Genomic DNA, 72,089 nt, shown 5'->3' on the forward strand with positions numbered 1-72,089 from the left:
TAATAAATCTAGTATCTGGTATAAAAAAAATGTTCAATAATCTTGACTGGAGACTGGAATGTGATGTACAAGATTTTGAAAAAGACACCAAAAATTATAGTGGTAAGACAATATAAAAGCATGTGATAAATTTTTTTGATATGATAGAGCCCCTTGGCTTTTTAGATATATGGAGAGCCATAAATCCTGATACTAAAAGATTTACATGGTGTGGACCAGGGCTTAAGCAAAGTCGTTTGGATTACTTTTTGATTTTTTCTAACTTTGAACCATTTGTAAATAATGTAGATATTGGTATAAGGTATAGGTAAATGAATTATCAGTAAACATTTACGTATTTTGGGAACTCTTAAAATGTATGATAAAAGGTAAAACAATAGTATATGCCAGTTATATAAAAAAAGAAAAACACAAAAACTGGAAAAGATTTAGAATGTAAAGTTAACTAAATTACGTGAAAATTGTGAAACAGATCCCTCAGAATTTATAAATAAAGAGAAATTTATATTTTAGAAGATGAACTTGTTCAACACAGAGAGAAAAGGATAACAGGTATAATGGCAAGAGCAAAGGCAAGATGGGTAGCAGAAGGTGAAAAATAAACAAACTATCTTTGTAATCTCGAAAAATGAAATTATAATGAGAAAATAATTCCATAATTAATTAAGGATAATGGATAGGAAATTCTAAATCAAGATGAATTTTATACTTTTCGACAAATCCTATTTTACATCAAGAACATAAAAATCTTTTTTTTTTTGATGAAAATAGTCCTTGCATCCGCAAACTCTCTGATGAACAACGGTTACAGACAGAAGGTAATTTGTATGCCAACGAAAGCTTAAATACATTGAAAAATATGAAAAATGGTAATCGCCAGGGATGGATTAATTTACAACTGAATTTTACAAATTCTTTTGGACAGATCTTCATGAATTTATTATTAAGCAAGGTTTCATAAAGGGAAGGTATATTGGAGAATTATTTTTGATATTATGGAAAGGGCGGAAGAAGATAATCTACCAGGTATTTTATTTTAATTAGACTTCGAGAAAACATTTGATACTCTTGAATGGTCATTTGTAAACATGGCTTTGTCTTTTGAAGGTTTTGGACCATATTTTGAAAATTGGTCAAGACCTTATATTCAGAATCTCATAGCTGTATTATAAGTTAAGGACACTGCTCTCAATTTTTCAATCTTAAGAACTTATGAGGGCTGCACTTAAAAACAACCCACAGATAAGTTTTAGAAAAAATTCGCTGACTGTGGATGACTCAGAGCTAACCTTACCCTTTCGGAGCACCTGAGATTACCCCCAGTTTTTGGTGGGGTTCGTGTTGCTTAGTCTTTAGTTTTCTATGTTGTGTCATCTGTACTATTATTTGTCTGTTTGTCTTTTTATTTTTGGACATGGCGTTGTCAGTTTGTTTTCGATCTATGAGTTTGACTGTCCCTCTGGTATCTTTCGTCTCTCATTCACTCGATGGATAAACTAACAACTACAAGAAACTTGAAATGGAATTATTCAGGAAAATTTAAACAATTAGGATTATTATATTTGTTCTTTTCAGTGAAAATAAAATGATTGTTTATTTTGAAGAAAAATGTTTAAAAACTGCAGAGGCTTCTTAATTCCTGGGTATATAGAGAGTTAACTTATATTACTGTATTAGATAACTAGTTCTAATTCAGTTATTGACAGTTTTCCAAACCCATCTGTGAATAAGATAAAACTAATTAAAAATATTTTGATTAGTTTTCTGTGTTCAGGAAAACCAGATAAGGTTAATAGAAAAATTATTTTAGGGTTGTATGAGAAGAAGGGGGCTGAAAATGCCAGATTTAGAGTCTTTTTGTTTCTCACTAAAGATAACATGGATAAATAAACCCCTTGAATATCTCCCCATGAAAACCACTGTTAATAGACCAGTACAACAGATTTGGAGCAGACACAAGAGTTTGTGTGAATCAGCAATGATCAGGAGTTTGTTTATAGGTGATTTATTAGATGAGAACAGTGACTTTTTTACTCTGCGTAAATTCCGCAGAAAACATAACCTTAATATCAATTTTCTAGAGTACCATTCTATACTTCATATGATACGAAAAGCTTGGAAATATCTAACCAGAGAAAATAACGTACATATCATATGAAAAATTTCAATTAATTAAAAACAATAAGTAATCATGTCAATTATTTTATAAAAAAAACTTCTTGTCAAGGAATACAGAAAGAACGTTCTTCAAAACGAGAAGAACAAGTGTAGAAAATTGTAATTACATTTGTAGTTTACCCTTTTGTTGTACTAAACACATCAAATTTAGTATGTTCCAGTTTAACATTTTTGCATAGAATTCTTGCTACAAATGCATCATTGAAATATGGGTTAAAAGAAACTAATGTGAGTAGTTTCTGTAATTTGACTTTAATTTAAATGATAAAAATACTGTTCTTGGGTCAGAGCCATGGGATGTTTTCCTTAATTTATTCACTGCTCTGTACCGATAAACGATTTATGTCCAAATTCAAAAGACGAACATTCAAATTTTTAAACTGTTTGTGCAGCGTCGTGAATTCTAGATGAGCTGGTACCTATTTAATATATCATTATCTAGTCTGATATACTATATTTTTACAGAATGACATCATTATCCAGTCTGATATGCTCTATTTTACAGTATGACGTCATTATCCAATCTGATATGCTCTATTATTACAGAATGACATCATTATCCAGTCTGATATGCGCTATTTTTACAGAATGATAAGATTATTCACTCTGATATGCTCTAATTTTACAGAATGACGTCATTATCCAGTCTGATATGCTCCATTTTTGCAGAATGACATGTTTAACCAGTTCGATATGCCCTTTTTTTATAGAATGCCATCAATATCATGTAAATTGTGCTCTACATGTGGCTTTAAAATTTTCAAAGTAAAACTGTAGCTATGATATTTACTACAAGGAAAACAAGGAAATACAACTTATAATATGTTTTATCTTATATTGTATGAAAAATGTATCACGGTTGTGAAACATATAATTCCATGCTCTGTTTTATTGTAATTGTAATATTATGTAAAGAAGAAGTTGGCTAAACTTGTTTCCGATCCTATTTGTATCTTTGAACAAATACAATTGTTATAAACTAAAAATATATAATTCAGTTCTTTTACAACTAAAAAATTTGGAATAACATTCAAACTCGGGCATTACGTTAATGTACCAGCTAAATCATAATCTTCTATTTGTTGAAGGCGGTCACCATATGGTATAAGAATCAGATCTGCCTTATGAAATAAGTAGACAAGAGTCTGGATAGAGGTGCGGTCACCCATAGTTTTATTATGGCACCCTCAACGGAGTTGGGGTGACATATTGTTATTCTACGTTTCTTTTTTTCTATTATTATTTTTAGTAATCTTCTTCCACACTTTTTGTCCACGCTAGTTCTCGGAATGAAATAGACCAATGTTGATAGAACTCTGCTATAATGAGGACCCTTATGTGAAGTTGTGCGCCTGTCTATGGTTTTTTAAATGTTGGAGAACCGTGAATAAACCAAGTAAACAACCATCAATCAATCATATGTCTACTGATTAGAAGGTATAGCTTATCGTTGATGTATTTAACTCGGTTTTGGTTTGTAACCCGGATTTGTTTTCTCTTAATCGATTTATGACTTTTGCGCACCGGTATACTTCTGTTGCCTTTATTTACCGTCAAAAGCAATCACTTGTGAGATGCCCGTTCTGGTTCACGAAAACACCGCATTTACAATGTTGTATACCAAGAAGTCCTACAACTTAATATTGTAAATTCCTAAACAAATATTCCATTATTGTTTTATATTGAATTTTCCATTAGTTGGTAATGAGTGTTCTTACACCATTTGTCAGTTTCAAGTGAGGGTAGAAGTTAATTCACGCATTTCTTCATGGTTGTTTATGACTTGCTAAATGTCAAATGTCAAATATTTCTTGCATAATAAGGACGAGAATTAATTATCCATAGGGAGGTCTACAAAGTTGTTCTGATGAGAGACTTCGGACCTCCTGAAAGATTTGAAAACCTTACATGTGGCACTGGATTAATGTCCCTTTCCGACCACACGTCGATGCGTATTCATACATCCCGCACTCTGCATGAGGTTTGCTACTAAGAATTTCAATGATAAACATATTTCTATAATCCTGTCATTCCTAGGGCTAAAAAACCTGTCGACCAACTTTAAGAATCTTCTTATAAGATTTACAAAAATTATTTAACGTTGTCCTGACTTTGCTTTAAAATTTTCCAACTGGTTGTTTTGCAAACAGCTATCAATCATGTAGAATAGGTTGATTGACACCAGGAGCATATATTTTAACAACAAATATTCCAAAAGTCTAGCCTGTCAACACTGAGGTTGTGAGTTCGAAACCTGCACGTGGCAGGTGCATTCAACTCCAATCAGACTAGGATATTCAGTTTTCCTACCGAAGGTCAGTGGTTTTCTTTGAATACTAGAGCCTTCCAACGCCAATAAAAACTTACAGCAACTAAATAGCATATAGTGCTGAAAGTGGCGTTAAAAACCAATCAATCATTCTGACAAAAAATAGTAATTAAGATACAATGACAAAAATATGTTTACTTTCATGCACACAAGTGTTTCTTGATAAACTTTATCAGTTTGCTCAAGATCAGAGGTTAGAAAAGTCAATCAATATAAATTTTTTGACATCATCAACACTAAACGGGCCTAAAAAGAACATCCAGTACTATCTAAGATCAAATATGATCGAAGACATTGAATGAACTAAAAATATCAAAAATAACATTTGATAGTATAGATATAGACATGGCATACATAACTTTGAATAGTTATTTTGTACAAGTCTAACTTCACTAGTCAAGGACATTCTGTAGGGATAATAAATGTACATAACAAAAATCATCAGGCGATGTTGTAGCATATTTGCGAACGCTTTATTTGGGTCTTTGTAAATTATTTAATGCTGCATGGCACCCTTGACACGACCACCGCCGTACCAATACTTTTCATAGGGTCGGTGTGATTTGTTATGTATTTAAAATGGATATACAAGCAGTTATATGACAACAAAGACTATCGGTGTGAACCTAAAAGATATATAAAACAATAACTGACTCTTTTTTAACTAAACATAAGTATTCATAAATGTCCTGACCAGAAACATTACACTTGTACTATGCCAGACAAAAATAGCGTTGTTCAAGGAAGACGCTTACCCAGTCTAGATGTATAAAACAAATTTATGGTGCGAAATATTCATAAGGAGAACACAGATAGTCTTAATTTATAAAATATCGATAGAGTGCTTATTTTTTTAAGGAAAACAGAAGGAATATTTTAGATAGAATTGAATGAATCGTTCATTATGATTAGATATATATGGGATTAATGATTATGTCATGTAATGATAACAAGCGAAGGGGGGTTAGTGTACATGAGACAGAAGTCCGTTTTAACTCCAAATTTTTTGAGTGGAACACCAAAAAGGAGTTGGACAGGGATAAAGGAAACTGGGAATGAAGGGCGGGAAGTGTCCCCCCTCCTCCTATACCTAAGGGTTCGTAAACCGAATTCATTAATGGCAGACCAAAACGTATCTTACAAACATGTTGAATTCCAACAGAAACAAATAAAAAACATTGGAAGTATTTTTACCTGATAAAAGTACATATTGTAGTATGGTTTGACAAGTTTTGTTTGCACCCATTTTTTATTACTTTATTTTCAAAATAGTACAGAAAAAGCGTTAAATTCAACAAGAGAGCACATGTTGGCCAAAAAGAAGACACTTTGGACATTGAAAGACTTGGAGTTTGATTTTGTTCTAAAAAAATTATATATTTTAAAATCAGCTAGTCATTGTATACTTGAATCCATCGCAGTACTACTGCTTAATATAAAATAAAGAGATGTGGTTTGATTGCTTTTGAGAAAACTATCCAATAGAGTCCAAATGAAGCGGATTTAAGCAAATAAAGCAACCGCGTTTAGTAAGCTTACAAAGGACTCGAAATTCATGACCTACTAACAGTGGTTAAACTAGGGTCTTAACTAAACCTTGCCCCAAACCTCAACCTCTTCCTAGCAAGGCGCACCATCGATTGGCATATGAATACGTCGTACCAATACTTATTTCAGTGCTACGCTTCTGCATATTTTATACATGTACATGAATCTGTCTGGCTAGAAATATAAATTTTGAAACAATTACGCCTGTCTTTTACATAAAATTGTTATTTTATGTTTTGTTAATCTCAGTATTTAAATATCACTATGTATGTTTTGTTAATCTCAGTATTTAAATATTACTGTTTTCATGCAAGTGGACGGGTAATTGATGTTCACTACAAGAGAGGCGAGATAACAAAAGGATGTTCAAACTCATGAGTCGAAAATACACTGGCATGGTTAAAAAAAGAAAAATACCAACAGACAAACAAGAGTACACAAACCACATCTTTGCTGTAATTGGTTTCAGTAGGCAGCTTAATTTTATAATAATTTCGCTTTAAAAATCACAACAAAACACAACATAAAAAAACTAAAGACTGATCAACAAAAACAGGATAATCAGATCCTGCTCCACATGTGACAACCGTCGCATTACTCCAATAAAATACGTTTATAAGTTAAATGAAGTGAAAAGACATCACGCAACAGCGGATTGGTACTTGACTCTTATCTAACCCTAAGACATTTTAAATTTCTAGATCATCGGTCATGTAAAATTTTCTGACACTGAAACTTGACCGAATGTGAAATTTTGATATTGAAACAAATTTTACATGACAAAGGATAGACGAGATTGTTACCGGTATAAGCAACACAAACATTGAAAATTAAAAAGCACAAAGAAGAACACTTATAATATGTTTCTCTAATTCTTACCAGATGTATCCTTTGCCTGACCTGTTGATCATTTTTATTTAACCACTTCACGTTCCCATCGGTCTCGTACCGATGGGCTAAGTTTTCAGGCAACTAGTTCGCGCTAAGTGTTGAATCTTTGACATTTTTATACGTATAGCAGTGGTTGAGGGCTCAAATCAATTCTCTTTATCACAGCTATGTGATTCATTGTGCCTTAAACTTCTATCAAGTACTGTTTGATATCAAATCGCCTCTTACTGACAACATTTTCTCCCGTGAAAACAGTTTTTGTTTTTAATAATTTAAACACAATATTTTCATAGGGTATGGTAGAGTATACTATTGATTTCGGGGGCAATATGACTTTTTTTATCAACTGTGCCGTGTATTTTAGAAGAATACTTTTCAAATTATGATTAAAACTTGTACACAAGGTAAATAAGTGATTCAAAGTGTACCAACGCAATCATCAACTTAAAATGCCATAAAACTGTTCGGTCATTTCTTACCAAATTAATTGAAACAGAGACAAATCCCCCCAAAATATCAGGAAATATTTTGGGGAAGTTGAAAAAGATGTTACAAAACATTGTTTCTTAAGTGCTTGCTAATGGTAATGTTAAAAACACCTTTATTCAAATGAAGGAACAGGCATATGTCAAGAAAAAAATGGCAAACTAAGGTATGATATCCCCTTATTTTTGCTTAAAATGATGGAATTAGCAACAATTTGTGTCAGGGATTAGATTTGGACGAAAAAAACTGCTGAAATCCGCTATTTTTTATAGTTACGGGCATCAACTTTTCGAGGCATATAGCACGTATTTCCTATTTCTATACAATTATGGCAACTTTTCTGGTTTGGGTCATCGCTTTAACACCAAAACTATATCCTATTAGCGCATACAAATGTCTCCACACGACTTTTCCCGCCAGAATTTTGAATTTTTTTCACATTTTTCCCGCAAGTCACGTGACTTAAAAAGATAAATTTTCTTCATGTAAAAATGTCTGAAGTATTCAATCAATTATCTTTCAGATGGATCCAAAATGACCTTTGTATGAGCTTTGGTGCGAATGCTATATTCGATTGAATTTGAATAGTGTCTTTTCCATAAGTTTAGGTCTTAGGTGAAAGGGTTAATCAACGTGTGTTTCGTTTGATCTCAGTTCTCCATTGGTCAAAATTCGATTATGAGGTCAAATTTTCTTGCTTTCCTCTAAAATTCCTATTGAGACGTCATGAGAAAAGGCGACCATGCCTGATGACGTCACATAGGAAAAACAAATCTTTTTGCAGATCGTTCGAAAAAATAGATTAAGTTTGTCTACATATCGTCTAAAAATCATTAGAAAAACAGATTCTCGTGCAATACAATATTTATCCACTATCGACGGTTAAATTTTAAATATATAAAACTTCAGGCAAGCCTCGCGTTTAAATTTGAAAATTTAACTGGCTCGAGTGGATAAGTATCGTATCACACCCGATACAGCGGTAGAATCTATATATAACTAACGGAAGATCAACCTGATTATCTTTAAAAGAAACTAGGGGTGATCTCAGGTACTCCGGAAGGTTAAGCAGATCTTGCTCCACATGAGGCATTACAATTGTTAATTTCTGATAGTTATATTATTTACTGCCAATCCATCAGTATCATGTTATTATTGTTTTTAATTCTTCCAAATGTTATTAAGTCAGGTGTGACGAATGTATTTAACAGCTAACAAGTACAGACTCCAATGTAACCCTCAAATTGTATATCCCCTTGCTTGTCTGTGAGAGATTAGGGTTAGATGTCATGGAAAATATCCGGAAGTACAAACATTTAAATAAGATATATCTACTAATTTAGACACATTAAAGATCTAAATCGCTTACATATTTAAAAAAGTGAAAACTGTAGCAAGTACATGCATATGTTTGATATATCTTATTTACAATTAATATACCTGTGATCAAAACAAATTTCAAGCGTTGTTTGCTTAGAATTACAAACCAATACTTTATCTGTTGACTTCTTGATATTAGAACTTGTGCATTGCATTGTGTTGTGTTGTGATTCGATATTGTTTTAATGTATGTAGACAAGAATAAGTACAACACTTTTTTAATAATATTAAGCAATAATTTAATGCGATTTACATACAATGTAAATTTGAAGTCCTATTGGATATGCAATCTTTCTGGAATCTGAAAAAAAAAGAAAGGGATATCAAAAACAAGTTGTCTCTTACAAAGAAAAAAGAAAAATGGTATACCAACTCGCGTCTAGTTCAAACATAAGAGTAATTAAGCATAATTATTATGTTCTGTAAATTGTTCTTGTAAAACAATATTTCTTGTAAAAAAATATAGCTAGACAATCATTTCTTAGACTGCCCTCTTTTAAAATATAAGAACATTTCATGGGCGCAATGAATAACCTCATTGTCAAACAATATTTCTATAATTGCTGCTAACTCACAATATTGTAATAGGTCTTGATCTTGAAGAGGGGATTGCTGTTACATTTGTGAATTTTAAAGTATAATATTAGTACATGTATTTAGAATAGAAAACAAGATCATCATGTTCTGTAGTTGCCTTCCAGTCGTGATGTTTCGAATGTTTATAACGATTATTATTAAAGGTATCGTATGCTCATGAGTTTTATAACAAAACAAAGTACACTTACTCATCTCATTATGGACAGTTATTCTGACAGGCTTTCAGAGTTTCAAAGTTGTTGGCATTTCCTGCACAACCACCATATACAAATTTTTTACATTGTCTATTTTTCTGACTGTAATAGTATCTTTCCATACGTGCTGTACATGGTCCGCGGTCTGCAGAAAGCTGACACATAGTAGTGCCTGTTACAAAGAAATGCAATTATTTGAAGTGCTCAGTACGAAATGGCAATAACAAAATAGAAATCATCTGGAAGATTCTTCCTAAAAAAACAGTTAGTCTGTCCAAAGTCAAGGACATCGTCACAAGACTTTATCATATTGAGTCTTGCTTTTCTATTTTTCTAGACTGGCGACGCTGTTCTACTGTTTCAATTGTGTATAGTTAAATGAATACTTGATTTCAAAATAGTATCACAATCCGTTGCTTCGGTATTGACATTATAAAAAAATATATTTTCCAAAATCAGGATGAAATTCGTAAATGGACTTTTATATTTTCTTTGGTGAAAAAGATTGGTCTATTAATTGAAAGAAATACTTAGAAAACTGATGACGAAGTTCCGTGTGAAAAAGAGAACCGTGTGAAGAAATAACTGTAAAAACCTTAATGCTGATAGTGCTATTGATATATTGTTTCAATCAATACCCAGTGACATACATTTTATCCATGTCCAGGATGTGGTCAAATTACCAATACATCAAATACGCGAAACGGGCTGGTCGGGAATGATACATTGACGGCCACGGAGAAAAGAGAAAATGTTTGATAGTGGCATAAAGTTTGTCTTATAACAAACCCCGTTTGAGAATTCAGAGTCTTTACATCATTAACAGCCAACGGAATCCCCTCATCAATAGTTAACTGCCGTTGCAGGTTACCAGATATCTGATTTATCCCATAACCCTTAGGGTTTCTTGATAACGAGTACTACAATGATGCTTGTAATTACAACATACATGCCTAATGAAATGAAATTAGAGATGTAAAATTTCTATAATGTTTTTTTATAGGTCATCAAGGTCAACTATTAACTAAATGTTGTCCAAAGCCATAAGATATATACTGTGGATTCATTTATTTTCGAGAGTATCAATTTTCGTGGATTGAGGAAAACTTGCATTTCCTTGGATATTTGATTTCGTGGTTTTGTCAATGTCTGCGTACAAGACAGTAGAAGATTTGTAATTCGTTGAACATTTAAATTCGTGGTTCACATGTACCCACGAAACCCACGAAATTGATATCTAACGAATAATAATGAACCCACAGTAGTCTACATGATAGCGTTGGTTGATAAGGTCTAACGTTTGATTTGTCAGTTTTTATAGATTTCCCATATTTTGAATTAACCGAAGATTTTTGTTTTTTCTATTTTTCTAATGATATCTATAAAAGAAACGGATTTGCATGGGATCACAACAAAACATCATACATTTAGTAGTGGCATATGCTAGTCAAATACACTTACTTTCTGGCAAACCTTCAAATAATGGTATTCCTGCCTGCACTGAGACAACTATAAGACAGAAACAAAACAGCAATTCACTGTAGCCTTTCATAGTTACGACTGAAAATGACAAACCAAACTAACGACAAGTAAATCAGTTCAATTCACTTGCAACGACAGGTGCAACACAAAGCAACCGTTTTTATATTTTAATAAGGATGAATATGTAGATTTGTTAATATTTAATTAATACGATTTACATAATTTCATTTCTCCTGACAAACATGAACTTTTACTTCCAACAACAGCTGTGTTGTACATATGTTTGTATGTAATTTTGTAGAAAACAATTGTTTATAATTGATTATTCAATTGTATTTAGAAAGCTACATGTACTTTTAAAAATTAGAAATTAACAAACAGGTTCTGAATAATACTTTATTTCTAGCCAGAGAATATTTTATCCCAGTATTCAGTAGCTAATACTATATAATATGCTTCAAATTATGTGTGCATCTTTATTGTTAGTAGATGGATTTGTTGGGTTATTTTTTTTGGGGGGAGGGAGGGGGGGTGAAACATATAAGCATGTTCCTGTGAATATTTTTGTTTTTTCTCGTATTAGAAAGAAAAATAGATATATACTTTATTCTCTAAAAACTATAAATAAAAGTTTACAGAAAATCAATCAATATCTAACGTTCCTCAAACAACTTCAACATTGTTTTTTGGGCTATATGGTACATATGTTGCGTTGGTGTTTGGATATTTATGGCGTACTAAATCCTTAGTGTATCAATTCTAATTTTATTAGTTAAGACATGTCTGAAACAATCTTTAGTGTATAGTGTATGAAAGTGTAAAAATCGGCTAAATTTCTATATACCTTGTTATCTAATGTCCATTATGGTGACATATGAATCATATACTACCCTTAGAAAGTACATCACACTGCCATCCTCTCTGAAGCAACGTAAATTGAAAGCAAACTTAGCAGAAATGATGTAAGGTTATCTTCGATTGATTCTTATTTATTATTTGTGCTAATCGTACGAAAAAACATTGCTGCCAATAGAATTCTTTTGTTATCTGAATATCCAGATTCAATATGATTGACTTGAATGATGTTTGGGAAGTCGCAGTCTTATTACGATTAATCAAAAACCGTGGCCAGTAATTTTAGAAAACAGAATGATATGATAAATTTCATACGAATCAATTTCACATCAATGCCGATCCTTCACTGTTTACTACAATTCACAGTTCAAGTTTTAGAATCTCAGCTTTAAACAATATTTTAGAGTATTTTGGAACATTTGAGCAAATTGTCATGCCTAAAAACGACTCAAACGTACCAACTTGGATCAATGGAGTTTAGATTCTAGGTTCTGACGTTGTTTATCACCCTTATTACGTGTTATAGTGTTCTTTTATTTGTCTTTTTAAATTATTAACCTTTACTGTTTAGTCAATTTTTGGTAATATCCCTTTGGCGTGGCTTGGTACTTATACATCCCGCCATTGTCTTATTGTGCTATCAATGGTCATTTTTGTATTCTTGTCTTTCATTTTAGCTTATTTGCTTTGTCTATATGCCATTTTGTTTATCTTTGTTGACATATGTGTTTGTTTTATAGTGATTAAGATTATAACACAATGTTGACTGCTCTACCTCTATTTTTGACATTTTACCTATAATGTCTGTTTGTTTTGTTTACACATTATTGTCAATATAATGGAATTTAATGCGACTGTCATACCAGTGAGAGGTTTAACTAGCTATAAAACCATCATCTTGTTTTATATGGTTTGATCCACCATTTCCTACATAAGGAAATGCCTATTCCAAGGAATATGACAGTTGTTTTCCATTCGTTTGATGTGTTTGAGCATTTGATTTTGCCATTTGATAAGGGACCTTCTGTTTGGAATTTTCCTTGGATTTCAGTATTTTTGTTATTTTACTTTGATGAAAAATGGAATAACTACAAATTTTGGCAAAACCTTGAGTTTTTAATCAAACAAACTGGTCAAAGAGGACAGTAAAATCAAAACCAAACTATCTTTGAAGTTATTATATATATTGTATTTCAGATACAAAATATTTTTATTTTGGGTTATGATGTCCTTCATTCTTTGCAACAGTCATACAAGTACGAGGTTTAGCTAGCTATAAAACCAGGTTTCATCCACCACTTTCTACACAAGGATATGCCTGTACCAAGTCAGGAATATGACAGTTGTTTTCCATTCGTTTGATGTGTTTGAGCTTTAGATTTTGCTATTTGATAAACGATTTTTCCGTTTTGATTTTTCCTAAGAATTCTTTTTTTTATTTTTATTTAAATTTTTTTCGATGCAAATCTTTATACAAACACGCAAAATTGAGCGAATTAAACTTTAACAGCACAATTTCGTAATGAATACCATTTTAATTCTCTGGTTTCCAAATGTAAAATTGTTGATACGTTTTGAAACGGGTTTTAACAAATTTCTAATTTCGACCCCGTGACCAAAACCAATGGCCCGACTCCTTTTCCCCGAAACTACAATACAAACTGAGTTGAAGACTAACATAATTAACGACTGGGAGAGTCTCATTTTGTATTTTGTATTATATTAACGAAACACCGGATTAAAACTAGAGGATAAATTTTACAGATACTTCAAAAGACTTGACACTATAAGCAAGACTCGGTGGCCGAGTGGTCTAAGTAGTCGAAATACTGTATCACTAGTCTGTCAACACTGAGGTTGTGAGTTCAAATCCTTCACGGGACAGGTGCACTCGACTCCAATCTTAATTGACTAGGATAGTCAGTTTTCCTACCGAAGGTGAGTGGATCTCTCCGGGCACTCCGGCTTCCTCCACCAATAAAAACTGACCGCCACGAAATAGCACAATAGTGTTGAAAGTGACGTTAAACACCAATCAATAAATCAATAAATCAAGATACGGTACCAAGAAGTACTTAACTAAAATATATATGCGGATTTTTTTTTTATCTTCCACCTTTGCACAAGATACTAATTTAATAGTTGTTTGAAATATCCAACTGCATGACTGTGTATTAAATGTTTTCCATTTAATGTCAATAAATAATCATTCGCTATCAAAGTTACATGAAAACCATCACAATAATACCGTTTCAAAATTAAATCCCATCATATGAATAAAGGGAGATGTGTGATATATTGAAGTTTTGCCAGGATAAGACCTACATGTATGTCGGATCCGCTAGGAAATTTGCTATCCACTCATAAACATCAATCGATCAAAATACATTTTTATTGACTATCACTAAAATCTGAAATGAGAAAAATTTTCCCAACGAAAAAGGGACGTGGTGTAATATTCAATTATTCAATATGAACTTTTTCACCAGGCTTAGCACCTTCACTTTTATAAGGGACTTTCAGTTTTGAATTTTCCTTGGAGTTCGGTATTTTTGTTATTTTACTTTTTGATCAGATCGTCTTCAAATTCGAAGGTGGGAATATTGCAGATTAATTATATAGTCTAAAAAATAGGGTACACATAGAATTGTAAAATATATCCCAATTTATATGAGGGCATGGGTTATATAACAACTGTAACAACTCATTATAGATACCACCATTTGATCAATTCGTACGGCAGAAGCCTGTTTACTGTACGCTTTTATGTAGACTTGCTCAATGAATTCTTTCTTTTTTAATATAATTCATAATTTCATGGACCATAGCAACTATTAAAAAAACAGTTGACTTGTTCTGACTTGTTCTTCCAAATTAAAGTTATCTTAATCCTTCAAGATTGATATAATGATTACATCGATCTCAATGCAATTGTTTACTTAATTGATATATGCTATGTTTATAACTTTCCATATTAACAAGATCTACATGGGTTTCTAATTTGATCGGCATATATTTTGAATCAAGATTTCAACTACCATCTAGAACTTTAAGGATCTGCTTACCCTTCCGGAGCACCTGAGATCACCCCCAGTTTTTGGCGGGGTTCGTGTTGCTTAGACTTTAGTTTTCTATGTTGTGTCATCTGTACTATTATTTGTCTGTTTGTCTTTTTATTTTTGGCCATGGTGTTGTCAGTTTGTTTTCGATCTATGAGTTTGACTGTCTCTCTGGTATCTTTCGTCCCTCTTTTAAGGATGACAGTTTTTACATGTCGTAAATTCAGGGAACCAATAAATAAAATTACCAATAAATAAATTGTAATCAAAAGAACATAAACGATTATATGGAAAATACTCACGAGAGGTTAACAAAAGTATAAGGTCTTCGTTATAACTTACTATTGTTGTTATTCTAAAATTGCAATAAGTATCCATAAAAACAACACCATAATTCCAATTATGTATTCAAAGTTGTCAATTGTACAAAAACAAAGATCCATTGAATGGTTTATATAAATGTCGTTGAATTAACAATAAGATACTGCTTACGTATCAACGCATTATGTAACATCTTCATTGATTAATGTGAAGTAAAACAAAAACTTATTATCTTTCATTTCATTTCACAAATTATTGACAAACACTATTTTTAGACTTATTTTTTTCTTATTGATAGTAAAACCATGAATAAGATTTGAAACAATCTGTTTGCATTATATTTTAACACATTTTAGGTGAAAGTAAATATTGTGGATACAGTTATATTTGTTAGATACCAATTTTCGTGTATTTCGTGGGTACAGGTTAATCACGAAATTTAATTTTTAACGAATGACAAATTTTCTATAGGCTTGTATGCAGACTTCGTCAAAACTAAGAAATTAGATATCCACGTAAATTTCCCATAATTCACGAAAATTGGTATCCATAAAAATAAATGAATACACAGTATGTACGGAGGTTTATGTTGGTAATATCGAAATGAACTTGAATTCACGAAATCGATTTTTTTCTGGAATTTAACATGACCGTGCAGGTCACGTTCTATAAATTTGGAATTAAAAGACAACTCGTAACTGTCTTTACTTTTTTATATACAACCATAATTAGGAAAATACTATAGTGACATATTCAGCCATATTAAATCATCATGAAACTGTAGTTATATTTGCCGTTCGGTGGCCGTCTCTTCAATATATACCCGAAATCACTTTTTCATTACATTGTTGGATGAGTTTTACATAAAATTATTTAGCATTATTAAAGTATTCGAATACAGCAACACGTTGACATATGTTTACGTGCAATAGTTCTGTAGGTCAGAGAAAAACTTGACTTAAATATTCTTCTATTAAACAAATTTGACAACTTCCCGACTTATCACCGGTTTTGTACTTACTTGTGCAACAAAACGGAGAGCTATGTGTAGCAAGATCTGCCTACACTTCCCAAGCATCTAAATTCACACGGGTTTTTTGGTATGGGTCGTGTTGCTCAGTCTTTAGTTTTCTATGTTGTATGAAGTGTACTTTTGTTTATCTTTTGATCGCTTTTTTGCCATGGCATTGTCAGTTTGTTTTCGATTTATGAGTTTCAATATTCCTTTGGTATCTTTCGCCTCTTTTAGATAAAATCTTGGAGGTTTACGCACTTATATGTTATATTGTAACATTAAACTGCAGATATTTAAGAACGAAACGAGAGACTTCAGTATAACGAAACAACAATTGACAATGGGATGAAAAACATGATCATGCAATGCATGAGAGGTCAGGCTAATGTGGATTATCAAAGGAAACTGTATTACATCTTGTTTGATAGGAACAACATGAAAAAGGCAACAGTTAACAAACATACGACAAATAGCCTTATTGCAAGTTAAAATTCAAATCATATGACACCACTACGAACTATTTATTTTCAAAATGCATATGTATGCAGCATAACATTATGATATCGTTTTATTTGGTTGTGCCATCTTCATGACTATCTTAAAAAAAAATATTTGATACCATTTTTCTTTCGAATTAAAAACAAACGAAAGAATTCTTTATCGAATTTATATATCCTTGAACACAAATATTGATACAAAAACTTGATTCTCTAGACTGCAAAATTGAAGTATCATTCAATATCTCTAGTTGACGATTATCTGACAAGTGGTTGACCTCCATTATTACGTATAAGATGATGACGTCATTGAAAGATATTTTTTCCAACTCTGTTGAGAGGATTGGACTTGATAAAAACACATATTATAGACATTATCGATACAGCAAGATATGTAGTCTTACTTCTAGATTTTGACGGCGACGTTCAATACAGACCTGATATTTGAGACGAACGTGACAACTTCAATGTTTCTGTTATTAATTCTGCATTTTTATGTCTGACTCAAATTACTGGTAAGAATTTCTGCCTGAGCTCGATAGTTCTTTCCGTGCTCTCAGTCTTTCTTCGTCAATAAAAAGTAGTTGCCACGATAAATCCAATAGTGCTTAACGTGGCATTCAACACCAACAATCAATCAAACAATAATCCATCTGTGTGTCGAAATATTCCAGCAACACATACATTTGAAGTATATCTCTCTGTTCTCCATTCATGTGACGCAGTTTATATTTCGTTTGTGGTGCCCTGGTGTGCTGTCGTAAATTCATGGGAGGTGTCCGTTAATATTCTACGGTTCACATGTTGGAATGTATCATTATATAGTCATTTATGCATTTCTTTGTGCTGAGTGTTCTTGCATATGTTTGTATTGTATTCCTGTCACTTTGTGTTGCCATTTCAGTAATTTGTAACATTGCAGTATAAGCGGGAGGTTTGGCTAGCCATAATATCCTGTACTAAGTTAGGAATATGGCAGTTGTTAACAGACAATCTGTGTTTATGTATGTTGGCGTTTGTTTTAGCTGAAGTTCAGTGTTTCTGTTGTTCCGTTGTTTTCCTCTTATAGTTGATGTGTTTCCTTCGGTTTTAGTTTGTTACCCAGATTTGTTTTTGCCTAATCGAATTATGACTATTTAACAGCGGTATACTACTGTTGCCTTTATTTAATACTTTTGAAGATGCAATAGTCTTAGATTGTATGTACTCTTAAAGATATTTGGAATTTTTAGTATCAACATCTGATTCACGCCACCTCTAGAAAGGTAGAATGACAATAACTATATAGCCCGGATTTGATTGCTGACAACATAGATTTTATTGATTTAGAAAGAGGTAAGGACAAACCCATTAACAAACCCCCTGTGAACATATGTGCCCCGTATGTTTGTGCAGAACCGTTTCTACCAGTTGCAAAACTACCAACGTTACTTGTTTTTAAATAACGTTAAAATCCTAAAAATGTTTCAATTGTGCTATGTGATGAACAAGGAAAGATTATTAGACAAATTATAAAAGTATCTATCTGGGAAAAAACCCTCAGAGAAACAGTGAACTTGAAATATTCAATGACCATAATCAAAGCAGACATTCACAAGAATTACGGGTAATTAATCGATAAAACACGAGATCGGTGCATATGTGTGCTTCACAATCACTTGAAAACTAAAGGCAAAGTCATGATAGCCATCATGAAATATTTGCTACCCAAACTTTGAAGTTTCGAACTCCCACCAACACCAGTACAAAAATAGTATATTGTTCGGGAAGAGTCTTAAATTGCTTTTCAATTCCAAGTGTTTACTACTCGTTTAATAAAGATTTGTCAATCTATCTACTTGGTGATAGGTATTAAACGAACTAATTCATTTTATGAAAAATGTTGCATTATTTTATTTTGCTTGAAGTTTGCTGTGATCTCAATTTCTTTCACGATTCTGAAAAAAATAGTGATTAATATCAATGCACTCTTTCAAAAAATAACAAAGTGCACTCTTTACATTTCAACAAATAACAAGTCTTTAAATATCAATGAACTCTTTACATTCCAACAAATAACAAAGCATTTGAATATTAATCAACTTTTTTCATTTCAACAAATAACAAATAATTTGAATATCAATGCACTCTCACATTTCAACAAACAACCAAGTTTGTTAATCCCCTTATATGTATGTGTTACTTTTCAATATGTATATGAAAATTTAACTTCTATGTTGACTTTGTATTGCGTCAAATTCTGAAACTTTAGCACAAACATTCTGCTCGGGAATGCCAAAGAAATTCTCTGTATCTGACGTCACGTAACAAACATCTATTATAACCTACATTCAGTAGTTTCTGCAAAAAAATAAGAACGAATGTCATTGATGAACACCTAATACTTATACCTGTAAAAGTGTAAAATATATGACTACAATGCCTTAAGGTCCAAATGTTGAAATGTTTGTGCAATAAAGTATTGTAGACATATATTTTTCACTTTTACAGTTTACTTATATTTCTTGAATTGTTTTTATTTGCTTCCTTGACGATGGATGTAACATATGCAGCAGGATAGTCTAACATGCCGGAACAACTGAGATCAAATCCAGTTTTTTTTCTTTGTGTGGTTCATGATGTTCAGTCTTTAGTTTTCCATGTTGTGTTCTGTATACTGTTTGTTTTGTTTGTTGTTTTTGTTATTTTCCGGTTTTTGTTCATGGCGTTGCTGCGTTGTAATTGACTTATGAGTTTGAATATCGTTTTGATATCATTCGCCTCTCTTTGTCAATATCAAACTAGTTGATTCTCGTACTGTCATGAACATGTTATCTTGTTTTAGAAATACTGTGTGTTTTACTTGTCATGTGACTGTACAATTCAAAAGCAACCCTGTGTTAGAAGTTATCCAAGACACTTGCAGGGTTTTAGGCCTAAAGGCTTTCTCTCTGGTTATTTTTGTCAGACATTAGAACCGTTAAAGTAACTATGTTATACAATACATACACGTATGTTAGGCACAAGTAGCTTGGCAGTCAGCAATACTGTGGAAATTGTTACCATTTCCCCCACATCCACCGTATATAAATTGTTCACATTGTTCAGTTTGCCAATTGTAATAATATCGTGTTAAGGATGCTTTACACCGTCCAGTGACGGATTTAAGAATACAAACTGCAAACAATGATGTATTGGTGATTAAATAAAAATCAGTCTAAAGGAGTAGTGTCGTCGTCTAAAAATTTATGACATTAAGCAAAAACGGTCAAATAAATTCAAGTCTGAATAAATATATTGAAACAAACCAAATACTTATCCGTAAAATATTAAACGCCTAGCAGTTACATTATTAACAACAAAAAGAAAATAATTATAAGTAATATGTAATTATGTAGATGCTTTCTGTCCGATCAAATAACAGATACTTTTTATGTATTAATAAAAATAAGAAGGAGGGGTGGGGGGGGGTGGGGTCATGTGCATTTTAAACGATCACCTATGAATGTAAATACTAATTCAATGGTTTTTGTGGTAATTTATAATAAACATGGCATTAATCTGATTTTAGTTTACAAACTGCAACGAATTTATATTGTAATGAAAGAAGATAACATTCTTTTTTTGTATTAATTTGATCGTTTGAATGAGACTTAAAGCATAATGTCTCCAACGCACTCGGATAGATCTTGTGCTTGGCACATGCTAGAAACATTTAATTCATGACTAGACCTCTAGATTTCTTTCTGATCATATTGTTTTGATTGACATGTATCCCACATAGTTTTTGTTACAAGCTAGTAAGGGGTTTACATACTTGAACTGAATAATTGCAAATATAACACAAAAGTTAAAAACATTTATTTTCGTTCACTCAAAACTTTGCAGACCTCTGTATAGTTATTTTTCAAATATGAACATCTCTGTATAAAACTTGTATATAGTTTAAATTACCTTTCTCCTCTGCAAAACAAAACAAAAAACAAAAAACGAAAAAACACAGATTTGTTTTTTTATCATTTGTTTGTTTTTGTCATACCTAACCAATAGTTACTTAATTACATTTAATATCGTTTAAGAAATACAATTATCTTTTTTCTAAATAGACCGGTTTACGGACTTATAATTGCACGAACTAATATGTAAGAAATATGTTTTGTTGGTGCACTGTAGTAAAAAACGTGCTCTAATATAAAACTTATTGAAATAAAAACATAGCGATATGAAACAGAACATACCATTTTTCTTAATTGTAGTCCCAGCTACACCTGACTGAGCACCGTGAACACCAGTCTGAACAAGGATACTAAACATAAAGAAGTAAAGTATAAGTAATGTAATATGGCTTTGCATGATTGAAATGAAATATCGTTTGCAACTGTAAATGTTTGCTAACACAACAGCTGCGATATAAAACGTGTTGTAATCTGAAAGAGGAAGGTATGTAATGTACACTTAAGATTGATTCATTTTCGACGAATAATATCTAATCATTCGTCTTAACAAGAAAATATATGTTTTACTTACATCTTTTAATAAAATACATGCTTGTCATTGGTAGGTCTGTTTTTGAATAAAAGAAAACGATATTACAATTGCAAATGTACATATAACATTCAAAGGAAAGATGATACAAGTCCCTAACAGGGCATTAGCTACGAGATATAGAAAACAATTAAAATATAATTTTTGTTTTGATCAATCATTAATGAAAGTGAAATAGTGAATGATAATCAGCTTTTAGCAGGCAATTAGGTTCAAGCTAAGAAACATTGTTGATGAATTATTCACTTGCAAGTGAATAATTCGACCTCATGTAATCCGTATTCATCTGACCTTAAATTTAACCCCTTAGCTGGAGATTTATTACGCCCGTATTCAGCTATTAAAATAGACAGAACATCAACATTGAAAGTGAAACAAGGATGAACCTTTTGGTTGACTGTTTCGATCCACACAAAATCATTCTCATACAGGTAAAAACTATGATAAACATTTTTACTTACAATATGAAATTAAACAGACCAAGAAAAATCCAATTGCACGTGCTCGCTACGTATTTATATATATATATATTTATGTATATATCGGGTTATTTGACCGTCGGCAGTCTTCGGGAGTCATCTTGATGGTTAATAATATGATGTCTAGAAAAAACTTCACACGAAATGCTGATAATTATTATTGAATACATTTATTATTAATTATTTATTTTAGACTTTTTGTGATTTGGATATACGTTTTAGTATGTTACAAATAAATTATGAGAATTTGATTCTAATGGGTGAACATGAATTTGACAGAAAATGTCCCTTTAAGTTCTATTAAGAAATCATCTAATTGACCATATTTCGGAAATTAGGTCATTAGTTTCCTCTGTGACGGGTTTTGTTCATTATTGGAGGCCATATGGTGGCCTGTAGTTGTATACATCCTTGTCCTTGTTGTTCAGTAACTGTCTCATTGGCCATAATACCGCCTTATTTTGGTCGCACTTGAAGTTTACTGGCGACGTGTTAGCAAAGACAGTAAACGGGTATTTGCGACCATCAAATCACCAATTGATGCCGTTGGAGCTTAAAATACAATATTGTTATATCTATTCTAATGAAAATGACTGAAAACAACGTCATATCATACATTAAAAAATCTATCATACGTCGTCTGCGCTTCGCGTACGATTCCATAGCATAAAAATTGAAGACGTTAATTAATCAAAATGAACATTACAATCGATGTTGCATTAGAATGGTACTCTGTTCAAAGACTTGCCTTATATCAACGCAGAAAGGATTGAATGAGCAGTTCTAAGTATATCTTTGCTTTATAGAAGTGAAAAGTACTGCAGACGGCGAAAAAGGGGAATGTGTCAAAGTTATGAAAACAAAATGTCAATTAGGAAAAGGTAAGTCACTCATTCCTATACACTTATATGACGTATTGAGCAGAACTTTGCCAAAAAATCGACATGAAGTTAAAGAATATCTGCAGGAAGAGGGTTCTGTTCAGCATCGATGTATTTTACAAACACTTCAAGACAACAAAGAAACATGGTCGAAGCTAGTAGTAGCTATTACGTTGCATTGTCTTCTAAAAGTTTGGCCATGTCTAAGTCAGAGACCACATAACAGGTGCCTACCGGCCTTCAACTATGAGTAAATCCCATACTGTGTAGTAAGCTATAACAGGCATAGAATATCAAAACGTGAAACAATTCAAACGAGAAAAACCAATGGTCTTATTTGTGATAAAACAATCAACGAAAAAATAGGACTGACAGCAACCTACGACAGCAACTGAAATACAGGATTCTGATTTAGTACAGACACATTAAGAATGTTGGAGGATTAAATATGTAAATAAATGAATTATTAATCTTCGATCACTGATGATAAAACCAAGATTTCGGATTATTAAACCTAGATAATGGACTGGTGAATCAAGATCACGGATGGGAAACCGATTTAAAAAAATTATGATTTCAGCATTATGTTAATAAACCATTGTTCCTAGTCTTGCGCCGACATAATAGAGGCTTAACAGTTCTTGCTTGACAGTATTTTTGTTTGTAATGGCAAGATTTTATATCGTCAAAATTCCGGAATTATATGGGTACTAATTTGCACCTCTAGTTGCAGGCTTACTTCCTTATCACTGTGTCATGGAAGACCTTCAGAAAGTTCAAATATAAATATAAATATTAACATTATTTACAATAATTTTATGTTTTTTGGTGATTGACTTACTTTAGGTGTGTACGTTCTTGATTTACAAATATCCTGGCAAGTTCTTTGTGCTTTCAATATTTATAATAGATATAAGAATATGTGGTTCGAGTGCCAATGAGACAACTCTCCATCCAAGTCACAGTTTGTAAAAGTAAACCATTATAGGTCAAAGTACGGCCTTCAACACGGAGCCTTGGCTCACACCGTAATCATTCGCACAATTCAGTATGATGTTGATATGTTAATCATGTTAATGTAAATAAAAACTACTTAATAGTCTAACATGGACTGAACAATTATTAATTGACTGCAGGGGAATTGTCTGAATTGTAATAAATCAGCCGAAGTGTTTTAGACTGAAATTTAACTGACAGACTTAAAATGACTTAATAATTTATTGTTCTGTGACATAGTTAAGGTACCTTGAAACAAGCTTAACGTTACATGTACGTTCTTAAAATATATGGAAGAACTATACATGGTCTCGATATTTAAATGTATTTGTACATTGCTAAAAACTTTTATAATTGTCCCAATATTTCCATCTGATACCAATGCAGTTATGTATTGAAATTACAATTTTATACAATTACTCGCTTGTGCTGAGGAGTTGTTCAGTCCATGTTAGACTGTTAAATAGTTTTTATTTACATTAACATGATTAACATATCAGCATCATACTGAATTGTGCGAATAATTACTGAACAGTCTAGAAAAAGAAAAGCACAGAAAGCCTTTGCTATCCTTCAACAAGTCTGGAGGAGCAAAGCACTAAGAACATACACTCAAATCAGGATCTTCAACTCAAATGTAAAATCTTTACTTCCCTTTGGGTCAGAAACTTTGATACTAACAGCTGTGTCTACCAAAACATTACAAGTTCTCGTGAACATTTGAATTAAGTGGCTAAACAGCATTATTAACAAAGAATTATGAAAAAGGACAAGACAAGAACCAATATAAAGTTCGAATACAACACGTAGATAGAAATGGATTGGACACACGTTACGTAAAAACAGCACAAACGTAACTAGACAGGCGTTAGATTGGAATCCTCAGAGCCATCGTAAAAGAGGGCGACCAACATCCACCTGGTGCAGAGATCTTACTTCTGAGTTACAGAAAATTGGGAAAACATGGAGAAAAACTAAGAAATAGCCATCGACAGGATAAGATGGAAAACAACTGTGGTCGCCCAATATCCCCCATGGGTCGACGACGTTGAATAACAAAGGCAACAGTAGTATACCGTTTTTCAATAGTCATAATTCGATTAAGCAAAAACAAATCCGGGTAACAAACTAAAACCGAGGGAAACACATCAACTATAAGAGGAAAACAACGGAACAACAGAAACACTGAACTACAACAAAAGCAAACACCAACATACATAGAAACGGAATGTAGATAACAACTGCCGTATTCCTGAATTAGTACAGGACATTTTAAGAAACAATGGTGGGTTAAACCTGGTTTTATGGTTAGCCAAACCTCCCGTTTATATGGCAATGTTAAAAATACCGCTAAAATGACAACACTACAGTACAAACAAACGTAAGAACACTCAGCACAGAGAAATACATAAATGAATAATATGATAGTATATTATAACATGTAAACCACAGAATAACAACGGACACTGCCTATGAATTCACGACAGCACACAAGGACACCACAAACGAAACATAAACTGCGCGTCACATGAATAGATCAACATCATAAAAAGTGACGATTTTTTTGTGACGTTTATATTATCACAGGTAAATTTCTAAAAAATAAAATAAGGCAAGATAATGTAAGACCAAACAGTAAACACACATGAAAACAAACAACATAAAACAAAAACCCTGTAGACGAAGCACGAGTAACTTGACTATACTGACAAATGAGACATATGTGATATGTACCAAAAATACAGAATTAAAACCACAGACGAAATAAACAGATACCAACTCAGCACAAAATGACCCCCAGACCCACACGTTTAAGAAAGTAACGACGAAATGCCCGAAAGTGGGATTTATAAATACCGAAACATGTGGTCTCCAACTGCAAACATAAGACAAAACAAAATATCCAAACGGACTTACAAAAGAAACATCATAACTAAATACTAGTTCATGAATGTTTGATATATAAATACCGAGACACGTCGTATATAGTAACACGAAATCACGCTATGTAAGCACCATACGACAGAGTAGAGGGTATGTTACTGCTGATAAATGGGAAATTTATAATCGGGAAGTTGGAATCATCCCGTTTGTCATAAATCTTAGTCTGAAGTCGTTCATCTGTGTTAATATTGAGGAAAAGATCAAGGTATTAAGCAGTCCTTCTAGTATAAGTAGTATCCTTAATTTTAAGTTCACTGGGATACATGAGATGCAATTACTGACTGAAATATGGGTTTATTAAGTCAGATCAAAATTGATTTACTAGTAATAGTGTCCGTCTTTCATTCGACTTAATCACCTATTTATTTTATTTTATTTCTTACTTTGTTCTGTCTTCAATTTGAATTAACAATAGGCATTAAAAATCAGACATTCAGCAATGTTAATAAATGCATGGCATTTCTTGGACACAAATGTCATTAAACACTTATTATTGGAACAGTGGGTGATTGGCTGTCATATAGTATTGACTTGAATACACAACATTAAAAACTTAAGATTGAGCAACACGAACCCCACCAAATACCGCAGGTGATCTCAGGTGATTTGGAAGGGTAAGCAGATACTACTCCAAATGTGGCACCTGTCGTGTTGTTCATGAAAGAACAAAACTGGTGATAAACTAATTCGGTAGTTCATACTCGAGGAAACGAGTACGGAATTATGATAACGACAATTTGAACATATCATCTGTGAAACAGACACTAGTAATCTATTACGATCAGCCAACTCGTTATGGCGGACGTTACAAGTAACAGTTTCGATGGGATGATTTCAACTTCAACAGGTCATGGTTCAAAAACTTCTTTGTAAGCCACAATCCTCTCAAGGAAAACATGTTAGGGAAGTATGCTCTTTGATATCGTATCATCTGCGAGATATATACTCAATATGAAGATGCTGCTGGACTGTTGCTTCATAGAAATGGTGAGTTCACAATAGGGAAGCTGCAATCTTTTCTTTTGTCGTAAAGTCTTGTTCTCAAACGACCCTCGTTGTCCATGTCAGCTGTTATTCAATATATGATGTAGACATAACTGTATCTGTTGTATCCTTCATTTTAAGGTCTATGCGTTCAACATTTGATAAAGCAGGTGCGATTCATTTAAACGGGCGTTTCTGTCTTAAATAAACACACTACGACGTAACTGTTTTTTCGGACCAGTGTTTGTTTTATGTCTGTTTTGTTTTACTAACGTCACTCTGTCGGACTGTTTAATAAAGTTTGTATATAGAATTCTTCGACAGCTTTATATATTGTTTATATATTCCGTTTTTGTAACCCTTCAAGGTTATGACTTTCGGCCTCATTTAAATTTCTTCATTACCATAAATAGATCATGAATTAAAGATGACAACATACTCCACTCCAACAAGGATATTCATGTGCTCCAAAGATTCCCCTTCTAAATTTAGCACTTTTTACAATTGTGTCAAAGGTGGCAATGCTGCTACAGCCAGATTATTTAATAAAAATGCACTTTGATATCCACAAATATTTCCGTGCAATGCCAGAAAATGACTTAAATGCTCTAGATTATCTTCTAATAGTACTGTTAGGTCAACAGTGAACGAGAGAGCTTTTTCGCTTTTCTTTTCCTATGACATTACATGAAAAACTCAAAGCCTCATTTATCTGGTTACTTGAACAAAGCCAAAGTGTGGTAGACAAGCAGGACGGGATTTTTTAGACGAACACAGGAACATCTATACCGCTTCCAAAAACCTAAAAAAAATCAAAAGTATAATTTACCAACATTAAGGTAAACACAATCACAATATTAAATTATAAGATTCCAACCACTCGAAACGATCAAGAAACAACAATAGAATAAACAATTTGAAGATTCGCGAAAAATTATCGAACCGTCTTGAATTAAACGACTGCAGACATCATATCTCCTGAGTCTAAAAGACATTATACTGGGACAAGTGAACATATCTAAAACTTCTTCTATTGATATCATGAATATTGTTGATAGATGGCAACGTAATAATAGATCTCATGACAAACGTATCAATCGAAATCAACGAATTAAATAGCGTATAAATTATACACTTGATGATCCTCTATCTATATTTAAAAACAATGGTAGGCATCAGTTATTATGTAAACTGGGTCAAATACCTATTAGAAAATTACATGATATTTTCAGGGAATGTGACACAATTTCGGTCTTCAGACACTCTTTGAATATTCGCGTATAATTACAGCTTTTTACCACCATAGACTGTTACCGCGTATCGATAAACCTGAAGATCATAAACGGCATTTTCTAAAAATTAAATATATTAACAGAGGTATTTATTTTTTCAACTTATCGAGTATATTTATTGACTCTGCCATTCAAAACTTATTACCTCCCTAGTTTGATTACACAGAACAACCTATTATTTCGTAAACATACAAAAAAAAGCCAGCAGAAGTTTAATTTTCAATTATACGTCAGTAACATCAGACGTGAATTTAGAAAATAATACTCCTCTAACTTGAGACTGAATCGTCGAATTTTAGATATGATACCTATGGCCATGTTATTATGGGGGACCTCAATATTGTTCAAGACCGAGAGGTTAAAAAAGTTTTTGAAAACAGCGTCTGGTCACAAAAGACATCGAAATATCGTGAGCCTAAATCCATCAACTGAAAATACAACTTCAAATTACTGATGGATTCTGTCACGGATTATACCAGGCAAAGGATTAAACGCGAGAAAGAAGATGTAGATACTCTTTCCGAATGGATTAAAGTGTGAGGTCGTTGATACGAATCAGAATTAAGAAACTGAATGGGTCTATCAATACCCATGCTACATCAATCTTTAAAGACACAAATGGTGCAAAACACTTGTCCTACCTCCATAACCAATATGTTGTTGTCCCCGCAGATAAAGACCCGAATACCATCGTTTTTGTGTGTAAATCACATTACATAAACTGCTTAATAAATGCATTAGCTATTGACAATTCACTTGGAAAATCAACATATACCCCCACGACATAAGTGTCCTTACAAACAACGGTATATTGCTGGGTCGTCCAAGTGCTCCACGAAACCTCTTTCTAAATTATTAACATCAATTTGATCTGCAGTCAAAGCCGGGCTTCAAAGTTATTGTGAAACTACCTATTCTAGAGGTGGCGTGAATCAGATGTGAATACTAAAAAATTCCAAAGATCTTTTAGAGTACATTCAATCTAAGACTCTTTCATCTTGCAATAGTATCAAAATATTTGACTCTTCTGCTCTTTACCCAAGTATTCCCCATTCCAAATAAAAGACAAATTGAAAGAGTTGGTATTGCCTTGTTTCATAAAAAAATGGCCAACGTAGATACAAGAATCTTATCTTAGGGAGGAATAAATCCTACTTTGTAAAAAATCACACTGATTCAAACCAAAAATTCTCTGAAACTGACATTATCAAGATGCTTGATTTCTTGATTGACAACATATTTGTTACATTTGGAGGACGTGTTTTTTAACAAACAATCGGCATACCAATGGGAACCAACGGTGCCTCTCTTCTTGCCGACTTATGCCTTTATTCTTATGAGGCTGACTTCATACAGGAACGTCTTAGGAATAAAAGAAAGAAGTTAGCAGTATCCTTTAACTTTACTTTCCGCTATATAGATGATGTTCTCTCACTAAATAAGTCAAAATTTGGTAACTATGTTGAACGCATCTATCCCTTTGAACTTGAGATAAAGGATATAACAGATACATTTAAGTCTGCCTCATATTTGGACATCTAGAAATTGACAATGAGGGTCGGTTGAAAACAAAACTTTACGACAAAAGAGATGATTTCAGCTTCCCAATTTTGAACTTTCCATTTCTATGTAGCAACATACTCAAAGGAACTTACTCTAAATAAATCAAATATCAGAAGCCCTGCATACGGAGTATATATCTTCCAATTGATACGATATTCCCGGGCTTGTATTCCTATCATGATTTCCTTGACAGAGGATTGCTGCTCACAAGGAAGCTATTAAACCAAGAGTTCTAAATGGTGAAGTTGAAATCATCCCTTCGTAAATTTTACTGACGCCATCACGAGTTGGTTGACAGTTAAGGAATATCCGTTTCACAGATGATAGCGGAAATGTTCTTAATGTCGTAACAACAATCCCGTCCCCTATTCACGAATGTGACTTACCGAATTAGACTAATTATCGGGTTTGTACTAACATGAGCAACACGATGGGTGCGACATGTAGAGCTTACCCTTCCGGAGCACCTGATATCACCCCCAGTTTTTGGAAGGGTTCGTGTTGCTTTGTCTTTAGTTTTCTATGTTGTGTTTATTGTACTATTTTTTGTCTGTTGGTCTTTTTCTTTTTTAGCCATGACTTTGTCAGTTTATTTTCGACTTATGAGTTTAAATGTCCCTCTGGTATCGTTCGTCTATCTTTTAAGGCCTCTTCTGAACATTTGAAGGTCCCTACTTTGTATTGGTTACCTAAACTACATCAAAAACCAGTAAAATATCGTTTATCTCGGCCTCTAGTAAGTGTTCTACAACTAATCTTTCAGTGCTTTTCACTAGTTTATTAACTATTATCAAATAATTTATCGTTAACTTTTGTAATAAAATATATGAAAATAGTGGAATTAACTAATTTTGGAGTGAAATCTTTTAGAAAATTACGTGCTTTTGATGGTTCTTTTGATTCTGTTGACAGTTTTGACGTTTCAACTCTTTACACCACACTTCCACACAATCTTATCAAATAAAGATGTGCCTATTTAATTAACTGGTCGTTTGTTAAATATGAATGCAAACATATTTGCTGCAACTCATTTAAAGCGTTCTTCGCTAATGAAAAGGTAAATATGCTAGATATACTTACTGGAGGTGTGATGAAATGAATAGAGCTGTTAATTTTCTCCTCGATAATATTTATGTACGTTTCAGTAATAGTTTATCGACAGGTTGTAACTATTCCTATGGGCACCAATTGCGCACCTTTAATAGCAAACTTGTTTTGTACTGTTATGAATCATAGTTTATGACCAAACTCAGTAAAGACCCGTCTAAATTGCATTTATTTGATAAATTCACCAATACTTACTGTTATCTTGATGATATTTTTTCGTTAAATAATCAAGAATTTTTTTAATATACTAAGTTTACCCAAAGGAACTTACTCTAAATAAATCAAATATCAATGGTAATAACTGTCCTTTCCTAGATTGAGATATTTCAGTTCCACACGGGAAACTCTACACTACAATTTACGACAAAAGGGAATTTTTCGGTCCCTATTGTTAATTTTTTTTTTTTGGACTGTGATGTTCCATTGGCACCATCTTACGGTGTTTATTTATCGCAACGCGTACGATATGCCCTTGTCTGTTGTGACGTTTTGGATTTCAATGAACGTAATCTATGTATTACTGGTAAATTGTTAAGTCAAGGATTTCGTTACCACAAATTACTTAAAACCTTTACTAAATTCTTCCATAAATATAAAGATTTAGTTTTGAAGTTTCGTTGTACCTGTAGAAAACATATTTTATACAGGATAGCACATCCTAATTTTTACGGAGATGTTGTCGTTGTTTACCGAGCTCGGAAATGAAGAAACGATCCGGGTCAACTTATCGATCCTTTAAATAAACTTATTCTAAAGGGTTACCATTTCAACACTGTAATTAATCTTGGAATATTGTTTTTATTGGTATTTATATTGATTTTGTTATCTGTAAATTAAAATCCAACTAAATATTACTTCTATACACATATGCCTATTCCTGTCTCTACAATCTGTCGATACCTGTATCTTGACATTGCACAATGTCCTGTGTTTCTCTGACTGTTTATGACGTCTTTCCATTGGATTTTGGATGTGTACCGATTGATATTTTGATGATAGTTTTAGATGCATGATTTTTTTAATAAGTTTTTATTGGCTTTGAACTAGCTGTCAGTAACTGCGAGTACTCTCAGATCCGTACTTATTGTCTTTTTGTTGTGGAGATGTATAAGTACTCTGCCATGTCCACTCTGTGTTTTTGTTACTTGTTTTTGTTTTGTATCTATCAGCTGAGTCAAGCCCTTTTCAACTGATTTGTATAGGTAATAACTTTGTTCTTATATTGTACTGTTTCACCACTGTCCCAGGTTAGGGGAGGGTTGAGCGCCCGCTAACATGTTTAACCCCGCCACTAGCTGGAAGTGCCTGTCCCAAATCAGGAGCCGGTAATTAAGTGGTTGTCGTTTGTTGCTGTATATCATATTTGTTTTTGGTTCATTATTTTGTACATAAATCAGGCCGTAATTTTTCTCGTTTGAATAGTTTTACATTTGTCTTTTCGGGGCCTTTTATAGCTGACTATGCGGTATGGAATTTGCTCATTGTTGAAGGCCGTACAATAAACTATAGTTGTTAATTTCTGTGTCATTTGGTCTCTTGTAGAGAATCATTCCACATCTTATTTTTATAGTCACACCATAGCTTTGAACTATTTAGTGAGATGATATCATGTATATAGCGGAACATGAAGTGAAAGGATAATGCTAGCTTCTCTTCGTTCTTCCTGTAAGAAGTCAGACTATTATGCTTAAAGGAACAAGTCTGCAAAAAGAGGAACACAGCTGGTTAGCATGGGAATGCTGATAGCTTTTTTTTTTTTTTTAGAAAAATACGTCCTTCAAACATAACAAATATGTTGTCGATAAAGAAATCAAGCATCTTGACAATTTTAGTTTCGGAGAATTTCTTTGTTTGAATCCGAGATTTTTACACAGTTTGACTTATCCCTACCTAAGACAAGATATTTGTATCATTGTTGGTCATTATTTTTTATGAAACAAAACAGGACCAATTATTTCATTGTTTTTTTAATTCGAAATACTTGTTTAAAGGCTAAAATATTCAAATGGTTTAATACTATTGAGAAAGGAAATATGGTTAGATTAATATTGTATGTACTCGAACAGATCTTTTGAAATTTTAAGTATCTACATCTGATTCACACCGCCTCTAGATTTAAAAGTTTCACAATAACTTCAAAGCCCGGGTTTGATTGCTGATAAAAGTAGAAAGAAGTGTTGTCTACTTTAGAATACTTGGACGACCTAGCAATATAAAGTTGTTTGTAAGGACATTTATGTTATTTAGGTAACCAATACAATGAAGGAAGATCCTGTTTTTCATCTTTGGTTGAAATTCAAATGACCGAACCTGTTATTATTCAGGATTTCTTCCTGTGTAAGTGTCGTATGGTATATGTTGAAATTCCATGTAAATTGTCAATACCTAAGTCCTTTTAACAACATTTTATCCCAGCCAATAATGAACAGCTTTTTAAGAATAGATAATACAAACACGTAAACTTTATTAATTTTTTATTTTTATCTTTGTTGCGTGTTAAATCTTTTCTTTTATCCTCTTAGAAGCTGCAATCTGAGGAACAAGCATTTGGTATATTTCCGTTGCCTTTACATTTTATACAGCGTCCACACTGAGTAAATGTGCAACATTTACAGCCTTTCGGTACATTGCATCCAAATTTTCGTGTTTGCTTTGGTCCTGCAATGAAATTTAATAAATCATAAACAAAAAGCAGCTAGCACAGCTTTAATAATCAACCATACCCTTTACTTAGTAGGTTTGCTTTGTGGACCTCAAAAATACCTAAAAAACACAAACGATGCACGAAAAAATTAGATTTAAATACTTATGATAAAACACGCCTGCAAATTTTTATCAATTTCAACATTTGTTATCATCACATAACTTATAATGAAAATTAAATACGTTGCTTAAGGTGGTCTTGAGGTTCAATTAAAAAGAAAAAATCAAAAGTTTTGGATTCGTTGGGAATACAAAGTGTGGTAGACAGACTAAATTTTATACAACTGAAGTTAACCGACATATCAAAACGATTTTTTTTTCACAATTTCGTCATTGTTTTTTGCACCATTACTGTTAACAATTTACTTAATATACATCTTTAATTAACTATATGTATCCCTATATATTAGTTACAAAGTTAAATATATTTAAACATAGAACAGTTTTACCGCAATACGGCACGTTTTTCCAACTATGTTGTATATAATTTTATTAAAGCTTAACTGAACCGCGAAATGGATGATGATCTTTTCATAGCATGACTCGATCAGTTGATTATTTTCGACGATAGCTAATTTTGAAATTTATTTATCAAGCTTACACGACTAAATTATAAAAGAAGTCTCAATCTATGAGGTAAGAATGTTTTTATTTTCATACATTATGTATATTACTTCCTTTTTTAATTAGTACTGTATGATTCTCTTTCGAAACTAAACGTTGTGTTCAATACATGTATGCAATAACGTTACATCATGATGTGTAATCTACGTGACCACCTGCTTACTATAGGTTTGAGTAGTGAACAGGGACAAACATATTTAATACAATACTGATTCAGTGTAGCTGTAATACATTGTAAAAGAGACTACAATAACATTGCAGATTTCAGTAAATGCACACAAAACTGACTGGACATGTACATAACAGTTTCTTATATTTCCACATTTTGAGCAGGATCTGCTCACCCTTTCGGAGCACATGAGATCACCCCAAGTTTTTTGTGGGGTTCGTGTTGCTTAATCTTTAGTTTTCTATATTGTGTCATCTGTACTATTATTTGTCTGTTTGTCTTTTTATTTGTGGCCATGGCGTTATCAGTTTGTTTTCGATCCCGGAGATTGACTGCCCTTCTGGTATCTTTCGTCCCTCTTTTTTCAGCCGTTAACATTGACGTTTCAAAATTATTTATTTTTAATTAAAAGGCAAATAACCTTGTTTAAATCACACGATGTATTTCCTAAACTATCAAACAGTTTTTTTTTTTTTATTCAAGTAATGCTCAAGTAAGGGTTACCAGACTTTTACATATTCCTGAGATAGGTTACGCAACCAGCTGTCACTTTTCTGCTAGCTTATAAGAACTTAATCAACTTTAACTAACAATATGATTCTTTTTTGAGTGAAATTATGTTATTGCTGATCAATAGATCAACATATTGGACAGCAATTGAGTTGATGTTGAATAATATCCTACCAGACAAAAACTATTATAAAACAAATAGCACGGTATTAGTTTTTGCTAATTGTGGGTTTGCCAGGATTTATCGTTTATGTATTCAGCGCATATAAAATCGGTTAAATAGAATTTATAAAAATACTGTTTTTCAATAACTTTGGGCAAGAACCTAAAGTTATTACTTCGAGTGCAAGAAAACTGTTACCGATATTCCTAAATTAGATTAAAAATGACTCATTTTGTGTTGGGTTGTTCTATACAATAATGACATTCCTGCAAAAAAGTCCGTCCCTCAACTGGTGTTCGATATTTGTTTAGTCTGAATCTCTGCGTTTACGGTTCGAATACTATAATCAGTCGAAAACAACCTCATACGCGTTCTAAAATTAGAAATGATATCATGTTTTATGGAGTTTCATATTTTTATGGGAGGGATTCTTGCTGTTGGATAACTATGGATACACGCTCTTGTGAATTTGTAATAATTAGAGGTCTAAGAAGGTACAATATGGTAATAGATCTGTAAAAACTATTAAAAGCAAAAATGACCAGAAATGCAAATTACAATTTTCATAGTTGAGTTATCCTGGGTCTAAAGAGCCTCTTTTCCAAATATGTTTTAGTCTCGACTCTTTTGCAGTAGGGACGTTTGAAATTAAATATGCTTAATACTATTTGTTCATCAAAAAAGTATTCCCATTACTGTTAGACAACTTACGGCGTTGGTATCCATATCCTTAAATAAAACAAAAATCATATATCGGATAACAAGTGCACAAAATCAAATTAAATGAAATATTAAAACTTCCACGAAGACCCTTGGCATTGGAATAATTATCGATTGTATCACATTGTAACGTGAATATCAATAGACATGTATCTTAAGACTTTTTAAGGCCAAACGTAGACTTGCTACAATTCCCTTTCTTTTATTTCTTTCTTACTAATTTATATGTTTAGTGAAAACTGTCAGTATACTGAGATCCCTTGCAAGGTGTCAATACAATGGGAATCTCTCATAGCAGTAAAATTGTTAAAGGGGTAAAATTGAAAAATAAAACGAAATTATGAAAGGACATGTATCAAGTCTAAGCCAAACGATATATTTACAAATACGGCCAATAGTTAAAGTATTGAACGCTGATATGAATATGTAATCCACATCATAAGAACCGATCATCAGTCTAGACTCAGATCAAGTTATCATTGATACAATTGTCTTATGTTGATGACCGTATGCTGTCTTTTAAATGCGCTTTGTTGGATTAATTTGAGTTTAGGGTCGTAGATGAATTGACGTTTTTCATTTCTTTTCCGAGAGTATTGCTAAATTAATGCTATGTCACAATCATTTTGTAGAAATATCTTCCAAAGATCATTCTTATACAATAGTTAACTTTTTTATACATTGTGACTTGGGTGGAGAATTGTCTCATTGGCACTCATAGCACTTCTTATTTATGTTATACAAACATATATTATGTTTAAGACATTTAAGTCAAAAGACAGCTATACTTTCTATAGAGCATGTTGATAGAATGCAATAATAACTAACAAAAATATCGTATTAATAAAAAAATATCCAAAAATAATGTGCTACAAAATTCATTTTACATTTGTTCATCAATACAAAGTTCGCATATGATTTGCATCTCTACATATAAATCGATATGACGTTTCTGTTTTAGGTTTACACTTCTATAAGCCATGTTGCTTAAACAACTTTCGTATCACTACAAACCAGTAAAAGTCTGAAATGGCCTATATCTGTACTCGACTGTACTGATTTTTACTCGACCAGTCTGAACTGGTCTGAATTTTACTCGACATTACTCGACCCCAGTCTTAACCATACTCGACCGTACTGATTTGTTCTTGACCCTTATCTTTGCCATTGAAAATAGTCTGAACTATTACTCGACCAGTCTGAAACAGTCTTAACCCATTCTCGACCTGTACTCGACCAATTTTTTTCAGTCTTAACCATACTCGACCAAAGGTCTGAACAATACTCGACCAGTCTGAACCATACTTGACCAAAAAACCTATACTTTTTTTTAAATTTTAGCTGTTAAAATTAATTTCTTTTTATCTGATATGACAACAACTACAATAAAATAAAGATATATATCAAAACATATTTTTACATCCTTACATGATTCTCAGATTTATCAAATAGAGATAGTTAAATAAAATTATCTGATATAAATATTTAATTATATTGATTTTAAAGTTTAGAGTTTTGTTAACTAAAAACCACACCTTTACTAAGGGTAATAAAACCTTATTAAGGTGCTTCTTGTTTGGCATGTGTGTGTTTTTTTTTTGTTTATTTTAAACTTAATTTTCCCAATTCCTAAAGAAAAACTACATAGGTTTCATGGTTACATACAATAGTTATATAATTATCTTTTTAATGAGGTAACAACAGCCAAAAAATCACTGAAATTGTTTAACCTTATATTAGAAATATATCTATTCTTATTATTATTTGGGATATATTATATATATCAAAAAGGGATAAAAAAAATAAAAAAATAGATAAAATTTTTCTTCTGATTAGTGGTAAAGTATAAAGTAATACCTCCTGCTTGGGGCAAACTCATTAAAAAGATCACACCTGGTCAGAGAGTATTAATTTCTAATTAACATTCATTAAAATTGCAACATCCTGTAAAAGTTGAATCACAAGGCCTTTTGAATTCACTAGATAAGTAATACACGAGTTTAAGAAAAAAAGGGCTTTCTTTTTACCTGTAAAACACACATGTACTGAGGTAATTAAACCTTATTAAAGTGCTTTTTGTATGCCATGTCTTTAATTTTGACAAAAGTTATTTAAATTTAATTGAAATAAATTTTTTCTGCAACTTTGCAACACATTTCCTTTTTTAAATGGTTATCAAGGATTGCTATGGAAGTTCTATTATCTTGATTATATTAAATTCTTGGTTTTATAAAACAAAGGTGTGTGATTTTTAATATTTATTAAGTTGCTTTATAATACTATTTTAAATATATTTTAATAAAAAAAATGTGCACTGCATTATTAATTTAACTCAACTGACACCATAAATCTATACCAGGCTTAAGTTAATGGTGAAAATTGTCTAGTAACCATAAAATATATCTGAAACATTCAAAAAAAAATTGAATAACATTGAAAATAATAGTCACAATTCAGTTTTGAGATTATTTGATCAGCTTGTTTTATTTTTATTTTGAAGGTGATATATACATGTAAGTGTTGATAAATATGGTGTTGAATTTATATTATGTTTATTGTGAAATTTTGGTTTCAATGCCATATTGAATACATTTTCAATTTCAAATTGTTGTTCAAATTTCTAGCCAGGGGAAATAGCTGTTAAAAACAGTTCCTAAATTGATGAAATACAATAGATAGATACAAAAATCAGGTCTAGGTTTGTTAAGACTTAGTCGAGTATGGTTCAGACTAGGTCGAGTATGGTTCAGACTAGGTCGAGTATGGTTCAGACTAGGTCGAGTATGGTTCAGACTAGGTCGAGCATGGTTCAGACGAAATTAAAATGGTTAAGTACTGGTTGAGTACAAGTTCAGATTGTTAAGTATGGTTCAGACTACAGTAGAGTATTATCAAGTAAATTTCAGACCAATTCAGACTGGTCGAGTAAAAATCAGTACAGTCGAGTACAAATATAGGCCATTTCAGACTTTTACTGGTTTGTAGTGTATCTATATAACTGTATAAACGTATACCAATTTCACTTCAAGCGCGATACACATAGCGTTCCAAGTAAATTACAGAAAACAAATATTACACGAGTACGGCAAGCTCTCATTACACGAAAGAATCTTTAAACATTTGTAGGTATTTGTAGATTACCAATTGCAAGAACAAATCCTACTTGAGCGATTCAATCGTCGATTTTGTACTATTTTTTGTCCTATTTTTCCGAAAATTGAAATAGATATTTAAAAACATCAAAACTGATAAGCAACATAATTTATATTTGACAGTTAAGCGTTTTTAGGTCTCCAGAGCGTATTTTTCTATTATGTTTTAACTGGGTTTTCTTAGCGATGAAGTTTGTAATTTGCATATAAATCTTTTTAACCTCAAAATATGTCCCTGTATTTAAATAACTTACTGCGTGATCCACCACGAGCTACAACACAAACATTATATATCGCATTTAGTACCCAAGACCAAACTGAAAAACGTTCATGGAGACCCTTGGCATAGTAATGATGATCGATTTTAATCTCATTGTAACAATGTATACCAATAGATAAATATATATATATCTTTAAATCTATTTTAGGCCAAACGATATAACTAGAAATATGTCCTTCATCTGAGGTATTGACTTTTAAATGAGTTCTATCAAATTTATCATTGATGTGTGAGACAGTTCTCTAATGTTTGATGTTGATGACCGTATGTTGTCCTCTAAGTGTGTTTTCAATATTATTTGCTTGAGGATTAAATTGGGTTTATGATCGCAGTGGAATTGACCCTTTTCGGAAGAGTATTGATAAATAAATGCATTGCTTCAAACGTAGATTGTAGAAATATTTTCGAATGATCATTCCGTTGACCTAACAAAGGTCATTTTTTTATGCCTTGAAGCAAATTGCATTGAAACTTGGTATTGTCCGGGTTGACTTTCAAAAGAAAAACTTATCGTTCTGAAAGAAAATAACTCGACTGCACCATACTTCAAGATAAAAAAGATAATCTATATAATCTTCCTACAAACTCATGCGAACTATTGACGATTGACTGTAATTCAAATGTGATATATGCATGAATGACAGTTTGTGAACAAAAGGTATAACAAAATTACCGAACTCCAAGGGAGATTCAAAAAGGGGAAGTCCATAAAACTGACAAAATCAAACCCTATCAACCAACAAAACAAGTGAATAACAACTGCCATATTCCTGACTTGGTATGTGCATTATCCGAATAAAATGGTGGGTTACATTTGATTTTATAGCTAGCTCAACCTCACACTTGTATGGCAATTGTTAATAGTTCTGTTATATTAACAAAAATGGGTGAGCAACCTAAACAGACATAATAGCTTAATGCAACAATAATATATTATAATACATGAGAGTTTAACCGGGTTTATAATTCATGTCAATCAAACATCTCTCAAACTTAGAACATTAAATTGGCTTCAAACAGCAAATAATGATCCACAGATCTTAAATTTAAATTTTCTGAAGATACGAAGTCTTATCCAATATGGATTTCATTGTCGGTGTCATGACTTGGCTTCCTATTCAACGCAATAAAATATTTCAAATTACACGGTTCACGTACTTACCTACAGCTGTGTAAAATTTTTTGCCTGGATATGGACAGATTTCACAAATCTTAAATGCATCCCGTTTACCTACAAAATCTCCTACTGCTACAATGAAATAAATACACAATATGTATCGTCATAACACTACATTGTTTTCCTTATAAAGATTCCCTACCAGTTGAAGTACATATATTAAAAGTCGAGTTTCCGTTTCATTTTTGTAAGTTATATAAAAGTAAGGAGATGTGGTATGATTGCCAATGAGACAACTATCCACCAAAATTCAAATGAAATGGATATAAGCAATCATAGACAACCGTGGTGATTTCAACAATGAAAAAAACCACACCGTATAGTGGGCTACAAAAGGCCCCGACATAAAAGATAGGAAACACTTAAATTGAAAAAATAAGTTGTGTTCAGTCTCGATGAGTTATCATAATTATTCTAGGCATGGTAACTCTAGTTTAACCTCTCCCTAAGTTAGGAACCCTGTCATTAGTAATCATAATTATTCTAGACATGGTGACTCTATTTATTCAATTATTATAAAGACTTTTAGAGTGTGCTTTTAATATAGAATAAAGGCAACAGTAGTATACCGCTGTTCAATAGTAAAAAATCGATTTAACTGAAACAAATCCGGATCGTAAACCAAAAAATCGGAAACACATCAACTACAAGAGGAAAACAACGGAACAACACAAACACTGAATTGCTACAAAAAGAAACGCCAACATACATAGAAACGGACTATGTGATAACAACTGCCATATTCCTGACTGGGTATAGGACATTTTATGCAATAAATGGTGGGTTGAACCTGGTTTTATGGCTAGCCAAACCTCCCGCCTATATGGCAATGTTAAAACTGCTGCTAAAATGACAACATTACATGAGAGGAATACTTTACAACTAAACGCAAGAACACTCAGGACAGAGACATACATAAATAAATAATACAATAGTACATCACAACATTTAAACCACAGAATAACAACAGACACCTCCCATTTACACCACAATAGAATTATGAACTGTGCGTCACAAGAATGTATCAACACAACAAAGTATTTATACTGTAGATGCAACTTCCACCGATTGGAAAATCATTGTATCTCGTGAATATGTGATTTCGTGGTTTGCAAAAGTCTACAAACAAACCTATATATAATATTTGTATTTTGTAGAACATTTCAATTAATATACCCATGACAACAAAGAAAATTAGTATTATGCAAATAACAATACATCCTCAGTATTGTTAAAGATTTATATAGTTTTGTTCTTGCATGTGTCTTTTCGGTATTTTGTCGTTGTGTTGTCGTTACCGAAATTCGTGTATTGGTATTGTGTGACAAATATTCTTAAACTTACATCCACTGTGAATTTTAAACGTTGTTGGCCTTTTGGTTCTGTTATAGATTATCTTTGTACAAAACCAGTTGTCCTCTCCTTTTAATCTACAAAGGAAGAGAAATCTTAAATATAATAACTTGTAACACCATTTTGACATCTACAGGTCTATACCTGGAATACAAAAAAAAACAGGATATAAAACAATACTGGTCTACGTGTGGCTCGTTTTGGACTTTTTGTCTTTGGTAATTGGTTATTTCTTTCTTTCCTTTATGCTAAACTTATTTTTTCTCAGTGATGCCTAAGGTTGAAATATTGTAAAATCAAAAACCTATTACAAACGTCGAAGAGCTCATAAAACTCAAAAGGACCGGAAATCAGATCTTACTATTTATAGTGATTTTAAGTGATTATTTTCGGTTTGTCATACTATGTAATCGTATGTTATGTAACACATAGAAACATACACTGCATGTTTTTAATTCCTGTTCAAACGTTATTTTGTAAAGATATCATGAGCCCCAAGGGCTATTGATATCTTAATTACCTGCCAATGCTTATCCGTTGTGTCTTTAATTCAAAAATCAAATACCTGTGACGACTTGTCATGATAACAGTTCTATTTTTCATTATACCACACCATTATCGATGAACGCAATTAACCACATGTTTCTCTTATTTGATGTAATTATAAAAACCATTAATTTAAATAAGAAATAACGATGCAGTAGTAGATTTAGATCATTAAAATATATTTTTTTCAGAATCATAAATACTTGAAAACACTTTTGGTCTACTGTCTTTCAACTTTCGTAATATGGTTATGATCTTGAAATGATATTTTTTAACAAAATATGGCATATTCGTACAACTTATCAAGTAAAGATATGTTACTGAACATATTTGGAGGAATATGATTGAAGTTACACCTCGAATTACAATCATAGTAATTTAAGAATACGTATTTAACTAGATAATATATTGAAAATATGAAATCAATATTATAATAAAACTCAGAAACGAACGAATTCTTTTGAAAACAAATAAACAAACAAAAACGTTCCATTTAGGTACAAAACGTTTAAAATAAACCCCAAAAAATGGGTAAAAAAAGGAAAAAAATAAAATGGAGAACCGACCTCAAAGCTACAGATTTAACTCCAAATATTAGCTTAATATCCGTGGTAACCTTCCGACTATTAACAGTTATACATACTCCGTTTATATATATATACAATGTTTCCATTATTCACACATGTATAATCTTCATTTTTGAAATTCTTTTATAATGATAAAAAAGGTTACCAAAATTGGAATTCATATTAACTGATTTACCCTTATATGAAATGAAATCGGAAATCAAAAACGTGTTCATATATACATATACATGTATTACACATACCACTTATATCAAGATATCAGGCGTATAATTTTGTACGCCACACGCGCGTTTCGTCTACAAAAGACTCATCAGTGACGCGCGAATATAAAACGTTAGATAGCCAAATAAATAAGTTCAACTAAGTTCAAGAGCATTTAGGACCTGAAATTCCGAACGGTTTTGCCAAATAAAGCTAAGGTAATTTATTCCTGGGAGCAAAAACATTTTTATATTCAACCAAATGACACCCGTGAGGTTTTCCTTGTGGTTAATGTCAGTTCCTACACAATAGACTGCAAAAATAGTTCAAATCCGATTGACGGCCAAACAAAAATTAAAAGTTTATTTCTCTTTTTTTTATTGTGATATCACCAAATGTGTGCTTTCCATTAACAGCATGACGGATGCAACTAGAAGTATTTGTTTACCTGCAACAAATATATTGCTTCCATGTTTATTTTTCTCAAAAATATGAGGGTATTAGAGTATTATATACTCTTAGGAATGTAAAATCCAAACATTCCCTTGGTCTTTTCCATAGTCTCTATTGAAATATAGTCCCACTTGCCAAGTTATAATTGGAGACTTTTGCATTGTTATCAATGAACAACTTAGATAGAGTACGGGTTTATAAGCCAATGGCCCGAAATATCGAATTCAACAGCCCATCAAACAAAAAGAATAACCTCTGGTTACTGAGGGATACAGTTGATAAATATGTCCTAAAATAGATAAAGCCAGATGAACTATTACTGGTCACTTATCTTTATCCTCTTTTTCATGACAAATACTTTGTTGTTCCAGCAACAAAGCCTCAAACAGTATCCGAATTCTTGAAGAACATAACTTACCCTAAACTTATAATCATATGATTTTAAAGAAGATTCAAAGTATAGTAAACGATGCAAAAACACAAATGAAATAACAGCTTAACATACATGATACACGATCCTTAACAATACACATGTTTATGGATCATTTTCAAAATTCTTAAAAACGTTTTGACTAAAACAGGGATCTGTAAATAATATATAAATACATTACAATGTACTAACAACCAACAACCACAGACGAAGCTACTACCTTCGAAAGACATATGAACAGGTTAAAGTGAAGATCAAATGAATAGCATTTACACTAAAATGCCTTCATTTATGTATTGTACTTATTAATGCTGAGTTTACTCTGTCTTAAATCTAATAATTTTAATGCACGGTATTGGAGTAATCCAAATCATTTTATTTTTTTCAAATTAGCGAGTTACAATTACACAAAATATTTTTGCTATTTCTGCGGGTTGTAACCTAAAATGGCGACCCATTCTCTTTGACATCTGTGTCATCATTATCTCGTTGCTTTTAAATGTTTTTGATTTTTGAACGTCACAGACGAGTCTTTTGTAGACGGATCGCACGTCTGAAGTACACAATTACTAGCCGATTATATATGGTGAGTTTTATTTGTCATCTGGTGGCCCACCCCGGTTGTTCATTGAAGTGATAATCAACTATTTGCTTTCCCTTTTACACTTGTTATCGATTTGTTTGAAGTTTGTCGTTCAGACTTTATAAACACCTAAATTAAAGTTTGTTTTGCTTTCATTATGTTTCAGTTCAAATTGCACACGACCTTAGTATTTACCTTAACACTAGAAATCCATTTAATATCTGATAGCACTCGGTTGTTTTACCAAATGACCACTTCATTGTTCTTCCATCCATCGAAACCTTTGCATATAACGATGGTTTTGATTTCCCAAATTCCCATAAATCGAATGTTCTTCCTCTCCATGGACATGGAAACTGACAACTGGGCGTTTTATCTGATAGAGGACGTACAATACAAAAACAGTAACATGTTGTAGATTATCTAAATTGTACAGAAAATATATGTATTTCATATGAACATTCATTATACTACCTCAGATACTGAAATCAGATATACATGTATGTAAAAAGACAATTGGAAGTTAAAATTCGAAAAATAGACGCACGACGCCATATTATCAACAAACAAATTGAACGAAAGAATTTTGAACATGCACCCATTGAAAATTTTGTGGTAAATACATTTTTATGGAATACTAGGAATTTTCAATGATTTGGTAATCATAATGATTATATAGAATATTAAAATTGATGTAGTATATATATATATAAATATCTTTTTATTTATTCCATGTTATTGTGTATATCATTGTATTTACAAAGGTTTATCAGAACAAACAGATATACCATAGTGCCGGTACAATTTTTGTCTGAAAGCTGCACCAATACACGTCTCTAATTTTACAATCAATTTTCGATTGTGTTACAAATAGCTATAGTCATCTGATATTAAACAAAAAAATAAGGTATTGTAACTTATAGAAATTACCTCTATCATAATAGTGAGCTTCCAACACAACAAAAACCAATAACAATACCACTGAAATTTTCATTTTCTATTTTCATGTATTTCTTACAATTATTCTCCTTTAACAACATCTGATGCAGTGGATGACAATGGGTTCAATTAATGGAAATACCGTTTTATACCTAATTGTATATTAACAAACTAAACCATTTATTGTTTGTTTTCCTCTAATGTCCCTCTTTCTTGTACTTAACGATTTTCATCATGTTTTGTTTATGCAGATATATTCACATTTAAACAAGAATATTTTTTAAACAACATTTAAAGATGTTACTTGGAATACAATTTGTCGATAAAGTGTTATTTTCTAGAAAAATAATTTGATATTTACTCAACGTAGCCATACTAATAATATGAAAAAAATACATGTTAAATCAAGTTAAACAAAATATCCGCCATCTCGGACACTACTTAATCCATTAATACTTTGAATGTTGACCATTTGATCCTCTAGACGGGGTCACCGTCTGGCCTTCAAGCAAACTTCATACCATATAGTAGTCATAAAAACCACGAGGAGTGAATAGAAAATAAGACAGCAACCAATGCAAACTACAGAATTAAAGGCTCCTGATTTAGGACAGGCAAACAAAGAACGTATTTGAAGACTAAACTTAACGTTGTCCTAAAGGTCCTAGAAAAAATCATTGCAGATATCAAGGTTATATGTTTGCATGCCAGGTGAGCGTTTTGTTTACATTTTGCCCATCAGTGGCAATCATTTTAAAACAGTTGTAATGTCAAATCAAATACGTAGATTTATTTTGATTAGTTTTGTTAATTTTTGCTGTTTCATGGAATACTTCCGTGTTAACATCACTTTTTTTTTATATGTTCATCAAAACACTAGGGATTTGTTACCCAGGAATAGATTATTTTAGCAGGATTTGGCAAAACCATTCGAAAACGTGAGTCCTCAATGCTCTTCAGCTTCGTGTTTTATTTGAACATTTTGTATTTGTTGATACGAGCTTCACTGATGAATCTTATGAAGACGAAACGCGAAACTGGCATCAAGTATTCTGGTATATATGATGAGTATATCAATGACGTAATTCCAAACTCTCCTATGTTCATATTTCAAAAAGCGGTTATGCAAGTTTACATTTTACTCAAATATTTTTCTGCTTGTTCGGTTTCTCTCTCTGTGTTCTTTTCTGTTGAAGCACTGTACTTGCCTTTGCTCAATTTCTAGTCTCGATGTCTACTAATTTAAAACCTCTTTTCTGAGGTTTATGTTAAAAGATATGTGCATCACCAGACACAGAAAAAATCCATTTGGTTTGGTTTATGCCAATTTATACTCAATATTGTCGATTATTGTGACAGCATACAATAACGTGTCATCACATCCCACCACATCATGTCGTAAAACCTCTTGATAGCCAACAACTTCAACAGCATTTGCGTCAACAGGCAGCTGTAGTAAAAACGTTAAAGTCACATCTGGCAAAGCCCAAATGACAAAACCCGTCTCAATCATGATTGCTTACATTATCCTTTCCTTGCAAAATAAGGTCATGTGGTTTCCGTATTTCTTCTATAATTTGATAAATGATATACAACTCTCATATCTGTACTGTTATATAGTTATATTGATTCAAAAGAGTTCATTAGTAGATAAATGTTTCATTCATCAACTAAAATCCAATCTATCATTTTGAATTACAGGAGTCTACAATGAAAAGGAATACATATACATATTAATAATGAGTAACTACCACAAAACATAATATACAGCATTCATTCCCACTAAAAGTCAAATAATAGTTCAATATAAAATTTTAGCTAATCGACAAATTTATCTACATGGTTTCTCAATTTCACGTGTAGAACTTCTAACACTTGGAGACATTTCAATGGGGTTGTCCATGTTGCTAGCAACTTCCTGTGTTTTAGTTTCAATGTCAGAGTACACGTATTAATCGATGTCCGTGGTTCTATCGTTCAAACTGAATGATCAAGATTGTCATTATTTATTTGTTGTCCTGTTGGTGCTAAATGTCGGATTGGTACAGTAGGTTTGCATCCATCAGACAATCTAAGATGAGCACAAGATGGATTGCTTCACAAAAGATCTACTTCCCAAACGAGAGGATCATACTTAGTCGAACGCACATGCTTTTTTTCTACAGGTGAGTGTCCTAATTCATGAGCATTTAAAATTCTCGAAAAGAAAGCAACAAGCCTTCCGCCCTGATTGAGACTTCCGGCTACTGCCGAATTTGCGGCATCGGTTTCTACGACAAAAAGAATAATGTCAACAATTGTATTGATGCTTGTGTTTTCAAGTTCGGACTTGCTTTCACCACAATAGAGTCTAACGGAAAAGATGTATCATTAGCCAAAGGTTTTGTCTGAGAATCTTGCGATCCAATTTACTATAAAAAGAAAACATTCCTACGGCTCTTTTTAACAATTTGGTACTGTTGGGAACAGGGAGTTCCCTTAGTGACTTCGTTCGATCAGGGTAAAGTCTGATGGCATATCCAAGTAGACCGAAAACACACATTTATCATCAATAAATGTCAGCTGATGTTTGTCCGCAACATTAAGAAATCTACGTTTATTTTCAGCATGTTCGTTTTGGTCTATTCCTCTTATTGTGATAAAATTGATATACACAAATACTACTTCTAATTTGTTTATAGCATCAAGAGGGTCAATGGCCCTTTGAAAACAAGCAACTCCATTTGTAACGCCAAATGATACTCGTCTAAGTTGGAACAAACGGCCATTTGCCTCAAAAGCCGTATACTTCTTTTCGTGTTCTCGTAACGGAATTTGATAATAGGCGATACGTACGTAAATCAAGTGTACCGTAAACCTTATATCTGGCAATGTCTGAAACCATCTGATTAATGTTAGGAAACGGATAAGCATCAAATTCAGTATATCTGTTTATAATTTGAGAATAACGATTACTAGTCTTTTCTTGTTCCTTTCATTTGAAGTTACTAAATCTTCAGCTCTCCATGGTGACGAACTAGGCTCATTATACCCTCGGTAATCAATCTAGACGTCTCTTTTTCTATGAATTCTATCGACTGCACTGTACTTCCTTGATTTTGATTAGCAATAGGTCGACTTTCCCTTGTCAAGTTGGAAAATAATTCCGGGGGATCAACAGTTGAAGCAGCTGGACCACAAACTGTCTTATTGAGTTATTAATTTCTACGGCTGGTCTGCTTCCACTGAAACTTATTTTGATACTTTCGTGTCTTTTCATGAAGTCCTGTCCCAAGATAATGTCACAGCAGAATTTGTTGAGGAGAGAAAGCTGCATATTCAGATAGAAATGTCCATCAATGTTTTAGTTTACATTGCAAATTCATATTAGAGGACTACTGAGAACACTGGATGTCATCGATACACTTCCAGTAACGTCATTTATAGTTATTGACATTAATTGAGCAAATTGTCTGACAATGAAACTTTCTGAAAAACAAGTGGAATCCTTTGCCGGACAACAACGTCTTGCATGAGCATCATTCCCACAAAAGAACTAAAGTGTTTACTTCAGGTCGTTGTGCAGCAGCTACGATAATCGTGCCTTCTTCAGTAACTGAAACAATTTCGTCTGATGTTTGTCCAAGCGCGGCTGTTGCAGAATATGGCTAAACAAACACTTCATTACTGCGTTGAGCGAGACCTAATGTCCGTGCCTGATCGAACAGTGTCTTACGAGCAAGAATTTTATTTTCAAACAAACGCTGTCGAACAATTTGTGAGCATAATCTATTTATAAAAGCGCCCCTTATGATTTTTTTTCTTGTATTTATCGGCCGTTACTGGTTGAAAATAACAATCCTTTGCCAATATCTTCAGCTCTTGTAGAAACTGGTCAAGTGTCTCATCAGATTGTTGTCTGTGTGTTATCAGCAAGTGGCTAGCCAATGCTTCGTTTTTCGGTCGAACGTACACAAATTTTAACAATGTTATAGCAGTATTGTAATTATCACATTCAAAAATGTATTCATATAAACGCGGAAAAACGAAATTGATCAACATAACCAATTTGTCTGGAGCGTCCTCTCCAGCAGATGTTAAAAAGTTTGTAAAAAGATATAGGAAGATATGGTATGAGTGCCAATGAGACAACTCTCTATCCAAATAACAATTTATAAAAGTAAACCATTATAGGTCAAGGTACGGCTTCAACACGAAGCCTTGGCTCACACCGAACAGCAAGCTATAAAGGCCCCGAAAAATTACTAGACTAAGTGTAAAAAAGTTTGTTTACAGTGAAATCATTATTTTGCTGCTGTAGGTGAATCAGGATTAGCATTCAGTCGTTCAGGTCTAAGGTATTTATGAATGATGAGTTTAGTTGATGAAACTGTAATGCGAAGTTGTATACAAAATAGTTCATACGTAGATACATGCTTTATGCATCAACTAAAATCCAAGCTATCATTTGTGCTTACATGAGTCTACAGAGAAAAGGGAAGGAAATTGTTACAATGTCTATTAGTAATGAATAACTTCCACAAAACCAAATTAAACTTAATATACAACATGTACTTTTTATTATTTTTCGTTATTATTTTGTTCATAAATCAGGCTTTAATTTTCTTGTTTGAATTGTTTTACATTTGTCATTTCGGGGTCTTTGATAACTTGCTATGCGGTTTGGTTTATTTGCTCATTATTGAAGTCCGTATAGTTACTTGCAATTGTTGTTAACTGGCTCTATGACCTCTATCCAACAATACTTTTTCCTTCTTCTTTGAGGTCTATATACAAAGCAACCTCATTCACATACATGTTACTATAATTTGCATGTGCGGATGAGTTTGTGAGAAGTAATTTCTTGCTTGGATGTGACTTATTGATGAGTTGGAGCATTTTATCTCATTTGTTTTATGTTTGTTGTTAGTAATTTGTAACTTGACAACATTGAACCTGACTTGCAACTCGAAGCATATATATATATGAGAATGAATTAGTTTGAATAGTAGTAGAAACATTCAGTTTCACGTGTAGTGAAACTTGTAACTTATTAATTCATATTCAAATTAGCAGCAGAAAAAAACTACTACCTTTATTGAACGAAGTAAACTCAAGGTCATAATAATGACAGGAGAAAGAGGAACAGTGTCACATGAAATAGTATTTGAAATTACTGTCTGGAGTTTCCCGTCAACAAGAAATAACTTAATACCATATAATTTTTACAATATATGTATACTAGTAGTTTTCATCACTTTAAAGATAGAAACATTACAATGGAGAACAAACAATTAGATAAACGAACGATTCAACTGTTAAACCTACATTTGAATAATTGAACATACTTGGTTATTTAAGATTAAACTGGAAATTATTGAGGTCTTTACTAAGTAAAATCTTTTCCGATATATTCGTAACTGTCTTCTTTGAAATGACGGAGATAACCAGCTACTTCCGGTTTCAAAGGTCACTTCAAGTGTCAACCGATAACTTACCTTTCATTGATTCGAAGAAAATGAATGTTTTTTTGTATTTCCCTTTGAAATAAGGAAACACTGGCTACACCCGGAATACAAATGCCACTTCATGTGTCTTATCACAGCTTATTTGAAAATGCATAGTTTGTATCGACGTTTTATTTAGTTTGCTATTTCCGGTTACAAATGTTAATTCTCGTTCTTATGATATGTTACTTAATACTGATTCTACAAAATATGCGGCTTCGATGTACTTGAACATTAGATAAAGATGGCTATGTCAGTATACACAATATCACTTCCGGCTGAATGTTTCAAGGTTATATGTCTTTCAACCTAACATATTCCATCTATGGCTTTATCGTGTACTTGTATTAAGTGAGGGGTTCGTGATGTTCTTGCATTAGTTTTTAAAATTGTTCTTTGTGCCTTTTTAATTTTTTTGAATAAATGTGATGTTTAAACCGGTAACAGTCTTGTCTCTATTTCGTCAAGAAAAAAGTTGTTTTCATTTCTAACTGTCACACTCGGTTAATTTTCCCGGGTTAGAAAATTTACATAACCGATGGTTTGTGAATTTGGTGATTTCTTAAGGTGAAATAAAGAGTCAACTAGAGTACATACAATCTAAGATTCCTTCATCTTGCAATAGTTAAACATTTGACTTTTCTACACTTTACACAAGTATTCCCCATTCCAAACTAAGAGACAAATTGAAATAGTTGGTATTGTTTTGTTTCATAAAAAAATAATGGCCAACGTAGATACAAGAATCTTGTCTTAGGGAGGGATAAATCCTACTTTGTTAAAAATCACTCTGATTCAAACAAAAAATTATCTGAAACTGACATTATCAAGATGCTTGATTTCTTGATTGACAACATATTTGTTACGTTTGGAGGACGTGTCTTTCAACAAACTATCGGCATTCCCATGGGAACCAACAGTGCCCCTCTTCTTGCCGACTTGTTCCTTTACTCTTATGAGGCTGACCTCATACAGGAACTTCTTAGGAAGAAAGAAAAGAAGTTAGCAGTATACTTTAACTTTACTTTCCGATGTATAGATGATCTTCTCTCACTAAAAAGTTCAAAATTTGGAAACTATGTTGAACGCATCTATCCCATCAAACTATAGATAAAGGTTACAACAGATAGGATACAACAGATACATTTAAGTCTGCCTCATATCTTGACTTACATCTAGAAATTGACAATGAGGGTCGGTTGAAAACAAAACTTTACGACAAAAGAGATGATTTCAGCTTCCCAATTGTGAACTTTCCATTTCTATGTAGCAGCATTTCCGCAGCGCATGCATACGGAGCATACATCTCCCAATTGATACGATATTCCCGGGCTTGTATTTCCTATCATGATTTCCTTAATAGAGGGTTGCTGCTCACAAGGGAGCTATTAAACCAAGAGTTCCAAATGGTGAAGTTAGAATCATCCCTTCGTAAATTTTACGGACGCCATCACGAGCTGGTTGATTGTTATGGACTATGCGTTTCACAAATGATAGCGGATATGTTCCTCATACAATTCCGTTCTTCACGAATGTGACCTACCGAATTAGATTTATTACCGGTTTTGTACTAACATGAGCAACACGACGGATGCCACATATGGAGGAGGATCTGCTTATCCTTCCGGAGCACCTGAGATCACCCCCAGTTTTGGTGGGGTTTGTGTTGCTCAGTCTTTGGTTTTCTATGTTTTTTTTTGTGTACTATGTTTTGTCTGTTTGTCTGTTGGTCTTTTTCTGTTTTAGCCACGGCGTTATCAGTTTATTTTCGACTTATGAGTTTGAATTTCCCTTTGGTATTTTTCGCCTCTTTTTTATCAACAATTTTACGTTCGTTTTCCAAAGAATTAAAATGGTATTCCCTACGGGAAATTGCATTGTCTATATTTACAGAAGTGCATCCTATATTAGATGAAAAAAGAGAACATGAAAAAGTTCACGAAATCCGGTTTATCTTCAGAGATTAATGAAATTAGCTCAAATATAAAGTTTTATAAATATTTCATGAAGATTGAGAAAATCCTGGGCCTTGACTATGATGACTCAGCATAAATAAAAAGTTTACAGTAAGCATAGTTTACTCAAAGCCCTGTATGCAAATTAAATTCCAAATATATGAATAATTGTAATTTAAATTGTTAAGAAGTGCTTAAATTTACTCTTCGCAGTCATTGAAACTCATAGATTCTTGATGAATATTGTTGTTGGGGTGTGTTTGTCCTGTCGATCAACCAAACATAAGCCGTAACACCTGAATGTGATTTTTTGTGACCGTGGCATAAAAAAAAGCGGGAAATACAAAAATACCTCAATAAAACTAAAAAAGTGTGTTCTATCCTAAATATGTACTAAATATTCCATATTCACAGAAACAACAGAATTATTTGGCAAATTCGAGGCCCCAGTGGCAAAAAACTGAGAAAAATGCCCAGCCCCTGGGTCATAAAACAGATAATTTAACCTGTAAAGGCTATGATGTTATTATTATAAAGGTCTTTTGGAAAGAAAACAATAACTGTGCTTGGAAATTATGCAAAAGAAAACGGATGTTAGCAGTCAGTTCTATAAAACTTTAAGTGAATTCATACATCAGACTGGTAACTTCATACATACAACTCTTGCAAATATGGGTTTGTTTAAACACTTCTAGTTCATATATATTAGCTAAATCATGTTTGATATATGGTTAGAGATGATATTGTTGTGACAAGATTTCTTAACCGACAACTTGAGCCAGAAATTGTAAAATTTTTGGGATAAATAGGCATACAGTCATGTGTGGACTGGAGACAGAGGCAGGATTGGATATTTTATATAATCTTGAATGTTGGAATTATTAACTACTAAACTTTACATTTATAGTATTCTGAAATGCTTTCAATTTGTTATCAGAATAGTTTCAAACAGGTAAGCTGACAATAATTAAAGCGTTGTTTTGAAATTCTTTAAACATTGAAACAGGGGTGGGGTATAAAATGTACTATAAAAGAAAAGTTAGAGTAAATGCAGTGATTTCTTTTGGGCCATGATTCTGATAGATAAGTATTGTTGTGAGAAATAGTGTTTTTCACAGATGTTTCTATTTGAATAAATGTAAGTATAGGTTGAATTTTGTAAATACAGCAGTTTCACAAACCACGCCTCTTTTGGGGAGATATATAATATTCATAGATATTTTATTGTGTTTACGTACTGGTTCCCAGATATGATCTCTATGTTTGATCTCATAAAGACATAACTTTGGAATGGTACCTGTATAAATACACATGGACAAAGGCGATATTGATTTCTGAGGAAGACCCAAAGTGAAGGAAGGGGTAGTACAGAATTTTAGTATAGGTTTAAACTCTTAGAAATTCGAGGCATATAAATGTTAAAAATGTGCCGCACAGCCCTATGTTTTGACCTTTTAATAAAATGATAGTACATATCAACTCTCCATTCTGGGATATAATTTTTTACGAAACTTCATAATAAAAGTGGCACAGTATAAGCCGTAAAGGGAGTTTCTATGGGAAATTGCATTGTCTATATTTACAGAAGTACACAATACCTCGCTCTCACTATGTTTTAGTTCAATGAAAAAGATGCTGAAGATATAAAAGGGATGTTTCAAACTAATAAGTCGAAGATAAACTGAAATGCTATGGCAAAAACAAAAGACAAACAGAAAAAAAACCACTACACAAAATCCAAAGATTGGGCAACAAAAACACTACCAAATACCGGGGGTATCAAAGGTGATCAAGAAGGAAAGACAGATCCTGCACCAATAGTCATATTGCTTATGGTAAGTATAAATTTGATAAGTCTATTTTTGTGATGAAACAATAGAAAAAAATGGACGGAATCGTGGCTACGACCGTAGTCAACTGTGACACAGATTTTTCTTAACGGTAAACCAACTTGTGATGGGTTTTCCATAGGTCTTTCGAAGGGTGACTTCTATTTGACAACTTGAAACGCTATGGTCAATAGCTTCATTATGAGTAGGTAGCCTCAATCAAGGAAATCCTGGTAGAAAACCCAAGCTCTTAAATATACAATAAGCTGTGAGATATATGTAGGACTCTAATGTGCGATGGTACTCTAAAGTGCGATGGTCACGCTAAAGTGCGATGGTATACACTAAAGTGCGATGGTGTCAAACGCTAAAGTGCGATTGTATGACACGCAAAAGTGCGATGGTATAGCATGCTAAAGTGCGATGGTGTAACAGGAATGGGGTTCAGGCAATGGTTTTCGTTTGTTTCTGTGTTCATATTATTGTAGTTTTTCGTTTATTATTATGTTAATTAATCAAACAGTTGTCTTTATCTTCTTATTTGTTTTACACTGGACATTGTGTGGCCCTATGTATATATAATATATATATATTGCTATGCGGCGTAGGCTAAGGCTCCACGTTAAAGGCCGTAATTATTAGTTGCATATATCAACAACATTTGGTCTTGGGTATATATGTGTGTCATTTTTTGTATTCAAAGTACGATAGTTTTCAAAAAAGTGTAATGGGTACATTGCAGTTGCTAGTATATACGCTCAAATTAGAATACTATGCGGTGATAGCCAATGCTCCGCGTTAAAGGCCATGCGGTAACCTATAGTTGCTTACATTAATGACATTTGGTCTATCTCGTCGTTAGGTTACTGTCTAGTTGACGTATATCTATATCTTTAACAGAAATAACGAACTATATTGTAAAAAAATGTTTTATAGAATGATTCCATTAGAAAGCAAAACGAAGCCTTAATTTCACGCAAGTTCATAACATCTCATTACAAACATAGAAGAAGCTGCGTAATTATAAATTGGACGAATTTAATTCCTGAACATCCAAGGGAGCCATCTCCAGAATCTCCTTTTCCTCTTAAGTTAAATTATATTTTTAACCTTAACATGACTAGTAGAAATACTAAAATTATTTCAAAATAAATGATCAAATGACCATGCGTATGATCGTTCTGTATATGCATCTAGTAACAATTCTCACTGCTGAGTTAATAGAATCTGATTATGTTTTCTCAGAAATATGAGGTGTTATCCATGATATAAAATCATGAATCATCACATGTAATGAAGCTATATGAATGGTCATTTCTGATACTGATATGAAGGCAAGGATTATAAGTATAAAGTTTCGACTTTTTCTTTGGGATTATTCTGTTATATAACACAGACTAATTGCCGAACTTTAAGACTTAAGACTTGTCAGCTGCTTAGTGGAAAATAATGGCTGTGAAGATAATAAAGGGAATTTCATTATTGTTGTTAGATAAAAAGCGAAAGGCAGTGTCACAACACTGTTTTAAGACACAAAAGAGAGAGTATCTTCTTTGGATTTGAAAATACAGTCCTTAAGTTCCATGAGGCAACCACGTGTCTTTCAGACTGACAAACTTTGAAGCAAAAAGATCATTAAGTATGAGAACGAGAGCAGTTATAGGTAACCTCCTTTCTCCATTTTTGTTCTATGTTTAAAGATCTATTGATGCATTTTTTAGAAAGAATGTGACGAATGTACAACTCAAAGTATTATGTAGATTGGTACTAAGTTTATTATTCATAAAGGCTGTGCAATGCATTTCAATATTTACATAATGCACTGATTTTTCGCCCTATTCCAGATAAAAAGTCTCAATGTTATTATATTTTTTTTTAATTCTTGCGCATGTTATTAAGTCAGGTGTGACAAAGGTATTTGCAAAAACTAACAATAACAGACTCCAATTAAGTTTACAAATAAATATTCCATTGCGTGTCTTTAAGAAATTTGTAATGGTTTGATGTCATGGAATATATCCTGAAGTACAAACAATTAAATAGGATACATGTATATCCCTTAATTGAGATACTTGAACGAACTTAATAGTTTACCTATTAAAAGTGCAAACTGTAGCAAGTATGTTCATACGTTTGAATATGTTATTCACAATTATAATTGCTGTGTTAAAGATAGATTGAAAGCACTGTGCGCTTATATTATCAAACCAAAACTTTTATTGACATTAGAAATTGTTTTCTGTTTCGGAATTGTTTTAATGTATGTAGACAAGAATAAGTAAAACACTTTTTTAAATGATATTGAGCAATAAATTAATGCCATTTACATCAAATGTAAATTTGAAGTCGAATTGGATATGCAATATTTCTTGAATCTGAAAAAGAGAAAAGAATTTTAAAAACAAACAAATTTTCTTTATCAAGTAATATTTTCTATTTTAATTTACTTACGATTTCTTAACAGTTTACCAAGTCGTGTCTAGTGCAACCATAAAAATAGGAAACTAAGCATAATTATGTTCTGTCAAATTTTCTTGTAGAAAATATAGCTAAGCAATATTTTCTACTAGGGAGATTTTGGTCTTATTTCAACCCGAATTCATCCCTTGGTTTTGAGTTCGTGTCACTTAATCTGTAGTTTTCTGTGAAATGTTTTATTTTTGTCTCATCTTATGGCTGTTAGAATTTTGTCATGTTTCCACTTATATTCTTTGATCGAAACCTATCTATATAAAGGAACACTTTATGGGAGCAATAAAACACTTCATTTACAAACAATATTTTCTATTAAGCCTGTCAAACCACTTAGATATTAACAGATATTGTTCTTGAAGAGCGGATTGCTGTTGCATTTGTGATTTGTCTATACAAATTGTAGTTGTCTTTCAACCAGGTTGTTTCGAATGTTTATAAGAAACCGTATCAAATTTAAGAGCACACTTAACATTTGTTATGGTTCCTTGTGTCATGCATGAATTTATGATATAATAATTTACACTTACTCGTCTCATTGTGGACAGGTATTTTGACATGCTGTAGGAGGTAGAAAGTTGTTGGCATTTCCTAGACAACCACCATATATAAATGTTTTACACTGTCCATGTTTTTGACTGTAATAGTATCGTTCAATACGTGCTTTACATGGTCCTTGGTATGCGGAAAGCTGACACACAGTTGTTCCTGTAATCAAGAAATATTAGTAATTGAAATGTTCAGCGCGAAATGGGAATAGCGAATAGAAATCCTCTGGAAAATTAATTAAAAACAAAACTTTGTTTAAAGGTATGGGTGTATCGACGGCGACGTGGAAAGAATTGAATTTCAAATTGTTGCATATAGTTTGCCTAATTACAACCCCCCTTATTTTACGGATTCAAAAAAATAGGTTTATATGTGGCCGAGTGTCTAAGTAGTCGAACAACTGTTTCACTAGCCTGTAAACACTGAGGTTGTGCGTTAGAATTCCGCACGTGGCAGGTATGCTTGAATTCATTTAATTGACTAGAATTGTCGGTTTTTCTACCGAATGTCAGTGGTTCTGTACAGGCACTGCGGCTTCCTCCACCAATAAAAACTGACCACCACGAAAAATGAATGTTAAACGCCTATCAATCAATCAATCAATCATCCATACCGGTATAATTATGCATGAATAGAAAATTTTATAACCATTGCTATGAAATACTTTTGAAAATGACTGATTAAATTGGTTTAGGAAATGAATTAAGATAAAGCGGCAATTCATAAAGAGGGAATACATATAGCGGTATAACTGTCTTTTGCAATAAAAGTTGTTTTATCGTATTTTCGCCACAGCAGGGAAATTCTTCAACTGGCACCTGTATTATTGAATCTAAATCTTTATCTGAAATGTTTGAAACATTGATTATTTGTTTAATTGCACTGTCTCATGTTTCTATAAATTGCACTTTCGGAAGCTGATACGAGGCTGGAACTGTTTGATCAGAAACAGTAAGCTGGCATTCAAAAACAAAATGCAGAATATCCCCTGGTAGATCAAATATTTAAACTCCAGGTGCTCAGTACACAGTCAAGGACCCATAATCTATTAACTCTAACAGTAGGTTCATTATTGTAGACCCATCGATTAAACTTAAACTTGCAATTCATATTTTCACAATTTTACAACAATATCAGATGTGATGTTTTCATCTTTAAAACGAGGTACCAACGTGCAAAGGTTTATTTTTCCAAACGATAGCTTTAGATTTGAACCGGGTTTATAGTAATTCCAGAGAATCCGATCGGAATCAGTTATGACGTAACATTAATCGTTCTAATTGTAATCATGTTTATTGACCATAACAACGATGAAAGCACATCATATAAGGACGTTTTGACATCATATAATGAAGTAAACCGAACCACATCATATAATGTTACAAGCACACAATAAAATGACACAACAACATCACGTAACGACTTTTGCACATCATATAAGGATATTTGCATATCATATAAGTATATTTGCCCATCATGTAATAATCTTTGCACTTCATATAATTTAAAAATAAGAGATGTGGTATGATTGCCAATGAAACAACTCTCCACAAGTGACCAAATGACACAGAAATTAACAACTATAGATCACCGTATAGCCTTCAACAATGAATAAAACCTATACCGCATAGTCAGCTATAAAAAGCCCCGAAATGACAAATGTAAAACAATTCAAACGAGAAAATACATTTGCACATTATATAAGTATATTTGCATCATATAAGTATATTTGCACATCATATAATTATATGTGCACATCATATTAGGATGTTTGCACATCATATAGGGATATTTGCACATCATATCATGTCAACTGGACACCATATAAAGGTGTTTGCACATCATATAATGAAAATAGTCATAATATGACAATTTTGGCGTTCCATACTGGATTCATTGAATGCAGCTGTAAACGATCATTCACAATACCAATTGTACCTCTTCGTAAATCAGCCAATCAAAACATTGATTCTTGTTTTCCTCTAAGGTCCCTCTTCCTTGTACTATAAGATTAACATCTTGTGTTGTTTATGCATAAAGAGCAAATTTATACAATAAAAAAAGTACTTCAAATAGAATTTACAGATGTTGCTTTGTACAGAGAGTTTGTCGATAAAATGTTATTTTATATATAGTACTTAGAACCTACAGTTAATGTAGCTAGTACATGTAAAATAGTAAATATTCATATCAGTTAGCACTGAAATTAATATATAATTAAATATATATCAGGCGCTTAACTAAGAATAAAACTTAAACACGCTAATACACGCGTCTCATGAAGCAAGTTTGTTTATCGAAATATTTGGTGAATTTATAACATATAATAACTATTTATATAACACTCATTAGCGTGTTAAAGTTACCTTCAGGATTTCATATAAAAGAACAAAGATTATGAACATAAAAAGACAATCAAAACATTTAAAACGATATTTAACATCTTCAGGATTTGACCTTAGTGCAATTTCGAATACTTTTTAAAAATGTACCGATAAACGATGTATGACCTGTCACAATTTGATTTAAGAAAATTCAATTTATTTTGAAAATGAAAAGCATTTCACAATTAAACAAAACATGTCTGGTAATAGAACAAACGTCATTTATTCTCTCATATGTTCAAATTGTGAGGAATTCTACTTTTGAGGATAAAATGAACTGCTGACTACAGTGACTGTTGTTTTCTATTCATTTGATGTGTTTCATTTTATAATTTTGCCATTTGATAAAGGACTTGCCGTTTCGAATTTTACTTTTTACCATAGGCAGCACACTAACCGTGAAGATTAAACAATCATTTGGGCTAACGAACATGTCCATCGTTGTTCTAATGAAGATTGAAAATATCCCCATTGTATAATTATGGTCGATAGCCAAAATGATTTTCTCCGTACGAAGACCACCCAAGGCTGACTGGGGAATAGAAAAATGGTGACTTCATTCCACATCCGACCGGCAGTAAAACCCTCGCCAAAGTGGGGCATCCGTTTTGCTGTGCGGGATGTATCAAGTACGCAGCCACATCCGCTCAGAATGGGGACGTTAAATCCGATGCCTCGTTTAGAGAGAGTGCCACGCTCTCTGCACGTTACGAACTCTTGCAACAACTCTTTGCGGGATCAGTAGGTGGCCTGCTGCAAGGCTAAATTTCTGTCCTTATCCAATATACCTTCATTTTCCAGTTGAAGTCGAAAATTCTCCGACCTATATCCGGAAAGCTTCTATTACAGGACCTACCTTTTGTAAACTATTGTAAAATTTTTTCTCGTCCTGAACATTTGGAACATGCATGAAATATTTTCCACTGAACGTTAAGCAACCAACAATCAATCAATACGTAAGAAGAATCAGAACTATTCATAAACATTCTCATACCAGGATATGAGTTTCACAAAATAACCTCTGTATATAAGCTCTAAGGATTTTCAAATTGCTTTACTATATTGTTTTTGAATTGAGATAGTCATGACAATTATAATTTATTAGTATCGTTGCTCAAATCTTTAAACTGGATAAGATTTTACTGTTTGCGCAGCGTCATTATTTCTAAATGATCTGGCACTCATTTAATTTGCTGGCTAGACTCCGTATGTACAATAAATGATATGTTACCTATTTGATTTATTGTTTAGTATAAAAATGAGAAGATGTGGTTGAAATGCCAATGAGACAACTAACTACCAGAATTCAAATAAAAGTTGATGACATCATTTATAGGCAACCGTAATGTCTTCAACAACTGTTTTAAAAGGCCTCGAAATAAAAATATGAAACAATTTAAACAAGAAATCTAAGGGCATAATTTAAAACAAAACAATTTACGAAAAACAAATTTGACGGACAGTAACCAACCACAACAACTGATCTACAGGCTCCAGACTTGGGACAGGTACATACAGAATGTGGCGGGGTTATACATGTTTGTGAGCGCTCAACCCTCACCCTTATCTTAGCTCCATATGTACAAAAACTAAATGAGCCAAGATAGGTATTTTTTTCTTTCTTGCCGGATTGACCCACTTACCAAACAAATGTCTACCGATTAGAAGGTATGGCTTACAGTCATAATCAGTCATTAGTGAAATGACTGTTTGGATTCCCCAATACACCACATTTACACGGTTGTACACCATGAAGTTCTTGAACTTAATACTAGTATTCTTAATTCTTAAACACATATTCCATTATTGATTTAGATTGATTTGTCCTTTAGTTGGTTATGATTTTTCTTCCATCATTTGTCAATTTCTAGTGAGGGTCGACGTTTATCGGGCATTTCTTAATGATGGACCATTTATTAATTGATGTTTGCTTAACATCCAATGTTGAATATTTCGTGCATTTTTAAGACGAGAATTGTGGATAACCTTAATCACTTTGCTCGAGATCGGTGGTTGGAAAAATAAAACAATATAAACTGTTTGACAACTTAAACACCAAACGGGCATTAAAAGAAAACCCAAAACTATCGAAGATCACATTTTATTGAAGATATTTTATAAACTGCCAACATTCACACTTACATGTGTAATCATTTGAATAATGTAAACATTTGATAGTATAACTATAGACAGGGCATAAACATTTTTGATTAGTTTTTTTGATACAAGCCCAACTTCACTTTACTAGGAAAATCTTAAGGGATAAAGGATTTGCATTGCTCAAATCATCAGGCAGTGTTGCACTAACTGTTCCCCGCTTTTGTTGGGTCATTGCTGGACATGAAATGCTGCATTGCCAGCTTGGCCCAACCTTCTCTGTAATACTACTTTTCATCCGGGTTTGTATTTATATGAGCAATACGACGGCCGCCACATGTCGAGCAGAATTTGCTTATCCTGCAACCATCATTTCTATTGATACATTTATTTGAGAAAGAATGTGATGAATGTACAACTCAAAGTAATATGGAGAGTATATACTAAGTTTACTATACAAAAAGTCTATGCGACGCATTTACATATTAACATAAAGCACTGCTTATTCGCCCTATTCCAGGTAAACATTCTCAAAGGCGAATACAGCACATTTCCTATTAAATATCTTTATATTTAGGGTTGTTTTTTCTTTAATGTTGGGTTTGAGTCATTTTTTATTCAAACAATTCAGATATTTTAAATACCTTAATCGTTTACATTATAATATTGCAAACTGTAACTTGTACTTTCATATGTCTGATTTATCTTATTTTCAATTATTATTCCCGTGTTGAAGACAAATTGAAAGCACTGCTTGCTTATAATTACAAAGCAATACTTTATCTGTTGACTCCTTGACATTAGAACTTGTGCATTGCATTGTGTTATGTTTCGATATTGTTTTAATGTATGTAGACAAGAATAAGTACAACACTTTTTTAATAACATTAAGCAATAGTTTAATGTGATTTACATCAAATGTAAATTTGAAGTCCTATTGGATATGTAATCTTTCTTGAATCTGAAAAAAAAGAAAGTGATATCAAAATCAAATTGTCTCTTACAAATAATACATTGTTTTGATTTTTTAATGAAAACGGTGTACCAACTCACATCTAGTTTAATGATTATTATATTCTGTCAATTGTTCTTGTTAAACAATATTTATTGTAAAACAAAATAGCTAAGCAATCACTTTTTTTATTTCTTTCTTTTGTTATATAAGAACATTTCATGGGCGCAATGAATAAACTAATTTTTAAACAATGTTCTCTAAAATGGCTGCTAAATCACAATTTTGTAACATATATTGATCTTGAAGAGGGGATTGCTGTTAGATTTGGGAATGTTAAAGTATAATATTAGTACATGTGTTTAGAACTTAAAACAAGAGCATGCCTTCCAGTCGTGTTGTTTCGAATATTGATAAAGACCTATATTAAATAAATCGTGTGCTCATGACTTTTATAATATAACAAATTTCACTTACTCATCTCATTATGGACAGGTATTCTGACATGCTTTCAGAGTTTCAAAGTTGTTGGCATTTCCTGCACAACCACCATACACAAATGTTTTACATTGTCCATCTTTCTGACTGTAATAGTATCTTTCCATACGTGTTTTACATGGTCCGCGGTCTGCAGAAAGCTGACACATAGTAGTGCCTGTTATAAAGAAATGTAATTGTTTGGAGTGTTCAGTACGAAATGGGAATAACAAAACAGAATTCTTCTGGAAGATTCTTCCTAAAATACCAATGTGCCTGTCCGAAGTCAAGGACATCGGTACAAGACTTTATCATATTTAGTCTTGCTTTTCTATTTTTTTTAGACTGGCGACGCTGTACGACTGTTACACTTGTGTATAGTTGAGAAATAATTGATCTCAAAATAGTATCACAGTTTGTTGCTTCGGTATTGACATTATAAAAGAAATATATTTATCAAAATCAGGTTGAAATTCGTGAAATTTCTTTAGTGAAATGGATGGATCTATTAAATGAAAAAAATACTTACAAAACTGATGAAGAATGTTCCGTGTAAAACAAAGAGAATTGTTTAAAGGCATAACTTGCTATTGCAATATTGTTGCTCAATCAATACCCAGTAACATACCTTTCATCCATGTCCAGGGAGAGATCAAATTAAAAATACATCAAATACTTGAAATGGGCTGATCGGGTTAAAGGAATAATGCATTGACGGCCACGGGAAAATTTTTGTTAGTGGCATATAGGTTGCCTTGTAACAACCCCATTGCAGAAACTTCGAATAGTTGTATCTACAAGCGAGAGAGAGAGAGCGTGGCAACATGGTATTAAATTCCCCTCCAACCGTCTTGGTTTAAGATCCATATAAAATAGACAGCCAAACGGAATCTTCTCATCAATATTTTATTTCCGTTACATGTTACATAATATCTGATTTATTCCCTATTCTTATGGTTTTTAGATAATAGGTACTCCAATGATGCTTGTATTTACAACGTACATGCCTAATGAAATGAAATTAGCGATGTAAAATGTAATAAAGTTCAACTGTTAACTAAATGTTGTCCAAAGCCATAAGATATATAGTCTACATGATAGCTCAAATATTAAGTGTTTGGTGAGCCTACTTCCATTTCTGCAGAAAATGCCTGTTCCAAATCAGATATATGACAGTTGTTCTCCATTTGTTTCGTTGGTTGAAGAAGTCTAACGTTAGTTTGTCAGTTTTTATAGACTTCCCATATTTTGAATTTACCTACGTTTTCGGTCTTTTTGTTATTCCTAATTCCCAAATGATATCTATAAAAGAAACAGATTTTCAAGGGATCACAACAAAACATCATACATATAGTAGTGGCATATGCTAGTCAAATAAACTTACTTTCTGGTAAACCTGAAAATAATGGTATTTCTGCCTGCACTGAGACAACTATAAGACAGAAACAAAACAGCAATTCAATGTAGCCTTTCATGGTGTACAATTGAAAATGACAAACAAATTAGTTAACTACAAGACAAGCAGTTCAATTCACTTGCAACGACAGATGTAACACAAAGCAACCGTTTTTATATTGTAAAATGATGTATATGTAGATTTGTTAATATTCAACGAACACGATTTACATCATTTAATTTTCATGAAAAAAAAATTAACATTTTAATTTAAACAACAGCTGTGTTTTACGTATGTTTGTATGTAATTTGTAGAAATCAATTAGTCATAATTGATAATTCAATTTTATTGAGAAAGCTACATGTACTTTCAAACAAAAGAATTTAACATCAAATTTATACTTTTAGTTTTACTCAAAGAATATTCTATCTCAATATCCAGTAGCTATTTATATATAATATGCTTTATACTATGTGTGTATCTTTATTTATAGAAAATGGTTTTGTTGGGGTATATATTTTTTTTTTGGGGGGGGGGGGAGACGGTGAAACATATAAGCATGTTCCGGTGAATAATTGTTTATCTCGTATTGGATAGATAGACAAATAGCTACATGTAGATACTTTATTTTCCGAAAATCATAAATACAAGTTTACAGAGAATCAAACAATAGCAAAATACAAATATACAAAGGTAAATAAATCCAGTGTGCTAATGTAAAATGAAATATAGAATAGTGGTGTATATATAGGTTTGCAAACTGTCCATGGTCTTCCGAAAATATTGTAATCTTTTCTAGACTTATGAGTTTAAAAATCCCGTTGGTATCTTTTGCTTTTCTTTCGCCTAAAAAATACAATGTTCCCTAGTCTGACAAAATGGTTATAAATTATTCAACCAACTATTTCCATATTAGAAGGTGCACAGCTTCAAACTATGTGAAATAATATTGTGAAGTTAAAAAGATCTTGACTGAAATCTGTAAAAGAAGTTGAGTACGCAATACTGGAACTAGCTTTTGTACATTTTGATGAAAACAAAACAAGTTCGGCAAAATAGGATAACGTTCCTCAAACAACTACCACATTCTTTTTTTGTTTTTTTGGTATATGGTACATATATGTTGCGCTGGTGTTTGGATGTTTTGTCGTACTATATCATTGGTGTATCAATTCGTATTTTATTAAGACGTTTGTGAAATAATCTTTAGAACATAATTGATGAAAGTGTACAAATCGGTCAACCTTGTTATTTAATGTCCATTATGGTGACATATGTATCACATACTACCCTTAGAAAGCACATCACACTGCCATCTTCTCTGAAGCAACGTAAATGTAAAGCAAACTTAGGAGAAATGATGTATGCTTATTTTCGATTGATTCTTATTTGGTATGTGTGCTAACAGTACAAAAACACATTTCTGACAGTAGAATTCTCTTCTATTCTGATTATCCAATATTGAATATGTTTGGCAAGAATGATAATTGGGAAGTCGCAATTGTATTACGATTGGTCAAAAATTGGCCAGTAATTTTCAAAAACAGAATGATATGATATTTTTCCTACGAATTAATTTCACACCAATGCCATTTTACGCAAAATCCATCACTGTTTACTACAATTTACAGTTTAAGTTTTAGACTCTCAAAATTCAACAATATTTTTGGAGTATTTCAGAACATATGAACAAATTTGAATGCCTAAAAATGACTCAAAAATGCAATTTCGACATATTTTGGCAAAACATTGAGTTATTATCAAACAAATGGTAAAAAATGACAGTAAAATCAAAATCAAACTATATTTGAAGTTATGATATATATTGTTTTTCAGATACAAACTATTCTTATTTTTGGTGATGATGTCCTTCAATGCAAATCTTTATAAAACCATGCAAAACTGTGCGAATTAAACTTCAACAGCACAATGTTGTAATGAATACTATTTTAATTCTTTGGTAAACTAACGTAAAATTGTTGATAAAAGAGAGGCGAAAGATATCAAAGGGACATTCAAACTCATAAGTTGAAAATAAACTGATAACGCCGCGGCTAAAAAAGAAAAGGACCAACAGACATACAATAGTACAAAAACACAACATAGAAAACTAGAGACTGAGTAACACAAACCCCACCAAAAACTGGGGATGATATCAGGCGCTCCGGAAGGATAAGCAGATCCTGATGCACATGTGGCACCCGTCGTGTTGCTCATGTTAGTACAAATCCGGTAATAAGTCTAATTCGGTAGGTCACATTCGAGGAAAATGGGACTGGATTGTAGTTACGACATTTGGAACATATCTGCTATCATCTGTGAAACGATTATTCCATAATCCGCTTTTGATGGCGGTTGACCCGTGAGTCATTTATGACTGCCTTGGTCAATTTGGCACATTTCGCTGCGTTTTCTTTAAATATGTGTCATTTGGCGTCATATTTCATTTAGCATCCAAAACATTTGATATTGTGGGACTCTGTATCCCAGGACCACCACACAAAAATTTCCAAGGATTCATTTAATTGGATTCCTCATTTATGTAAATAATTAGTTATCTACAAAAATGTAGTTAGTTATCTAGTTATTTTTCTGTAGTTTGCCAATATGAAAGGTGACTACGTTCAATTAATTGTCTATTTACTATATATATATATCTTAATTGTTTATCTAGTTAATTATCTAGTTATCGTGTCGTAGTTTGCCAATATGAAAGGTGACTGTGTCCATTTAATTATCTATTTACTATATTTATATATATATATATATATATATATATATATCTTAATATCTTAACTGTTTACCTAGTTATATGTGTTTATAATTTTATAATAAAGCTGTAGCCAACAACGCTAAACAAACTCGTGATGGCGTCCGTAAAATTGAAGATTTCAACTTCATCATTTAGAACTCTTGGTTTAATAGCTTCCTTGTGAGCAGCAACCCTCTATCAAAGAAATACTGATAGGAAATATAAGCCCTGGAATATCGTATCAACTTGGAGATATACACTCCGTATGCAGTCACTGCTGGAATGTTGCTACATAGAACTGAAAAGGTCACAATTGGGAAGCTGAAATCATCTCTTTTGTCGTAAAGTTTTGTTTTCAATTGACGCTCATTGTCAATTTCTAGATGTAAGTCAAGATATGAGGCAAACTTAGCTGTATCTGTTGTATCCTTATCTCAAGTTCGATGGGATAGATATGTTGAACATAGTCACAAAATGTTGAATTATTTAATGGGAGAACATCATCTTTATAGCGTAAAGTAAAGTTAAAGGATACTGCTAACTTCTTTTATTTCTTCATAAGAAGTTCCTGTATGAAGTCAGCCTCATACGAATAAAGGAATAAGTCGCCAAGAAGAGGGACACAGTTGGTTCTTATTGGAATGCCGATTGTTTGTTCAAAAGCACGTCCTCCAAACATAACAAATGTGTTGTCAACCAAGAAATCAAGGATCATGATAATGTCAGTTTCAGAGAATTTTTTGTTTGAATCAGAGTGTTTTTTTAAAAAGTAGGATTTATCCCTCCTTATGAAACAAAGCAGGATTAAAAAAGAGGGACGAAAGATACCAGAGGGACAGTCAAACTCATAGATCGAAAACAAACTGACAACGTCATGGCCAAAAATAAAAAGACAAACAGACAAATAATAGTACAGATAACACAACATAGAAAACTAAAGACTAAGCAACACGAACCCCACCAAAAACTGGGGGTGATCTCAGGTGCTCCGGAAGGGTATGCAGATCCTGCTCCACATGTGGAACCCGTCGTGTTGCTTATGTTATTACAAATCCGGTAAATAGTCTAATTCGGTAAGTCACATTCGTGAAAAGGGAAGGGTATTGTAGTTACGACATAAGGAACATATCCGATATCATCTGTGAAACGGTTATTCCATAACGGTCAACCAACTCGTGATGGCGTCCGTAAAATTTTCGAAGGGATGACTTCAACTTCACCATTTGGAACTCTTGGTTTAATAGATTCCTTGTGAGCAGCAATCCTCTATCAAGGAAATCATGATAGGAAACACAAGCCCGGGAATATCGTATCAATTGGGAGATATATACTCCGTATGCAGGCGCTACTGGAATGTTGCTACATAGAAATGGAAAGTTCACAATTGGGAAGCTGAAATCATCTCTTTTGTCGTAAAGTTTTGTTTTCAACCGACCCTCATTGTCAATTTCTAGATGTAAGTCAAGATATGAGGCAGACTTAACTGTATCTGTTGTATCCTTTATCTCTAGTTCGATGGAATAGATTCGTTCATCATAGTCACCAAATTTTGTATTATTTAGTGAGAGAACATCATCTATATAGCGGAACGTAGAGTTAAAGGATATTGCTAACTCCTTATCTCTCTTCCTAAGAAGCTCCTGTATGAAGTCAGCCTGATAATAATAAAGAAACAAGTCGGCAAGAAGAGGGGCACAATTGGTTCCCATTGGAATTCCGACAGTCTGTTGAAAAACACGTCCTCCAAACGTAACAAATATGTTGTCAATCAAGAAATCAAGCATCTTGATAATGTCAGTTTCAGAGAATTTTTTGTTTGAATCAGAGTGATTCTTTACAAAGTAGGATTTATCCCTCCCCAAGACAAGATACTTGTATCTACGTTCGCCATTCTTTTTAATGAAACAAAGTAATACCAACTCTTTCAATTTGTCTTTTATTTTGGAATGGGGAATACTTGTGTAAAGTGTAGAAAAGTCAAATGTTTTAATACTATTGCAAGATGAGAGAGTCTTAGATTGTTTGTACTCTAAAAGATCTTTGGAATTTTTTAGTATCCACATCTGATTCACGCCACCTCTAGAATAGGCAGTTTCACAATAACTTTGGAGCCCGGCTTTGATTGTTGATAAAATAGATGTTAATAATTTAGAAAGAGGTTTCGTGGAGCACTTGGAAGACCCAGCAATATTCCGTTGTTTGTAAGGACACTTATGTAGTTTAGGTATCCTATACAGTGATGGAAGATCCAGTTCTTCGTCTTTGGTTGAAATTCCAAAGGAACATAGAACAGACCTATGATTATCTAGAATTTCCTCTTTGGTAAGTGTCGTGAGGGTATATGTTGAGTTTCCAAGTGAATTGTCAATACCTAATACATTTATCAAGCAGTTTATGTAATGATGTTTACACACAAAAACGATGTTGTTTGAGGCTTTATCTGCGGGGACAAAAACATATTTGTCATGGAGGTAGGACAAGTGTTTTGCAACATTTGGGTCTTTAAAAATTGATGTAGCGTGGGTATTGATATGCCCATTTAGTTTCTTAATTCGGATTTGTATCAACGACCTCACAGCCTTAATCCATTCGGAAAGAGTATCTACGTCTTCTTTCTCGCGTTTAGCCCATTGCCTGGCATAATCCTCGACTGAATCCATCAGTATTTTAAAGTTGTATTTCCAATTGATGGATTTAGGCTCACGATATTTCGGACCTTTGGATAACAAATTTCGCAGGGAAGTGTTATTGACAATGTTGAGGTCTCCGGTAATAACGTGGCCAGCCGGATTATATGTGAATTGGGAACTAGCACAGGTGCAATCAGGAGGTTTAGACTTGAAGTCGTCAATGTTGAGATCCTGCAAAACGTGTTTGTAATTGAAAATTTTAGTTGCAATTGGTTTGGTATAGGTATAAGAAATTATTGGTACAGACTGATCTTCAAAATAAGGAGGCATTTTCGACTGAACTAATTTATAATGAAGGATATTGCCTAAGTTGACGCCATCGAGACCTTTGTTGGCAAAGGAAAGTTTAAGAAAAGATCTTTTCTCTTTTTCATCTTTTCCAATGCGAACTGGTTTGAAAAGTCTGTGACTTGCAATATCCGAAATAATAGCTGTAAGTTTGTATTGGTTTGAATGAGGGTTTGTAACAGTGGTTTCCAAACATAAATTGAACAGCGAATGAAGTTTTGAAAGGGGTAATGAATACAGTTTCGTGCGAATGTGATGAATACCTAACGGCTTTTGTATAAATGGCAGCAAGTCATTAATAGAGACATCATGCAAAGTAGGTGATGTATAATTACGATGACCATGACTGCGTCTACGTCTTTTAGTTTGGAATGGGGTTTTGATAGGTTTTGAAAGTGTATTATGTTTACTTTTCAGTGTTCAAAATAACAACGGGTGTTTACAAATGTCTAATTTCGACGCTGTGTTTCTCATTTTGTTTTTGGTATTACTTTTACTAGACACCGGGTCGAGACATGTGATTAAATTGTATAGAAACTTCAAATGACTTGACACAATTATAAAAAAATCAATGACAAACACTGAAAAGTACTCTGAAATATTAAGGTGTTGAAATGATTTTGAGAGTACAAATTCTCATCATATATTTCAACGTTCGCCACTTAATGTTAAGCAAATAACAATAATTATTGATTAAGTAATTTAATGTAGAATAACAAGAAACACTCACTTCAAAATACGGTGCAAAGAAGACCTTCACTAAAGATATTTGGTTCTTTTTTATCTACCACCTTTGCACAATATACCAATTTAATAGCTGTTTGAAATATCAAATAGTAATGTGTATACATTTCCACTCATACCATATATTCCAACGGGAAAGGGGCGCGCCAATTATTCAGTATGAACGTTTTTATGAACTTGCTCAATAAAGATTCTTTCTTTTTTTAAATACTAAAAAAAAATAATGGACTATACATGTAGCAACTATTAAAAAACTTATTTCACTTTTTCTGAATTGTTCTTCCAAATTAATGTTATCTCAATTCTTCAAGATTTATATATAAGTATGACATTGATCTCAATGCAACCGTTTACTTAATTTATAAATCAAATGGTCATAATTTTCCCTAAAACAAGATCTATAATGGTTTCTTATTTGATCGCCATATAATTTTTTTTATCAAGATTTCAACTACCATCTAGAACTCTAAGGATGACAATTTTTACATGTCTTAAAGACATTCAGGGAACCAATAAATAATTTGATATCAAATGAATGTAAACGTTTATATGAAAAATACTTACGACAGGTAAACAAAATATAATGTCTTCTTTAAAACTTTTCATTTTTATAATTCTAAAGTGGCAATTAAGATCCATAAACACAACACCATAATTCCAATTATGTATTCAAAGTTGTCCAATGTACAAAAACAAGGATCCATTGAAAGATTAATAGAAATGTCGTGTGGAATTTATTAATAACATAATGATATCGTTGAATTTAACAATAAGACACTGCTTACGTATCAACGCACTATGTAACATCTTCATTGATTTAATATGA

The 72,089-nt window shown here is 32.7% G+C and overlaps 1 protein-coding gene across 1 annotated transcript; it reads right to left on the reverse strand.

The window, feature by feature from the left end:
• Positions 1 to 9,605: 9,605 nt before the first annotated feature.
• On the reverse strand, positions 9,606 to 21,125 carry LOC127711920 (carboxypeptidase inhibitor SmCI-like). Its single transcript, XM_052218077.1, has 5 exons — positions 21,050 to 21,125; positions 20,766 to 20,774; positions 19,875 to 19,988; positions 11,065 to 11,112; positions 9,606 to 9,748 (listed from the first exon to the last, which is right to left on the reverse strand). Exons 1-5 carry the CDS (start codon positions 21,123 to 21,125, stop codon positions 9,606 to 9,608), a joined length of 390 nt encoding a protein of 129 aa, XP_052074037.1.
• Positions 21,126 to 72,089: the final 50,964 nt, after the last annotated feature.

The sequence above is a fragment of the Mytilus californianus genome, unplaced genomic scaffold (genome assembly GCF_021869535.1).
Source record: "Mytilus californianus isolate M0D057914Y unplaced genomic scaffold, xbMytCali1.0.p SCAF_8, whole genome shotgun sequence".
NCBI classification, from domain to species: domain Eukaryota; kingdom Metazoa; phylum Mollusca; class Bivalvia; order Mytilida; family Mytilidae; genus Mytilus; species Mytilus californianus.

Coding starts and splice junctions, on each gene's coding strand:
- LOC127711920 (XM_052218077.1), bottom strand. CDS start 21,125: ATGTTTAGTATCCTTGTTCAGACTGGTGTTCACGGTGCTCAGTCAGGT. Junction 11,113..19,874: donor CGGTGGATGTGGGGGAAATG/GTAACAATTTCC, acceptor TCTGTCTTATAG/TTGTCTCAGTGCAGGCAGGA. Junction 9,749..11,064: donor ATTTGAAGGTTTGCCAGAAA/GTAAGTGTATTT, acceptor AGCTTTCTGCAG/ACCGCGGACCATGTACAGCA.